The following is a 72,089-nucleotide window of genomic DNA, read 5'->3' on the forward strand; positions in this document are numbered from 1 at the left end:
GTGGTAGCTCTTATATTAATAGGGTTCATACCATAAAGTCCATTGTCTATCCTCTAAGTGATAGCTCTAAGTATGGAAATGAGAAATAGGTATATAGCGCTTGCCAATGCCGACCATAATCGTGGTAGCTCTTATGTTAATATGGTTCATACCATCAAGTCCATTGTCTATCCTCTAAGTGATAGCTCTAAGTATGGAAATGAGAAATAGGTATGTTAGCGCTTGTCAATGGCGACTTTCTTAGTGGTAGCTCTTACATTCATTGTGTTGATACCTTCAAGTCCATTGTCTATCCTCTAAGTGATAGCTCTAGGCATGGAAATGATAAATAGGTATATTAGCGCTTGGCAATGGCGACCTTCCTGGTGGTAGATCTTTTGTTAATTAGGTTGATACCATCAAGTCCATTGTCTATCCTCTAAGTGATAGCTCTAAGTATGGAAATGAGAAATAGGTATGTTAGCGCTTGTCAGTGGCGACCTTCCTAGTGGTAGCTCTTATGTTCATTGCATTGATACCTTCAAGTCTATTGTCTATCCTCTAAGTGATAGCTCTAGGTATGGAAATGAGAAATAGATATGTTAGCGCTTGTCAATGGCGACTTTCTTAGTGGTAGCTCTTACATTCATTGCATTGATTCCTTCAAGTCTATTGTCTATCCTCTAAGTGATAGCTCTAGGTATGGAAATGACAAATAGGTATATTATCGCTTATCAATGGCGACCTTCCTAATGGTAGCTCTTATGTGCATTGTGCCTTTAAGTCCATTGTCTATCCTCTAAGTGATAGCTCTAGGTATGGAAATGTAAAATAGGTATATTAGCGCTTAGCAATGGTCTTAGTGGTTGATTTTTATGTTAATAGGGATGATACATCGAGTCCATTGTCTATCCTCTATTGTGATAGCTCTAAAGGGAAACAAATAGTCTGTCTATTCTCTAGTCAGACAGTTCACTACTAGTGCTTAACTAGGTGACTCTCCAAGTGGTGTTCTCTTGTTGGTTAGGTTGGTACCAATAATCATCACCCATACGTTGGAAGCTTGAATTATAATAAGATTAGAGTAATTTGGAAGAAATTGCTTACTATAATAAGGCTATCTTTTGCCTGTACTCTCTTAACACTCTTTCTGTTTTTATTGTTAGGGTATATTATCATCATCTTATATAGTAAGTATCATTCGGAGAAGATAACATTATTAACACCACTTAACAGAGACTGTGAGAAGGGATTATGTACTGTTATAATATATATAATATCATTTTTAAGTATGGTTATCTTGTAGTAAACCAATTATAATCCTCTAAATGTTTTAAGTGTTATCTTGAATAAGTTATGTATCTTGTCTACCAATGGTGTAGATGACCTCTGTGATATTGAGTACTACTGTGTCATAGGTACTTCTTGATGAACAGGGTAAACATGAAGTGCTTCTGTCATCTAATTATCTGAACTTGTCAAATTATTTCCGAGTTAATTATTTACTTTTCTATGCCATTCTGCGGTTATATTTCACTGGTTCTCTTTGTTTTATAAAAAAACTGCTCATTTCATTCGCTGATAGTAAGTTATCAACCGCAACATAAGCCAAGAACACAATTACAAAAAGAAACAAAAATTTTTTTTTTTTTTTTTGACAGGTGAAAATAAAAACGCGGCAATCAGGGACTGAAGACAAGGCTTAGGCCTATTTTGATCGTGATTTTCGAATATTAAATTACTAAAGTCAAGACTGTATAGTCCTGAGATCTTTGCCTGCCTTATATAAGGCGAATTTAAACAACATCAACATCGGAATAAAGTATAACTTTTAAATCACTGTTATGACACGAACACGATACAATTTTAATATTATTATTATTTCTGTTAATAAAACTAGTTACTTTTATTAGTAATAAGTACCAACTTAAGTTACTTCTTCGAATGTTAGGATTATAAAATTATAACCTCAAAAAAAAGTAATTTGTTTTCGACAATAAAAGGAATTAAATTGAATTGATCATAATTATATCTTCTCTTGTTTTAGTAGATGGATAATGTTAAGACTTACCAGTATAATCCACGTTTTGTTTTATCAAAAAGAACTTACGCTCGTCGTCATCCACATTTTTTCTTTGGTACTGTTTCTAGCTTTTTTAGAGAAAAAAGCACTTGATTATGTAAGTAACAGATTTTTCGCACTATATCAATCATGTTTTTGTATTAAATATTAGTTTTCAATTAGTTTATTTACGGAGGCGAAGTGACGCGCCGGTGCACAAAAACCGTAATGACATTAGTTGACAGCTGCGTTCAGGAAGCGGGAAACTAACTTTTTTTTTTTTTAGCTTTGGATATGAGCTTTGAAAATTGTGACGATGCTGGAGCATAAGACGTAGACTACACTGTTTAAAACCTCTCGAACAAGGAGCGAGTATAATAATATTATGTTAGGCCTCGTTTATGTCATCTTATGCCATTTTTATGTTTTTTTATTACTCTCACTGTCGATTGTCACAATTTTTTGCAACTTGACTATCTATCCCCCTGAAAGTGATAAGATTGTCATACAAAAAAGAACACAAAATCTACTTACGTTTCTTGGTCCAAAAGCTTGTTGGACCTGAGTGAGGAGGCGAGCCCGTACTTGTCAGGGTTGCTGCTGTGCCACGCGTCGCAATACGCGTCCATAGCCGGCTCGCCGTTAGGGTTGGCACCATGCCACACTGCTTTTGTTGGCCTGGATAACATTTTTGCATTGTTTGTAACGAGATATTAATGCAAGTAGTTAGATAGAGTAACGCTTTTAATGATGTTCTGTGGACACAATTTCCTTGTCTATCTAAGCCTCCCTTCGATGCTTCCACGGTTCTCGCTTTCTTGTCTTGTCTTGCTCCTTCCGGCCAGCATGTTTGCATAGTCTAGGTGACGTTATTAGATTAAATTTTTACACAACTCTTGGAGCAACGATTCAGATTACGTTTGAACACTAAAAGTAATTACAATGCGGTAGAGTAACGTGTTCGTGGCGTCTGCTGCAACTAGCACAGAAATAAACCATCAAACAAAACTCACCAAGAAGAATCAGTCAGCACATTCTTGCCACTGAAGCTGTATATCCTGGGCGCATGCGCGAACAATGCTCCTGAACCGTCGAACATCTCCCCCCAGGAGTTGAATAACACATCACCTCTGATGTTGACTACAGGGATCTCTCGGTCCACCCAGCTGACTATAGAGTCTATTGTTTGGACCCTGCGGACAAGACACTAGGTTTTACCGAGTATTAGACTAAGACTTCTAGCATGAATTCATTTTTCATAGCACATGGACGTCAAAGAAAAACGTGGGTACCTAAGTGAAAAGAATTTATGCAAAGTATTTGTCATTTGTTCACAGCAGAGCGATTATGCGAGCTTTCTCAATGGGGAACTTGTGGGAATAAAGTGACGATTTAAGTAAAGGGTAGAGATGACAACATTGACAAGCTTTTGATATTTAGGTATTATATGAGTTTCGATAATGTCAAAAAATGACGTTTGTCATTTTTTGTGATAAAAAACTAGTCTTACTCTAAAATCGCACATCGACGCTATATACGGTGGTGTCGGGGAAAGTCGCTCATTATCTTGTATTAGTGTTGTCGTAGAGACAAATAACGCGTAGGACCAATAGACGTACGACATTTATCTACACAGACAACATAAGCTGCGTCTATCGGTCTAAAGACCGCGTGATTTGCCGCGTCGTGCCTTATTACGAGAACAGATAAATAGATTAGCGTAAACATAGTATTGGTGCTTAGAAAAGGACGGTTAATTTCCGGCTGTTAATTTTAAAATAAATGAATGAATATAACCCGGGCGAATCAAATAGGCATCTCGCTGATATGGAACCCGTTTGACCTGACAGCACAGGTCAAACCTGTCACATTTGCGCATATAAAATTAAGTGCGCAATGTAAACAAATGTCAAATAGCAGCATTGCTATCTTAGATAAATTGCTTCGATGTGGCCATTTTAACTCACCTGATGATATTAAAAATAAATTGTATCAGATGGATGATATTTCAATCGTGTGAGTTGTGAAGTGGATAATCAATCTTATCAACCCTGGTGTCAGGGTTAAGTATTATTGAGCCGCTGAAGGCAAATGAAGGTGTATAAATAGAGCCATTATTTAAAATATTCGAAATATCAGTCCTATAACAGTAAAATTCCATCTATAAGTAGAACAAAGCATGAAAGGAATTTATATTTTTTATCGGAAAATCTGAAAAAAATTGTTTGAATAGCCACGTAGTTTAAAAACAACACCAATTCTCATAATTGTTTTTAAATGTTCCGATTTCTATAATACAAAGGTTTCCTTTTTATTAAAAATATAAAATAGAAGAACGATAACGTTAGTAAAATTTTGAAATCAAATGCGTAAAGTATAATGTAACATAAAAAATAAAATTTTTAACAAAAAAAACCGACTTCAAACGCAAAACTAAAAAGCAATAAATAAATTTACTTCGCACAAAGTAATTAGTACGTATTTTCAATTAGTTAATTAATTTTATAAATTTGAAGCCGGTGCCAAGGAAATGCTACGACGAAGTACCGATTCATATATTTTTCAATACTGATTGTTTTGTATTTTTTTGTTTGACATTGTTTTGTAATTGCTTTGATATAGGTATTAAACAATATTGTGTGTACATAGTAATTTGATATTGTAGTAGGGTTGTTGTAGCATTTACTTGGCACCGACTTCAGATTTATAAAATTAATTAACTAATTGAAAATACGTACTAATTACTTTGTGCGAAGTAAATTTATTTATTGCTTTTTAGTTTTGCGTTTGAAGTCGGTTTTTTTTTGTTAAAAATTTTATTTTATTTTACGATTTTAAGTGATGGTTAGACCGAGCAAGGATACAGACAGATTTTCTGATTTATATTGATATATAATAATATATGATTAGTAGTGATCACAATTATTATTGATGAACATGTTTACACACACACACACACACTCACACACGCGCACACGCACCCGAGCACACGCGCACGTACACACGCACACACACAGACACACGCACACACACAGACACACACACACACACACAGACACACACACACACACACACACACACACACACACGCACGCACACACACACACGCACACACACACACACACACACACACACAAACACATACACACATGTGGTTGTCAGTGGATGCTGCTATCATACACACTCACGCACACATATAGATACAGTAGATTTCGCGTGGTTCGCTCGCTGCTAAAGCAGCTCGCGTGTCCTGTTTATTCGAAACTGTCCCTCTTCGTATGGCGGCCATCTTTTTTTTCCGCCATTTTGTTTTTTTTCACCGGCGACAGAATTTGACCAAGATTTAAATGGGTGTCGTGGAAACAAACAAAATCCAGGTGCAATAGGTTTGCCAGGCCGTAGGATGTCTCCCTGATTGGGAGCAGTTTTCAAAGATGACGTTCCGATCACACCCCTATACATCATTTTTAACCCCAAGACATTTTCTGGAAAAACAAAATTTTGTATGGCGGCCATCTTGTTTTTTCGCCATTTTGTATTTTTTTCACCGGCCATTAAATTCGACCAAGATTTAAATAGGTTTCGTGAAAAAAAAAATTGGTTCAGGTGCGATAGTTTCGCCAGGCCGTAGAGTATCTCTCTGATGCGGAGCAGTTTTTGGTGACCAGAAAGTATTTCCGTACTCTACATGACGTTTTGAGTAAGCGCCCCATACATTATTTTTACCCAAAGGGGCTTCTTCCAAAATCGACAAAATTTTGTATGGCGGCCATCTTTTTTTTCCGCCATTTTGTTTTTTGCACCGGCGTTTGGATTTGATCAAGATTTAAATACGTTTCGTGAAAGAAAAATTGCTCCAGGTTGTATAGTTTTGCCAGGCCATAGGGTGTCTCCCTGATGCTGACCAGTTTTCGAAGGTCGGGAAGTTTTCCCGAAGCCTAAAGAGCGATCCGATCAATATGACTTTACAAACGCACTAGTCGCTCCTACGATTTTTGAAAATTCCCCTCGATTTCTCTGGTCTTCCATCATCAGATCCTGACTTCCTTGACATGGGACCCCCTTGGGTATATCTCCTTTCAAACAAAAAAAGAATTATCAAAATCGGTTCATATACGTCGAAGATATGCCCGAACAAACATAAAAAAAAAAAAAAAATATACGGTCGAATTGAGAACCTCCTCCTTTTTTGAAGTCGGTAAAAATATAAATTTAAAGCCTAAAACCCCGCTACGGGAAAATCACGCTCTACAAAGTATGAAACAATTTGAATTTGAGTTTTGAAACTTGTATTTTTATTAATATTATTTTGGGTTCTTATTTATTAAGATAACGTGCTTTGATTACATATTTATGCACAATTTGGAGATAAAATCTATCCGGACCCGTCTGAGCAGTTATAATATCAATTCAACGTAATTATCAAGTAAATACAAGCAAACTCGCAAGCAAAAGCTAGTAACATGTACATGTTTGTAATGTGCAAATAAAGCCCCTTTATTTGATACCCAGCATTGGAAAAAAAAAAATTGTCCTCAGTTTATGTCCTCTAGAAGGCACAACATTAAATTCAGCGAGACGTCACATAGCCTATAAGGCTGCGTTTCCATTGACGCGGAGCTGTGCGAAGATTAGCGGAGATGTGCAGGAATCCACCAATCACCGTGAGGGAGAGAGTGACAGAGCGTCTTCGTTTTTCGCTCTCTCAAACGCTGTGATTGGTCAAATCCGCACATCTCCGCTCTTCTACGCCCATCTCCGCGTCAGTGGAAACCCGGCCTAATCATCGGACAATTAAGACGTTTCTGGTGACACTTCATTTGTTAAAATCTGACAAGTGGTTTAGAAGTTAGGTGATATGATAACAATGTCCATACACACACACATACATATTTACATACACATAACCGTTCTTTTTGTTTCGCCACAGGTCGTCGGGTAATACTAGACAGTTTTTTTACTCCGACTTTTTTTGTTGGGAACCTTTTGTTTCCCAAGATACATAAAATCAAATTAAATCTAATCTTACCTCAGGAAAAGAAGCGCTTGCGAAATGATTACTTGCAACTCTGCAATCTCCGATATCAGTTACTTGGGTCTATGTACAGTCATGAGCAATATAATGTACCCACTTTAGGACTCTGTCGCACTAACATATTTGACATTTAGTGAGACTTACAGTTCAATTTGTCAAAAAAGTTAATGTGACATGGTACCAAAGTGTATACATATTAATGCTCGTGATTGTATGTCAAGTAAAATCATACTATTTCATTGGCGCATAAAATGATTTCAACAATAAAATAAAATACGGAACAGATGCGCCAGGTCGTGATGTTCAGGTTCAGACGTTACGTTCAAACTCATCCGGAAATTGCGTTTTCATTCGATCAGAAAATCGAAACTGGTTTAGACCGCGCCTGCTTACTAGACTTACACGCGATATTGTTAAGGTTTTGGTGCATAGTCAGTGTGGGTACTTGGATTTGAGTGCGCTTTGCGGCAGTGTATTTCTCTTTGCGGGAATAAGTGCATTCGAAATAAGATATTTCATCTTAACATTCCCTGATCCAGAAGACAGCATAGTACAAGGTGAATGGTAGGCGATAGTAGAAGGTGGCATAGTCGAGCCAACATACTTGGCCATTATATAAAAAAGATGAGGTAGACCAAAACAAAATGGACAGACATCAGCAAAAAAGTCTGAGTTCAAGCAGTGTTTTGCAGATGACACGTTATTCGAGCGTAGTGAAAGAAAGACCAGGAAAGTAGACCATATTACCATCTAGGAATAATGCAAAGGAGAGACAGAGAGAGAGAGAGAGAGAGAGAGAGAGAGAGAAAGAAAGAGTTGGACTCATGTATTCTTCAACATGATCAACCACTCTTGTACGATTTGGAATGGCCCATTAGAGGATAGCTGTTATTGGCTTTGGTTTAGTTAGTGACATTGTAAAACATTTAGATTAAGCTGTTGTTATCCCACATAAACATAAATAAATAAATAAATGGGCAACGAAGACAAACTCCAATCAAATGAGTAGCCTGCTCGTTTGCTTCTATTCCCATAATTTACGTTCATTTAATACCCATACACAGATAATAAAATAATCAATCGGTCACTTTCTTGTTTAGCACCATTCGGAAATCGAATAGCGTTTCAAGGTTAAATCAATCACCCTCCTAGTATATACAGGATGTTAGTGACATCGTAACGAATACTGAGGGGGATGATTCAGATCATGATTCTGAGTTAATATCAAGTGGAATTTTTCGTCGCAAAATTCACGATTTATCATCCCCTTCCGTATTCGTTACGATGTCACTAACACCCTGTATGTAATATCATTGCCAAGAACCCGTATTATATATTTGTGTTAAGTTTTGTAATTACTTACCTACAATTAGGCAAAAGGCAGCTTTCATCTGCCGCAGCTGTGTCGTTTTATATCTTAAGTAATTTTCATTAAGGAAAATTTCCATTAAGATGTTATATTACAATAGTTCATCCTGGTTTGCCCTTATGTAGATAAGATAATATTTAATTCTGATTTTATCCAACCAGTATCGCTTCGTTGACCTGTAGGTACTAAAATAACCTTCTTGTTCTTGATATGGCCTACGGCTTTTTTGTCTCAGACAGCGTTTTCCAATTGTTTGAAAATAAATATTGTTATTGTAGCAATGACATTCTTATTAGGTATGTCGAAACATCCAAATCAACTATTATGAATTGTATTTCAAAGAAGTTTGCCCGCTTTCAAGTTCTGACAAACATTAGTTAAGTACACAGAGTTCTTACTATACCGATATGCAGCGGGGACAGGCGGTAGGACCGAAATATGCACAAAACTAAAAAACTTAGGCAACCATATAAAACTTTCCATGTTTCTTGTCATGTCATGTCATTCATGTTTCTTTTGTATCGCGCAACCATAACTAGCGCTTGTGTTACCACGCAATGAACGTTGGGTAAATCGAAGTAGCGGTCCAGTCAGAAATGTTTTGTGACGTGAGTTAATAGGCGACATGCGGACTGTATTGAGCATGTTTCTGTGAATCCTGAAAAATAGACACCTAATATAATACTCACCTAGAAGATATAAAAGCGCGGAAAGTCCCTTCGAGACCAGCTTTCTGCGCCTCTCGATGACATTCGTAGTTAGTGCTACTGACTCCGTGCATATCACCAGTATGGGGCTCATCCAATGCTGCGAGGCGTAGCTGGTGGACAAACAATAATCATTATACACACTTACTTAAAAAAAAATATTTTTCACAGGTAAGAAGAATAGTACTAGAGCGGACCGTGACAACCCGTAGGACCCAGAATTTTTTCGCACTTCTTGTTTATCGTTATCGAATGAACCAGGTCTCCAGGAGGTATCCGATGTCGTAAATTTCATCAAAAATATGTCACATATAATTGCCTCCTACTCAAAACGCTCCAGGATTAGGTGAGGCAACCCTATTTTTTTCAAAAGCCTACTCAAACTGAGACAACTATGACGTAGGATTTGCTACGGTCCACTTTTCTACTAGAAATGTCAAAGTATGGTATTCGTATCAAATCATAGAACAGTGCATCCTCCCGGCGACGGACCAGAGTTTAGAATACATAGTTGTGACGTCACTAATACATGTGGTCTAATACCTAGTCATACTCATTATTAAGTACCAATTAAATAACAATAAAAGTGTCTAATTGTTAGGTATATTCTGACGACTTGTGGCTTTACGCACCCACCTTCAGCGTGAGCGAGTGTTAACTAAAGTATTCAATGCCTATTACTTATCCGAAGCTCTTAAAGTGGTTACGACGTTTGGGAGTTAGATTATTAGTAAAATGTGATTCTCCAAATTCATAAAAGTTGTTTGTAGCTGTTATTGGCAGATTTTTTTTTTTCATTTTAAATTTACAATTATTTTATCATTCATAATAAGTAATACAATATGCAAAACCAGTCGCATACAAGTCATTGAGGCCCTCGCTTGATCCATTAAGCCTGCCAATCAACAAACAAAACTTTCCTCTGAACGTAACTAGTAAAAAATGGCAAAAAGAGTGACCTAATCTTAAAAATTCAATTTTGTATTAGTAGTTGATAATATTTCGTCTGAAAAGCATAACGGAAATGCAGCACAAAATATAAGGTGTCGGCCACTCCTCCAGGGAACAAGCTCTTCTGATAACAGAATATAAATTGTTCTTGAGACATTCGTTGAGAGGGTATTTTATGTATAAATGTAGATTATATTATTACTATGCATAACAATAGATAAGTATTTAAAGACAAGTATGTTTTACCACTTGCTGAAAAGAGTTTGATAGACTCTATAAAATCAATATCGCAATTTGACGTTTGAGTATACAACAGTAAGCGCGGTGTCAAAAAATTACAAATAAAATATTTCTTTTTAAGATCAATTGTGTTAATATTGCTTTTTGACTTATCGAACAAACAGTAGTACTACTGATAGACGTTTATTTTTTTTTAGTTTGTCAGTGTTATCGTTCGCTCCTTGTTTCAGTAGGTGGGCATGATGTGATGTGATCCAGCCGATTTCGGCTACGGCGACTGCTTCAACTCCGACGTTCATGTGCTCGCATGTGGCTTATATAGCTTAGCTTACATAGCCAATCTTATTGGTATGGTAGGTATATCTTTTTCTTTGCGAGTCGATAGCGATCGATACTAAATTGCTGACTAATAATTGGCCACGCTTACGGCATTATCAGTGGCTTCGTAAAGGTCTTTAATAGTGCAGGTGTTATGGCACTCAGGACAGTACAAAAGGTGAGCATATAGTTTGTGGTGATACTCCACACTCGCAATCATCGCAACCATCAACCAAGTATAGGACATTACAGGCTGTTGCCTGTCCTACGTATAGGTATATAAATCGCTTTCTTTAAGAGCCGCGTTCTTGACGATGTAACATTCTCAAATTTTATCGGCATGTACTCTTTATAAGACATAACGTTCGCCATTCTTTTAATTTCTTCCACATCAGCTCTTTATGGCCTTCACTTTACTCTCTTTCCTTCTATGATTCGTTCTATAATATTTTTAATAAATTCATCGTATCTTATTAAGTGGAAGTGGTAAGCAAAATTGGACAATACTAGCTTTTTGGTAACAATACAATTTCTAAAGTCTTTAAATTAACAAGTAAGAATCATTATAAAATTCACACTTACCACAGGTCCCTCCCCTGCTGGATTCTTATGGTGAACTAAACTAGATGTTTCTAGAATATTCTGGAACGGTGTTCGCGTTGGGCCGTTTGAAGGTGGTGTATGAATGGCCAGTAAGGAACCCATCTGTTTGGAAGAAACATCAGCAGTGATTAATTCTGCCTTCAACTAAATTAACAACTACTTACAAGAGTATCTTCAACAGTATTTACGTACGAAGTTTTTTCAGCTTTTTTCTTGAAAAGAACAAAAAGGCTGGACTATAGAGTATTTAGGTAGGTAATTCATTTTTAACGCGATTACGCTATACCTACATAATCTACAATTTTTGCTTATTTTTAGTCTCAAAGGATAACCCATTAGAGTTCTTTGACTTTAGGAATGTACCTATACGCAACTTAGTAAAATTGGTTGAATGGTTGAAAAATATTCGCCAACATTGCGTCATTCACATTTCTTGGTAAAAAAAGCTATCAAGTACCTAATTTAATTGAAAATAAAGATTCATAATGCTTTGTTACATAAATACTAAATGATTTTTGTTTTTATAGCACAAACCCGTGCTTAGGGAAACTCTCAAACAGAAAAAAATCTGAAGTCAGATCAGTCAGATTTTTATTCGATTTTTTTTCTTTGCCTTCCGAAGCACGTATCGTCTTACTGTCGAACAATCAGGTGATCAGCCTGTAATGTTCTAACCAAACTAGGGATCACAAAGTGACTTTTGTGATATGTCCCCACCGGGATTTGAAGCCAGGACCTCCGGATCGTGAGCCCAACGCAACGCCACTTGAGGCCGTTGAAAATACTACTTACCTATAGCAAGGCATTAGGTTTGTGCGTGTATCTGAACTAGTTAAGCTGAGTCCTAATATCAAAGCAAAGTTGTAATCCGTTATAGTGTTGTTGATTTTGATAGAATTTAATTCAGTCGATCATTCTGCTGTAAGGGTTAAGGACCTCGATTGTTGATAAGCTTTATATTGATTGATGATTTTATGTGTCTGAATCAATCAATGCTTGTGATAATTATAGTTTTGATTTTCTAGATATATTATAGTAAATGGGTAGGTACTGAATATTGAACGATGTTTCATTTTCGTTAAGTATATGTAATTTCTGAGGTTCGTTGACAGAAACCTTATAAAATTGCCTTTTTGCTTAGTTTGAATATAATATTTAGTGTTTACTATTTGCTATGTGTATTTTAGTAAAAAAAATGTAAAAGTATTACCGAGAATATTTTTTGATTTATTAAAAGTCAAGTTTACGATTTCGTATGAAATATTTTTGAATTCATTTGAATAAATTAAAACTGAAGACTAGATAAGGCTTACAAAGTTTCGCAATAAATTGCGAATGGTTTAAAATATTCTAAATGCGAAAGTCGAAATAAATAATGGGACATTCTTTTACAGCAAGAAAAAATCTCTTTTTGATATCGCTTTTTGTCATAAACTCGTAGGAAACAAAGAGAAATCGGCAAAGATTTTCTAAAATATCACATTTCACTTATACAAATTGGTTCAGTGAACTTTGATGGTTGAACGTTTCTTTGCCTTTTGTAATTTTTTTTTAGAGTTCCGAACGTCAAAAGGAAAAAGGAACCCTTATACTATCTATCACTTTGTTGTCCGTTCGTCTGTCTGTAAAGACTTTTTTAATCGGGAACGCGTTCGGGTAACAAGATGAAATTAACATCTAGGTAACACTAATGTCTGTGGTCCCATGAAACTCTGAAAAATCAAGCCTCTATAATAAATCAATCCAAAGATTGATGAAAGGCTCTGCTTTAGATACTTAAGTAGTAATCGTATATATTGAAGTACTCTGCGGAGAAAGTACCAACTGTCGTTCATTTTAATATGAAAAAAAGTCCATAGTTACCAATACCAACAAACTAGAATAGAAGTAGCGTAACCTAAGGTAGTATAGTAGTAGTAAGTAGTCCCACATAGTGTTCCTAATTTTCTATACCTACATAATTACATACTTGCTAGTTTTTAAAAATATACTTCAATTATTATACTTTTTAATAGGCAGACTCGTAACATTACTCTGTACTATCTATGCGAACAAAACCATGTTGACATGTTGTTTGACATTCTAATTTTACGATTTCCTTTTAAAACAACATTGTAATTACTATGAGCCTTCTGCTACTTCACAGAAGTACTTGTTTGCTGTAATTATAAAAACCACAGTCACCACTTTACTTTATTACTTCGGGTTGACTAATATTAGAATATTTTCATATCAATGTATACTTTGCGTACTTATTTTAACGTGTTATTATTAAGTTGCTCAACAGTATTTGTAAGTAACGTCGACTGATATTTAGGACATACGATTTGGGAAATAAACAGTTGTAATAATTACATTATATTTATGGTTAAGGCTAACAAACCTACCACTACCTAAAAGAACAAAATGTCATACAAACCATGATTACGATTTGCTATATTTGGTTCTATTGATTTATTTTTGGTTTACTAACAATCATTTACATTAATACATTGTAATAAGTAACACATTTGCAACTTATAAGTTAAATGTAGTGACTAATTATAAGTAAACACAGCATGCATTTATATAAAAAAGAAAGTGGCTAATGATTTGGTTGTCTTCTCGCCTACGAATAAGATGAAGGTGTTTGTGTCAAATTTGTTTCTCAACACCGCTTCAACTTAGCCGGCTTTTTCGATTTCAGCATTATATGGCGTAGCATTTTATTACATAAAATGTAAAAGATCGAACAAAGATCGGTAAGCTTCTTGTTATCTGCTTTAGCCTCAAAAATATGAGAGGGATTACACGAAATTCAACTTCCTTCGGTTGGCTAAAGCAACGAGAAAATTGGGCCCAATAACAATAGGAACTAAACTTAGCTTTATATGGGCAGATATTTTTTTTTCACGGATTTTTTCGAGGCAAATTTCTCGCGTATACTAACAATTTAGAGAGGGGGAATTCGTGGTGATCTACATAATCTGATTCCAAAGTGTATTTTATCCCATATATTTTTAAGCCACGGTCAACACACATCAAAATCCATTCAATTGGTTCTACAAACAGTTAGGTTCCCATAAGCCTACAAGTACCAGACAGGTTCCATGTTGTAGGTTCGTCACGTCAATACTATTATTGAGATATACTACTGTAACAGTGCGAGCATTACCGTTGCATTTATAGCACACCTAATTGGGTAGTTTCCTAGGTCAAGGATAAATTATGAAATTCTGATTTACTAAATAAAGACGAAACAAAAGGTGATAAAAAGCTTTTTCTATTTAACTTATTTCTGCATTTTAATAAAGAAAAATGTGTCACGTTTTTCTATGACAACACAGGTTGCTTTTTCATAGTAATTTCGTGTTTTGACGTTTAGTAAAATGTAACTGATTTCACTGGTTGGAAACTACCCTATTACACAGGTTTTGCCTCGCAAAAAAGTCTCAGTCACTCCTACTTCTAACTAATTCATAAAATTTTGAAAATGGAATGGAATGGTCCCAAATTTCAGAAAATGATATAAAAAAAATACTCACCGCCACATATTGCCATCCGTTATTCACCCGAACAAGCATCGCTTGTTCCTGAATGACGTAAGCGACAGTGCCCACAGGGCAGATAGTGCCCAGCTGCGGAACACAATTTTATACATAAAAACATTATTGGATTTACACACAATACTCGTATCGGATCTTTTTTTTTTGGGTTGAGTTTTTTTTTTCCGATAACGCCTAGGAAATTCGCTTCTGTTATTAATACTTCAAAATATTGGAAATCGTTTTTCTTTGTTTGGAGGAGATCAAACCATTTTTAACTAATTGTAATAATTCAGTTGTTAATTGATTGAGGGGGGGGGGGTGCCATAGCAATTATCATAATATAAGTTTTTATATAAAAGTTAATATTTGAAATAAATATAATAATATAATTTTATTTTTTTTAGTAACAGAGGTATATATATTAAATATATATATTGTAGTTGCGTAATATCATCCTTTGTATTATTATTGTTGTAGACGTAATAACAGCTAATAAAGTAGTGAAACATTCAACAGACTGTTTTGTGGGAATAAGATGTTCCACATAATAACGGCTCTTAATCTCCTTAGATGATAGCTCTGGGAATACAATAAGATAAAGGAGCTCCTAGATACGAATCATTTTTGAAGTACTTACCCGGATTAGGGATTGCGTTGTCTTGAATATAATAGTCCCAACAATAGTTCTACCATCGTCGTCATCTTCAAATTCGGCATTTTCAACAAGAGGATCCAACGGGTCGCGATATCCTGTATTGAAAAGTTTATGTTTAACCTACAAAGTTAACAAATAAATGGCTTTTGCGAGTCAAATAGAATCCAATTTTCACTTAAACAAATATTACATGTTGTGCAAACTATGCTCTCAGCAAAAGTTTGTAGCGCGGAAAACGTTTAGGAACGCATAAATTTTGCCAAGTTTTTAAATATTTATTCTCTTAGTTTGTTTGCTTACCGTAAGACTCAGGGCGGTACTGCAGGGGATGGCTCAAACTCCTCAAAATTTGCAAAGGGTCGCGATATTTGCCTGTTCGATAAACAAATTTGGTTAATGAACGACCATTCGCCCTGAACGGAAAGCAAAATGAAAGATAACCGTGGAATTCTTAATTATCTTGACATTTAACTTACCTGTGCCGGGTTCGCGTCGATTAATCCCGGGGCTATCTGTCAATGTGTCAGTGGGAACTTCGTTGGGGTAAAGACTCCCTGGGGGCCCTGGAGGTCCGGGGGGTCCCGGCGGGCCTGGGACGGAGATGTATTGTATGTTGGTGGCTGGACTACCGGGAGGTCCCGCTGGGCCTCTAGGTCCCTCCTTACCCGGAGTACCAGGCGTCCCGTCATATCCCCGATCGCCTTTCTCTCCTTTTATCTAAGAAACAAATGGTCTGCCGTTATTCATTTGTTTCGGCACGTTTTGCGAAGTTGTTTATTGGACTTCAGAGATTTGTTTAAAAGTTAGAAAGAAATTTAAAAATTACCTTTTCGAGGTTGAGCGGGTTTAGGCCGGGGTCTCCTTTCTCGCCTTTTTGACCTTGCGGGCCAGGCGATCCCGTAGCGCCTGGTGGACCCTAAGGGAATCCAGATATTCGTTATTTTTTTTCCTAATACATATAAATCATCATCTCCCTAGCGTTATCCCGTGTTCACAAGGTCAGGTTACCTAACCTGATGATATGACAGATCCAGTTGTTATAGAAGCGACTGCCTGACTGACCTTCCAATCAGCGAAAGGAAAACCAGCCCAATACAGGTAAGGTAGTTAGCCGGCGAGGGTGTGCTGCCGCCAAAGCATGGTATCGGGGTACCGAACAGAGCACAGTAGTTCGAATAGATATAAATAAATAAATAAAATATATTTATTTCAGACCTAAACCTAGAAGGCCCATGTAAAATATATTATTGGATGTATTTCAGAATTTCCCAGTACCCAGCAGGTTAACTAACTAAATATTTTCAAATTTATGACCAGATATAACACTTGTATAGCTACAATAGCTACTGCATTCAATTAAATCTTTATTTTCATCCACAATGCAGATTTTTCCTTAAGAGCAAAGTTTTAACAAAATATTTGCTTCCAACAACAAACTGTTTCAAACAACCCCCGGTTTTACCTGTTACACATTTGGGTATCTTAAATATTATAATACTAAACAAAAATGGAATATTACAGGGCGACCTTCGAAAAGATTGTTTATCTTACCGTCCATCCGGGTAATCCAATATCGCCGGAAGGCCCGTTCGTGCCGGGTGTGCCGGGGGGGCCTGGTAATCCGGGTGGACCACGTGGCCCCGGTGGACCCGGATGGCCCCGCTTCCCTCGTGGGCCAGTCTCACCTTTTTCACCCTACGGTAAAAAAGTAAAAGTTTTAAGCTTGCTTTGATTAATTGTGGTCGTGTATAGAATTAAGGGCTTGGTATTAAAAGTAGGATATAAAAATAGTAAAAAATATGAACAAAGAAAATTCTTTATTTTAAAATTTAAAAGAAAAATGTTATTCCAAACTTAAAAAGAAATTGATTATTATTAGACGAACCAAAGTCAGCGATATAGCCCAAAAAAATGATAAACTGAAGTGGCAGTGGGCGGGGCACATCGCTCGTAGAACGGACCGCCGCGCTGCCGATTAGGCCGTGGTAGGTTCTCGAGTGGTGACCGCGGACCGGAACTATAGTATTTATTTTATTTTTATGCACTTAACCTGATAAAACAGGCCATTTTAACCCGAATATGGCAAAGTAATAAGGTAACTCTCCTCCTGTGTTTGCAATGTAGGTTTGTTTCCTCCTAACTTCTAAACCACATAATAGAATTTAACCAATAAGGTGTTGATTGTTCGCTGGTTAGGTAAAGCGTTCGGAATCAAATTAAAGGGCTTCATCGTCACTAATTTAGGAGCCACGCACTTATCAGTGTAGCATTCTCCATACTAATTTAAAAAAGTTTGCAAATTAGTGACAAATTAAAATTAAGTTAATGTTTTGTTGGAACCTGATAAGCTTTATACAGAAGAAGAAAGACTTTCTTTTCACTTAAGTTCCAACGAGAAATATATTTGAGTTCAAATTTTTCAAGGGAGAATTAAATGTACAGCGGTTTTGTTATCTGTTGTACCTGACGTCACTGACCTTTGAGTAAGAGATAAGGTGTCACCTTCACAAAATAAAGCCTTCACCATTTACGTAGATTTAATTACATTGACATTCAAAACCTTAGCCGGTAACTTAGATAAACCTAGTTGTAATTTAAAAAAATGCTTAAAATGATTTTTAACATAAGGATATGTAGGTACTAATGTTCTTATAAGGAAATCGAGCAAAAACAAAATATTCAAAGGGTTTAAAGGCCTCAACAAACAAGCCAGCAGGAGAAGTTAAGCTAAAGGAGTATATTTGGGTTAAGGTTAAAAAAAAAACGCTGAGCGAAAGAAGGATTTTTGTAATAAAATAAGTGGTTGAATAAATCTTAAACATAATAAAAACTTTCCTTTACTTCGTCACAAAATAACAAATAGAAACATTACAAGGAAACCCTACATTCTATATAATTGAAATATTTTTTTACAAAATATTATAGAAATTGGGAACGGTTTACCAAGAAAAATTTCGTCGTGTTCATTTATCCTTAGTATAGAGAAGTGTGAGAAGAAATCGATAGTAATAGGTAGCGATTTACTATTATTGAGAACATTGAATGATTATAAATAGCTGAAAATTACTCAATAGCAATAAACCTTACCTTAGTCCAAATAGAAGCTTCGTCCCTGGATATTGCGACTGGACCAGGAGGGCCGGCTTCTCCTTTGTCTCCTTTTGGGCCCAATAATCCTTGGAGCCCCTGAGTCCCTGGCAACCCAGATGGGCCTATGTCTCCTCGTTCACCAGGCTTACCATCTGTGCCTGGAAAACCTTGCGGCCCTTCAATTCCTCTCATGCCTTTTTCACCCTAAAATTCACGTTGAAAGTTAGTGAAAATATTTTGTCAACATTATTAAATAATAACATTCTCAACACGTAAAATGAGTAATGAATCTGCGTTATTATTATAATTACACTACGCTATCTTTATCGTAAAAAAAAAAACAACCGACACAAAAGCTTGCTTAGAAATCTGTACACGGTCAAATTGCCCCCAAATAATCTACTTACTACAAATCCCTCCCTTTACTGTTTACATTAACAAGCTATGAGGTAATTACCTTTTCGCCTCTCTCGCCCCGGTCCCCTTTCATCCCCTTCGTTACATCCCTTGGTCCTGTGGAAATGACTCCGTGTTTATATTCAAAGGGTCTCAACATAACACTTGAAACTTCAAACGTCCCCTATAGGCATATTAAACGCTTGCTGACGTGATGGACTTCGTTTGACGCGTGTTTGAGTGTTCTTGATAACGCTATTTGAGAAGGGAGTAGGTAAGGGTACTGTAGGTGAGTTGATGGAATATTATAATAATACTCGAATACGTTTCTAGCGTGCGTACGACACCATCGCTTCCGTATTGGCACAGGCATGAGAGTTGACGCTAAAACGCTTTTACCGGCTAAAATATTGATACAACTACTTAAACTATTTACTTAGACTGTTTACTGGTTTAGCATATTACATAAAGAGTATGTGCACACGTGTCATTCCTACTTATTATGCCTACTACGAGGAAAAATAAGAGCTGGGAAGAAGCGAAAGTGGTGTGTCAGGATCGCAGGAAGTAGAATTTTGTGGTCTTTGCCTACTACCCCAACGGGAAAAATCCCGTGATTTTATGTATGCGTATGTATGTAACTAACTGCGAGAAGCATAGTATAAAACGACCTCTGTGGTCCAGTGGTTGAAAGTTGGAGTCGCGATCCGGAGATCCCGGGTTCGAAGCCCGGTGAAGGTATAGCATAAAAAATACTTTTTGAGCCTTAATTCGGTTAAAGGCATTGCAGACTGATTGAGGACACGTTAAGCAGTCGACCCCGGCTATTAAGTTAAGTAAGTATGTAATTGCTGCATGAGTCGTGACGTGACGTTTAAATTCAAAAATATCTTTATTCCCTAGGTAACACTTTGAATCGTCACTTTTTACATAACGAACGTCTCATCGGCCTAAAACCACTGCAGCTTCTCACAACCTGTACGTAATAGTCGAGGAAAAGAAGCTACAAGAAAAACCTTGGCAGAGGGCCTAAGAATTTAAATATATATATATATTACAAAATTATACATACATACATACATAAACTCACGCCCGTAATCCCTAGTGGGGTGGGCAGAGCCACAAGTAATCAAAGACAACTTGCAGCCACTGTTGATACGATGTCGTAAGCTGGATTACAAAATTATTATTATTTATTATCGGTGCAATGCCGCTAGTGTAATGGTTTCGTTTGGACCAGGTCAGATTCTGAACAGTTAAACGCCTAGTTGGACGTGACGTTAAGTTACGTATGTTTCTGATTATGTTACAATTGTCAGTAAATTTTGTGAAACAGACAAAATGTTAATAATTTTTGTGAAATTTGAAAATAAATCTAATAATATTATTATATAATTTAGTACTTTATCTAATATTAGTTGCCAGATAGTTAATCACACGCAATCACATCTTCTAAATAATCACTGACATTATAATAGTTTTTACATATAAAACTGTTCTAAGGTAAATTCTGAATGTCAGTGGGAATCATATTGTATAAACATTGCCCTTTAAGAGATTTAGTGGTATTACGCAGTTGACTGATAATTATGTAAAGCAAGCTTATTTTTATTCCGGGTATTAACAAAGTGCCGATGATATTTTTTTTCCAAATTTGATATTTTAACCCACACGAGAGAAGAAATATTTTAAATATAAAAGTATGAGAATAGGAGGAGTCGTTTCCTTCTAATTCTGTCATACTAATTCTAATACAATTACAGAAGTGCCTCGAAATATCTAACATAAATTATATTCTGCGACGCCACTAAAGTTGTATTACTGGAATTATGAAGGAACCAATGGATAAATTTGCTTGATCTAACTTGGAAAGTAATTATCTAGAAGTTTCCCCGGGGGTACTGTAAAATCTAGCTATTATACCAAATCATTTTCAAAGGAATTATAGAACGAATAATGGTTGATCAATAATGGTTAACACGTGTACCTGAAGTTTATTTTTGTATATCTATATACTTACCTATACCTGAACGATAAATTATAGATAATTGATATCCATGGTTTATGCCCAGTTATTGCAATAGGCCCGTCCTTGTCCTCGGCCGAGATTTACAGACACAATACTTAAACAATGAAGTTTGGATTTTAAAAGAACATTCAGTCTTACGACTTTAAATGGGACTTTGAGGATGGATTGTATATACGCTACACCTATACCTACATCTTCGGATATATAGGGGTCATACTATGTATTTTACCTATAGTATGAAATAATTTAAACAGACTTTGAATTTCCAAAGTACTTAAGCTTCCTTATAATTTTGTTACTAATACTCTAGAGTAACTCGTTGAAACCTAAATATTAACCTATTCCACCCACGATTTCCCATTTACATAACGTGCAACCCTAGTTTATGTTCAGGTTATAAAAGTTTTATTTCCAAGTCCACAATAGCTTAGTGGTCCATAAATAACATTAATATAAAATATAAATATAAGTAACGTTCGTCTAACAAATAGATCGGTGAAGCGAGGGTACTCAGTATATCTTGCGATGGCTTGGATGACGGTATAGTAATACACCACAGAGATTTCTTCTAGAAATAAGCTGAACCGTTTTTCTGCCTTGTGTTAGTGCGATTGTTTCAGAATCAGAATCATTTATTCAACGTAATTATCATACATAAACTTTTTTAAAGTACTTAAATTAAACATTTTTTCATCTACGTCATTTCGCAAGCTGTTATGGCTAAGGAGAAGAAATGACAAGAAACTGCAACAGCAACACATTTAATACCAAGCATTTTTATCATTTAGGTTAATTAATCTCATAATAAGCTTTTTTATAATATAAACTTCACTTTTTTATATCGTGTTCTGAGTAGAATAAATACGTAAATAAGTAGCTATGCTTGGTTAGCATATGCTAGAATAATTTTATGCGTTTTATAATGTAAGTGCACTAAACCTATATATAAAGCTTTGCATGGAAAATTAGGTAGGTTCTTTTTCATCACTGACATTATTGCAAGATAAGAGCACATATTACATATTTCTTTACATATTTTGTATACATGTTTTTTTTTCTATATTTTTTTGCGGGGGCAAATTATATCGAGGATTTCCACCAATTGCCGTACGACGTTTATCTACGTAAAGCGGTCGATATAATTCGCGGCGCGCGCTGCGCGGAACCTGTGTGGCTTGTGCTGCAGTATTTATTTAAAACCTAATAAATTGTGGGTTGTGAATCAACTACATAATTACTACAAATAAAATTGAACTGAAAGCAATGATATAACTTCTGGTCTAAATACGACTAATTGCGGAAGTTTCAAATGTCATGCGCCCGTTTTACGAGTATCGTCAAATTAAAGAAACAATGTTGCGAAAGAACATCACAACTTAAAGTCAACAATTTCACGAATAAACGTTTCGAGTCACTTGAATTTATTACTATCTAAATGTTCTAGATCAAACGAAACAAGAAATTTCAAGATTTGTAACTTTTAGGTACTAATTAATGTAATTGAATTTTGAAACTAACTTACTCTTCTATATGATTTGATATGACACGAACAATTTGATTCATAATCACACCCCGGAGACCTACTTCATACAAACAACCTCGTTTTTCACAGATTATCAACACGCGCAAATGTATGTGTGACATCTGAGGGCTGCCAATTGCCATCTAATTTAATCGTCATTACTTTGATAGGTTGTAATATTTACGAAAGAAGCCTTTATAAACTTTGTTTATGTATAGCACCGTAAGCATGATTATTATTAAGTAAGTATTTCTTATGTAAGTGACTGTAAGTCTTTAATAAGAAATAAAGATTAAATAAACCTATAATCATTAGTAAGTATGTATTTATTTATTTACCACACAAATCACAAACAAAAATTTTTGAACAATGAATGTTCACAATGCAAATAAATGGACTTATTTAACCTAGGTTCAAGTTTTTTGCAAATTATTAGCATGTTTTGATGTACAATCACCATGAAAAATAAATATTTATAGGCGCGGCGCAGGTGAGCCAGCGCGGACAATTACTGTGAGATCAAATGTTCGAAACAGATGAAAGAACGTCGGCGTCCCATTTCAAAATTCGAAATTCGAAAAAAGGTTATTATAAAGTTAGTGATTATTTAGAAGATATGAATGCATGGGATTAACTGTCTGAGAACTGATATTAGGCAGCTAAATTACTCAATTGTATACCAATATTTTATGTTTATTTTTTTAAAGAACGTCTAGGTCCCTGTGCCGAGGTTTTTCTTGCAGCTTCTGTTCCCCGGATATACAGGTTGTGAGAAGCTACAGTAGTTTTAGGCGGATGAGACGTTCGTTATGTAAAAATTGACGATTATGTTACCTACTGAATAAAGATATTTTTGAATTTGAATTTGAATCAGAGTAGACGGACCGTATGGAGCATTTTACGAATTGCTATGAGACATAACTAAAGGAACGCAGATATAGCAATCAATATTATGAGAAATCCTGAAACTTCCTACGCACCGGTCCCAATCAGGAAGAGGCGCAGTTTGAAAACCAAAATACTTAATTGTATTTACTGAGCAATCACTTACCACTTCGAGCGATGTCGCCCAAAACAGAGTTTTCTGAGACTGCCAAAGTGGGTGGCCCTGGCGGCCCCGGCAAACCTCGTACACCTAAACATAATAAAATGCCATTACACGATTTAAAGAAACCATTTTAAGTCACGAGCAATCTTGAAAATAATAAATTAAAAGCCGAAATCCTTTGAAATACTTTTCGTTTCTAAATTAATGATTATTAAGGATGTTTTTTATAACTTTTTCTTTCTTTTATTCTGAAGAGATTTAAGGAATCTCAATAAGATTGTAAATAAAAATATTAATTTATCTCGTAAATTGAGCTGTTATGATGGAAATAAAAACTACGCAAACGACAGCGAAAGAAATACGTAAGTAGTTAGTACTTATATTGAAGATAAATAAACAAAATGGACTTGGAAAGAGAGGCCCATACTTTTAATATACCTATCGCAAAGAGTCCCAGCTCAAGGTTTAAATTTTATACAACAAAATATAATAAGCCTAGTCTCGTAAAAATAAACTAAAGTAAGTAATAACATAATACGCCGTCCGTACGCAACAGCCCTGGAGGGCCTAAAATAAAAATTTTCCAAATCGTTACTACGAAGCCCCTAAAATCTTGCAAACGTGTTTCCCGCGCATAAATAAGGGTCATAGTGAAACATAAAATTTGATGGTCGAGTTAGTTCGTTACCTTTCTCGCCCTTTTCCGCTGGTCGGCCGTGCGCGCCTGGCAAACCCGGAGTTCCATCTCGGCCCGGTTGGCCCCGCTCCCCTTTGGCCCCATGCGGTCCTCTTAGACCCACGTTGCCCTGTAACACAGTTATAATCTTACGGGCTGAAGGTAACATACCGTCATGTTACGAGGGTCAACCCGCCGGTTATTGCGTTAGGCCCGGCTTTATTGTGCACGTATGTACTAAATTAGCTACGGTCTGAAAGATTTTATTTTGATTTGCAGAGTTTTCGATGTTTCAACCCGGAGGTGATTGGGATTGATTTGTTTGAAAACTTGTGTGCCTTTCAGGTTGTTAGCTTTTGTAAGGTTAGTTTATTCGTAGGTATGAATGGGTGTTCGTTTGTAACAATAGGGTTCGATAAGAAAAATATAATTATTAATGCTTACGACAGGAGTAAAATAGAGTTTACAGAAAATGTGTCGGAAAACATTGCAAATATTTTCATCAGTCATCTAATTATGGAGCAATTTAGTGAACTTTGTAATTAAGAGTGTAATTATCATTATCTTCTCTACTACATTCTGTACAGAAGACCTAAAAACGTTCTATCCTCAACCAGAAAACACAACTTAAAGAGTTTCATAAATGCGGTATTGCTAATACCTTAAGTGTGGCTATTATAAACAACTGCGTCACTATTAATCATCATTATTAGTACCAATCAAAAGACGTCTTCACGGAACGAAGCCGCTATCCATCATTCTATTCGTCTACTCCTTAAACGGCATTAGGTATTTATCTATGGCTGTAAGTGGTATCATGTAATGTCGACTTTTATTTAATATTACTTTGACTCTATTCCGTTTAATCCATGATAACCCAGTTCGGAGAAAGCGTGACTTACTTGGTGGTGTCACAGGTTCAAAACCAGGCTCAGCTTTAAACCACTGAATTCGACTTTTTGACTTTGAATTCATGTTTGTATCATAATAAGCAAACAAAACATACAACCATTTATAAAACCTTTAGCAACCGTACAAATAGGCGGCCTTATTAAGCAATTTCTTCCAGACAACTAATGTCAGACGTTAATCAATCTTTGTCTTAATTAACAAGTATTAAGTCACAAATTCTACTTCAGATACTAGATAGTATTAGTGTAGATACGAAATCATTATGAGGTTTTGTATTGAATATAAGGCTGGTCATAGGATGGGTGACCAGAAAAAAAAAGTTTTCATCTCGAGCTCCTCCGTGCTACGGAAGGCACGTTAAGCCGTTGGCCCCGGCTGCATTAGCAGTCGTTAATAACCATCAATCCGCACTGGGCCCGCGTGATGGTTTAAGGCCCGATCTCCCTATCCATCCATAGGGAATGCTCGTGCCCCAGCAGTGGGGACGTTAATGGGCTGATCATGATGATGTATTGAATATAAAGTAAATTTATCAAAAGTTGTCAATATAAATGTCTAATACCTAACCGACTGTCGGACGACGCTCAGTGGGTAGGCCCGCTACAAGGTGGATCGACGATCTGGTGAAGGTCGCGGGAAGCCGCTGGATGCGGGCAGCGCAGGACCGATCGTCGTGGAGATCCTTGGGGGAGGCCTATGCCCAGCAGTGGGCGTCGTACGGCTGATGATGATGATACCTAACCGTATTCAGTACTTACCCGCTCTCCTTTGTCGCCTTTAGGTCCATGTAATCCCCTTTCCCCCTTGTTTCCCTGATAGCCCCGCTCCCCTTGTGGCCCGGGTAAGCCCATAGGACCTCTTTCACCCGGGGGCCCCGCTATACCCGGATTACTCGACCCGTACAATCCCGTTGATTCCTGCGATGATGGAGAAATTATGAAGGGACATGTGAAACAATAACACGGCAAGCCTGAAGATTAGAATGTACTTAAAACAGTAATACATCATCCAGGGATTAAGTGGTCCTTGTAGGCACTCAAGGTAACTTGTGAATCGACTTAGGATAAGGAAACTCGTTTAGGTTGCTGAATAGGTACTTGATTAATTTCATTAGCGATGTTATAATATTCACAAAGTATGTTTTAGAAATGTAAATTTGGAACTTTAGAAATTCCAAGTTGCTTTTGAAATAAATTTTAATATTAACGACAACAGTAGGCATTCATTCCTCAAAGTACATTTGGAAACTGTTATTTTTAATAGCTAATAAAAATATTTTCATCTTTTACATTCCAGCTGCTTTCAGACTTAGACCAGTGATTCTTTTTCTTTATAAATGTACGGAGATAAGGATGAAGCGCGTTTCAACAGACTTTGCTACGTTGTGGGAGTAAAGAAAAATAAGACACGATGTAACTAAGAGGTTATTAGAACCCATGGTCCAGTGGTGTGAGCGTTCGGCTCACGGAGGCCCCGGGTTCACAACCCAGTGCGGACATATCACGAAAACCACTTTGTGATCCCTAGTTCGGTTAGAACATTACAGGCTGATCACCTGATTGTCTGATTGCCCGAAAGTAAGATGATCCGTGCTTCGGAAGGCACGTTAAGCCGTTGGTCCCGGTTACTAATTATTGATGCAATGCAAGTTAATACTCGTTACATAAACCACGTCAGGGACCTTTGGCGGTTCAATAGTAACCCTGACACCAGGGTTGATGGGGTTGGTAATCCACCTCACAGCCCACACGATAGAAGAAGAAGAACAATATCAATATCAATCTAAGACCTATGTCCTTTATTGCCCACACACAGTTTCTTTCTTCAATTATTTGTAACTACATCAATAGCAACTCTATCTTACCATAAGTGCAGTTGAAACAGAACCTGGTGGTCCCGGCGGGCCAGGCGGTCCTTGCAGCCCCGGAGTTCCATCAACCCCAGGGTCACCTTTAGGCCCCGGCTGACCTTCTATACCCGGAGATCCACTTTCACCTCTTTCTCCTCGGTCACCCTTAAGACCTATCGGACCTGGTGGACCCGGATCTCCCATTTGACCCTATGGAAAAAAATATAATTAGAAGGCAAGTCTGTAACGTTAACTGTATTGGGTCACAAAATACATATGTATATAAGTTTTCATAGGAGACAAAGTGTCAAATTAAAGTTGGGCGAGATTGAATTAGAAATTTTATGACAACTTCCCAGAATTATGATTTGTTTTTTTTTTTTTTACATAACATTACAAATACTTCATTGCACAAACGGGAAATACAAAGTAAAAGAGAAATAGAAAGAGTACAATTGCTAAGTAGCGATCTCTTCCAGGCCACTTTTAAGTAAAGGAGAAATTTAATATTATTATTTAGGGACCGCTTACCTAACCTGACAATTTAACCTAAGAATGCTTGTCTGACCTTCCAACCCGAGGAAAAACCAGCCCAATTCCAGGTTAGATCATATACCTCCTATAACACATTTCTATGGCATATTACCTATAAGCTGCTTGTCTATAATGCCAAGAAACTTAGATTACTCAGCTATTTGGTACCTGAAGTTCCACAGCTAAGAACACTTAAGCGCAGCGCAATATCCTCTTCCGAGATGAGGTACCTGTGCTCCGCAATGGCACACGGTATTTCCTTTTTTCCTTTAATATTAAAAGTAGGAAGATTGAACATTCACTTTCAGAAACCACCTTCGAAACAAAATGCACACAGGCCATAACTCCTTGTACAGAATGTAATCTTGTTGCCTAAGTGAAATGTAATATCGCTGAATTTTATTTAAGGCATAATTGCGTTGTTGCTTTTGTAAAATTCATATAGGATTCTAGGTTTTCTAGGACAACAAGATTTCCCTAGAGGTCGACTGGGACTCGGCTTAGCGCTGGGTCTACGGGTCTAAAGTAAAAGTATAATTTAGAACATCTTATTTACTTAAGTTTTTTTTTCTCTTAAAACTATTACAGGTTAAATGTTCAATGCAACAGATATTTCATGAATATATTTTTATACACATAATATTATAATATATTATACTTACACCCCGTACAAGTACCCAAACAAGTAGGTGTGAATGTTAGTGATGCCGTAACGAATACTGAAGGGGATGAGTCAGACCATAATTCTAAGTCGATATCAAGTGGAATTTCTTGTCGGAAAATTCATGACATTCTTTGTGTTTTTTTTTATTATTTTCAGTTTTATACTTTAGCGACGGAAAATTTCACTTGATATCAGCTCAGAATCATGGTCTGAATCATCTCTCAAAGTTTTCGTTACGATGTCACTAACACCCAAGAAAGAAATATAGAAAGTCATTCCGTGATTATGGCACTTGCAACATTGTTGCAATATCGGCAGTCTCGTATTCCTGATTTCACACGGTAAAAAACACTGGTATTCAGTGTTTTAATGATCTGTTAGAGTGTTCAAAAAAAGCGTAACTTGTTTTATTGAAATAAAGTCGTATAATGATGATAAAAATGTTTTTAAAAGTTCTAAATTATAATATTACGTACTTAATATTTTTAAATTCATGATATTTTTTACTATTGGTTACAAATTGCAAATTGTTTAAGAATGGAATAAATAAAACGTATATTAACCGATCTAACCTACGATTCCACGTATCGTAAGCTAAAATACAAATATTGTATTAGACCAAATAAATATTTAGGCAAGACTTATCCTATCGCAAAATAGGATTAAAAATATACTTAGCATTATTATAAACTAGTGTCCTATAATAAAAAACCACTTAGAATTATTCGAACCCATTCATTCATAAAACATATAGGCATCGGTAGTTAGTTACACGTGTTATAATGGCACGTGAAAAGCGGTTGGAATTTCTAGACCTATCTAAGTTTCAGAATAACCTGTAACCACTTAGTAATGTGTCTGTTAAGTCACTTTACTTAGTTTTAATTATTTAGTATGAATCAGAATTGGTAGTAAACCGTGGTTGCCCAGTTGGTAGAACGCTTGCTTCTCACATTGAGGTCGCAGGTTCGAATCCAGCACAGGCTTTAACCTATGATTGTCGAATTTGTCTTCGAATTCATAACTTAAACCCTTGAGAGCTATAAAAATAAAAATCATTTAAAAGATATTTATTACGTTTCTTACCGTTTTTCCTGGAGCACCAGTGGTACCATCAGCTCCTGTGGGGCCCTGAGGTCCCGGAGGGCCTCTTAAACTCGGAATGGTCTCTAGAATTTGCGAAATGTCGTTGACGCTGCATTTGCAATGCCCTGAGAGACCCACCTGTGTGCACAAAAGATCAGATTAGTGCAAAACATACTAGATATTTCTTGGTAAACCTGAAATGTACGGGTAAATATTTGCTTGTATAAAAGATATTGTAACTTATTTACGAGGTTCGCACTGTTTTGAATTTTCTTTGTAACTTGATAACGTAGAATCATGTTATCGAAACAAGGAAACATGGTATGGTATACTTCGCTCTTTATTAGAAATTCATAGATATGTTTGATGTCATACCACAAACATGTAAATTCAGTTCTTCTATTATCGTGTGGGTTGTAAGGTGGATTACCAACCCCACCAACCCTGGTGTCAGGGTTTCTATTAAGCCATCAAAGACTCCTGACATGGCTCATATAACGACTACTTACTTATATCAGCATGGTTACTTGCAACATCATGTAAGTTCACTGTTATTCTCAGAAAGAAACAGATTGAAAAAGTCAGAACTTTCTGTATTTATTTGTTAATGAATTATTTTTACATCATCATTATCAGCCGTACGACGCCCATTGCTGGGCATAGGCCTCCCCCAAGGATCTCCACGTCAATTGGTCCTGCGCTGCCCGCATCTAGCGGCTTCCTGCGACCTCCACCACGTATTTTTGCATATTGAATAACGAATAATGTGAACTGGGCTTAGGGCGAGTTACTTTGTATTTATGTAAGTTTCGATTGAAAGGCAAAGAACATTGAAGTTTATTCTCCGTATATCCACAAAAGTCAGCAGGTTTTCACTGGGAAGAGAACAGAGTGCGACCATACCTAGTCTTTTGTTCGTAAATCAAAGATCTTCTCGCTTACTTAAGGTAGAATGTAAACACTCTTTGCCATCAAAATTTGTGAAGAAAAAAGAAACAGGCAAGTAAGTATGTATTTTTAATGTGATTCAAGTGCAATAAAGAGTTTTTGTATTGTATTGTATTGTATTGTAAGTCAGAAGCGACAGTAGCCGAATTTATATAAATATATAAGTAGAGTACCAATCCGCACTGGGCCCGCGTGGTGGTTTAAGGCCCGATCTCCCTATCCATCCATAGGGAAGGCCCGTGCCCCAGCAGTGGGGACGTTAATGGGCTGGCGATGATGATAAGTAGAGTAAGACCTCACTGATTGCATCCAAGTATAAATGATTAAGCTTAGTTAGACATTGGGGGATAAAAAGGCCACATCGAAGCAATTAGTTTAAAAAGGCAATATTGCAATTAGACATTTGGGCATATAAAAGTAAGTGCGCAATGCAAAGAAATGCCAAATAGCAATATTGCTTTTTGGATGAATTGCCTTTATGTGGCCTTTTTAACCCGCCCCTTGTCTGTAATGTCAAATCGACCTAAACATAAGCTCAAAACTATATCCCATTCATTACGTGATACTGGCAGAAATGTGACCACACAAAAGCCACCTAGAATTGAATTAAATTGACTATATCCCAATTGGAGTAGTCAGAAGTACATTCATCGCAAGATGAACTAAGTACTCACACCTCATATTGCTTTCTGTTAGACCAATGAGATAGGTGGTGAGCCGTATCGCCGTCTATAATGGTCGAACCAACTGTGTTAATGAAAGTGCAAATCAAATTGTAAAAAAAAACATTACCTTAAAAGTATTCAAATCAATTAAATAAAGAATACTTACGCTGACTCCTTGATCCCCTTTCTCTCCATTGGAGTCTGAAAAGAGTTATCCATTTTGAATATAATTCACATGATGTAATTCTTCACATAATGCTGTATAATGTTACAGGATATTGCTGTTTTGATTAAGCGTTATTAAAAATTTGATCCAGGGCAGCATAATACGATGTATTTTTATGAGAAATTTTGCTAAGACTAAATTAAATATTTAAGCCCTTATACAAAACAAAACAAACAATATTATATTGGAAATACTTCAAGGATTCTTTGCAAATATCTGTATAAAAAATAATGAGTGGAAATCCCATCAGCTCGCCGTTTCGTAACCGAAGAAGCAATCGTACATTTTGTTCTGAGTTTGTTATTTTTAGATTTGATGATTTAGCGACTGTATTATATTTTCATCGTATTTCAGGCTTTTACGGCATTTGGTGGAATGTAGGAATTTTCTGCATACATTCATGTGGAAGGCATGTCAAGATTATTTCCGGCCAAGTAGTTGATGCCATTTGCGGCTAATCTACAATAAGTCACGTCAAAAAAAAACATTTCAAGATTTGTATCATCGAAGTACAAAATAACTTACACTAGCAAAATGTTACTTCCGTTGTTAGTCTTTTGCCTTACCTTCCATATTTTTACGCAACGATTAATGACAGTTGCTAGTAACGCCCATTATTAGCGTTAGTTATTTTTAACGTTATCGCATTATTTTTTACCTGTGGTATCACTACTGCAGCGCCCTCTGGCGAGCCACTTAACTTTTGGTTGCCAATTTTTCAAAATGGCTACAATCCGCGCCTTCTAACTTCTCCGCACCCCGCAATTTTGTTTTTGTTTAAACCGCTGACGTTATTCAACCCCCTTGTGCCACAAACACACCTATTGTACACACAACAACTCAAAAATACATCATAACACTTCAAACATTCGAAAAGTGGTGAGTGATAATTTTAGTTCCCGCGCGACCCCTTGGTAAGTGATTTTACTTTTTGTAAACACTATTTTCAGTATTATATTCCCGCCTAGCCTACGCTCAACGGCCACCAGGGGAAGCTGGTGCCCGGCGTAGCTATAGAATTTGGTGCCTCCTGTGAGGATTAGTCCTCAAAACATTGTTTGTCGACCGCGTTTTCTCGTGTTACCCGCCATTTTCTTGTTAGAAAAAATTGGAAATTATTTTCTATGTATTTCAGCTTTCTTCGAATTTAAACCTTAATAATCCGCCTTATAACTACTATTACTACTGTAATTTACATATTTTTTGTGTGTGTAAAGCGGCATAATCGCATATTTTCTTATAATTTTGTCCACCGCATTTTTCTTGTGTGTTGCGTCACTATGGCGCCACCCACTGAGAAAGATTTTCGCAAAAAAATATACATTCTCGAATCACGCCGCGATGCTTATTATGCACGTATGCAACGTATTTATGATAGCCGTCCTTCTATTTCAAAGGTAGAATCTTGTGATTTATTTCTTTCACAATGTGAAACAATTGACGACATCCGCAAGGAATTTATGGCCACCATTAACGACATAAATTCACTGAATATGGAGTTAGATCCCGAATTCATTCCTGATTTTAATTCATGGAGTGGTTTTGAAGACATTTATTGTGCTATTCGACATACAAAAAATGTATTGAATCGTAATGTAAAACAAGACGAACAGCCTAGGTCGTGTTACGCGAAATTACCTCCCATCGAGATACCTGATTTCAATGGGAACCCCGCACAATGGAGTTTATTCTATGAAACCTTCAAATCCACTGTTCATTCCAACATGTCGCTATCGAAGTCTGAGAAGTTATATTACTTGTTGGGACGTTTGAAGGGACCCGCGCAGCTAGTATTTTCCGGCATAAGTCCCACCGCTGATAACTACGAATGCATTTGGAACGCATTAGTAACCAAATATCAAGACAAGCGTTTTTTAGCAAATGTATTTCTTGACAACATTTTTGATTCAAAGGCTTTGCCGAACCCCGCTACCGCGTCTCAGTTGGAAACGTTTATAGATAAGTTTGCCGCATCTGTCGCCGCGCTAAAACAATTAAATATTGTAGGCCTGAGCGATTATATTTTTATTTATCTCGCTTTGAAACGTTTGGACCGTGACACCGCAAAAGCATTTGAAATGTTTGTTCGTGACACTGACATACCTACTTATGATCAGTTTATCGACTTCATGAAGGGCCAAGTTAAGATTATACAACGCACTAACAACACGGCTACTTCGTCGAAAGTTGTTCAAAAGGATGTTGTTAAACCAAAAATGGTTTCCCCTCCTAAAATTACGCATACTTACATTTCCGCGACTTCTCATAATAATTCTGACTCTGTATGTTCTTTGTGTAATGCAAATCACGAACACATTTACAACTGTAAAGCATTTCTTGACATGTCCCCCGCAAACAGACATACATTTATTATGGAAAATAAATATTGTACTAACTGTCTCAGTTCCAAACATAAATGGACCGCTTGTAAAAGCACGAGTTCTTGTCGCAATTGTGGCTATCGACATCACACTTTAATTCATTTATCTAAAACCGCTTATGTAAACGAGGATAGAAAGTTGTCCCGTACTCCTCTCGTAAAACCGCAGGTGGACAAACCGCAGCAAGTCTCATCAACGCCGCAAGACGCCGAGTCACCCCACCACGCTGATCGACATGCAACGACGTCGTGTATGCCGGTCTCTCTCCCGCAAAGACCTCAGCCGCATAACCATGTCTCTTCTCCCGCTCCCGCACACTCGGTGGACGTACCCATCGCAGGCAGTGTTTCTTATCTGTCTGCTGATAATCCGCGCGCGAATTTTAACTCGCAGAACCCGCCACTTAGTACATCTGTTGTATTAGGTACCGCTTGTGTTTACGTCCGCGATCGTTATGATAATCTCGTCCTATGTCGTTGTATTATCGATCCGGGCTCGCAAAACAACTTCATTACCGCTTCTTGTTGTCGCAAATTAGGGTTAAACATTGAACAATTAAACCGCAAAACTATTATTAAAGGTTTAGGTGACCATTCGAGTACCGCTCGCGGAAAAACACATTTAACTTTTCATAGCCGCGTAAACGCTGAGCAAAGCTACTCGATGGACACTCTAGTCCTCAATACAATCACCGAAAAGTTGCCAACCGTCCCGATAAATATTTCATCGTGTGACTATTTAAAAACAATACCGCTCGCTGATGATAACTTTTCTTCGCCCTCTGATATTGAGATTCTTATCGGTGCTAAACTGTTTGTTGACATTCTATTACCGGATAAAATAGTCGGACCGCCGTACTGTCCGTCCGCTTTTTCCACCACTCTCGGTTATATAGTGATGGGCGATGCTCAGGTTGATACGGAACCCGTAAGTTCTGTTTCTTACTTCGCTACCGGCGAATCTATACATGACGATCTGGAAAAGTTCTTCAAGTTAGAGGACTTAAAAGATAAACCCGTTTTATCTCATGACGATCGAGAGTGTGAGTCATTTTATCAATCGACAACCTTACGTGACGGCTCTGGACGTTTTACCGTAGGACTACCTTTTAAAGAGAACCCTAATTTACTAGGCGATTCATTAAAAACCGCACGCAATCGTTTTTTATCTCTTGAACGCAAGTTTCAAAAAAACCCGCATTTTAAAGCCAGATATGACGAGGTCATACGCGAGTACCTAGACAAGGGTTATTTACTAGAAATACTCGAACCCAAAACCAATAGTGAGGGTTTTGTTTTACCGCATCACGGGGTACTTCGCGAAGATAAATCGTCTTCAAAACTTCGCATTGTTTTGAACGCAAGTGAGAAAACCAGTTCCGGTACCTCACTCAATGACATTCTACATACTGGCCCCGCATTACAATCGGATTTGTTTAATATTTTATTGAATTTTAGACTGTTTGGTACCGCTGTAACCGCAGACATTCGTCAAATGTATTTACAAATACTTACCCGCGAGCAAGATCAACCTTATCAACAAATCATTTACCGTTTCGACCCCCGCGAACCTCTACGTTTCTTCGCTTTTAACCGCGTTTGTTTTGGGCTTCGCTCGAGTCCTTTCTTGGCTATCCGCACCATTCATGAGCTCGCTCATCAAGAGAGAGAAAGGTTTCCTCTCGCAGCGACGCTCGCGTTCCGCGACTTATATATTGATGACATAGCTAGCTCGTTCGCTACAACGGACGAAGCAGTTACCGCCGCGCAACAGCTGATTGATATGTTCAGCGCCGGTTGTTTTGAAATGGTTAAATGGTCGAGTAATGCCCGCGACGTTTTATCCACCGTTCCTGAATCGCACCGCTTAACAGACCCTGTCGATCTCGATAAGGATGAATCTTTGAAAATATTAGGAATGCAATGGTTTCCCGCGAGTGATTTATTCAAGTTCACGATCACTCCGTCCGATCGAGTTTGTACAAAACGCAATATGTTGTCCACTATCGCCCGCTTATGGGACATTTTAGGTCTTGTAGGACCGGTGATTGTTACCGCGAAAATTCTAATAAAGGAGTTGTGCTCGCTCAAGCTCGACTGGGACGACACTCCACCCGACTACATAGTCCACGAGTGGGATCGTTTCCAACTGGAGTTACCGCTTCTTTCTAATTTCAATTTCCCGCGATATTTAAATGTATTTTCGCATAGTGATGTGGTTATTGTAGGATTTAGCGATGCAAGTGAGAAGGCGTACGGGGCTTCTGTTTATTTACATGTTGACAACAATGGTACTCGCTCCACCACCTTGGTGTGTGCGAAGTCAAAAGTGACCCCAAGTAATCATGTAGTCACCATGCCGCGACTTGAGCTGATGGCAGCGTTACTTCTCGCGAAACTTATCCGATCTGTTGTTGATACCTACTCAACCCGCTGTCATATTAGAAATATTTACGCGTTTTCGGATTCAACCATTGCCTTGCATTGGATTAATTCATCCCCGCACAGATTACAGACCTTTGTCGCGAATAGAGTGTCTAAAATCATCGCTTTGTTACCCGCGAAACACTTTTGTCATATACCGGGAGTGACAAATCCTAGTGATTGTTTATCTCGCGGCTTGTTGCCTTCGCAACTTATAAATCATTCGCTGTGGTTTACGGGCCCTTCTTGGATGTCAATGGACGAGAAGGACTGGCCCATAACACCGTTCAAGCCGGACGCTTCAGTCGACGTACCTGAGACGAAAGTGATTTCTCTCACATCTACTACCGCGGTAGATGAAACTCCACTGCTGTGTCAACTCGCCGCCCGCTGTTCCTCTTGGACTAAACTTTTAAGAACGACTGTTTATATTTACCGCTTTTTACATGTTTTACCCCGCTCTGACTTTATTTCCGCAACAGATTTAAACTTCGCTGAAAATAAAATTTTATCCGCTTTGCAATCCGCTCATTTTAAAGACGAACTTAAAAACATAACCGCTAGTAAACGCTGTCAAAAGAAAATTCAAAAGCTCAGTCCTTTCATTTCACACGGCCTTATCCGTGTCGGAGGCCGCTTGAAAAACTCGCACCTTTCTTTCGATCAACAACATCCCATTTTATTACCACGGAAAGATCGCATAGTTGATCTAATTGTCGATCATTATCATCGCAAGCACTGTCACGCCGGCCCGAACTTGTTGTACAGTTTACTTAGACAGCAGTACTGGATTATTACCGGGCGCCGCACTATTCGTACACGGATAGACAAATGTAACTTTTGTTTCCGCACTTGTCCAAAACCCACGTTTCCTATTATGTCCGATTTACCATCTGTCCGCACTCAGGTGGTTCCGAAGGCTTTCATACATACAGGATGTGACTATGCCGGACCGCTAAGTATTACGCTAAAGCGTGGACGTGGTATACACAGTCAAAAAGCGTACATTTGTCTGTTTGTGTGCATGACCACCCGCGCGATTCATATAGAATTAGCATCCGATCTAAGTACCGCTACTTTTATCGCCGCATTCAAACGTTTTCTTTCCCGCCGCGGTCCCATTTCAGTTTTACATTCGGACAATGGTACCAATTTTGTTGGTGCAAAATCATTTTGTACCGAACTTTTTAACTTTATAACTTCAGATAGTTACCGCCGCGCTTTAGTTTACGAACTTTCCGATTATAAAATCGAATTTAAAAATATTCCGCCGAATTCACCGCACTTTGGTTCTTGGGAACCTCTAATTAAAACGGTTAAAACGCACCTGTTTAGGGTGATAGGATCACAAATCCTCACTCTAGAGGAAATGAACACGGTCTTGTGTCAAATAGAAAACATTGTTAACTCGCGCCCTCTATGTAGTACATTGTCACAAGATCCAAGTGAACCGCTCGCTATAACTCCCGCGCATTTCTTAACACTAACCCCGCTTAAGTTTTTACCAGCGGCCCCAGTCGACGACAAGCCTTTGCATCTATTAGACAGATATCAGCTGTTAGACAAACTAGTTCAGTCTTTTTGGGACAAGTGGTCCCTAGAATATTTAAACACGCTTCAATCGCGACAGAAATGGAATTTTCCTGTTTCCAATATTAAACTTGGTACTGTCGTTCTTGTCATTCAAGACAACAAGGTTCCGCCTTTGCAGTGGGAGTTAGGCATTGTTACCGATGTACATCCTGGTAAAGATAATGTTATCAGGGTTGCTACAATTAAAACTTCTAAGGGTAGTTTCAAACGGCCGATTGTTAGGTTGTGCCCTTTACCCACACAGTAGTTTTAGTTTATTTTTTATTACCGCAGACACTTATGCTGCGTTTAGGATAGTAGTTATAAGTGTTTCTTATTTTTTTTTTTTATGTTATTTTCGCATTCGCGTTTTTTACGCTAATTTTCTTTGAAAGTTCACCCTTTCAAGGCGGGGTGTGTAGTAACGCCCATTATTAGCGTTAGTTATTTTTAACGTTATCGCATTATTTTTTACCTGTGGTATCACTACTGCAGCGCCCTCTGGCGAGCCACTTAACTTTTGGTTGCCAATTTTTCAAAATGGCTACAATCCGCGCCTTCTAACTTCTCCGCACCCCGCAATTTTGTTTTTGTTTAAACCGCTGACGTTATTCAACCCCCTTGTGCCACAAACACACCTATTGTACACACAACAACTCAAAAATACATCATAACACTTCAAACATTCGAAAAGTGGTGAGTGATAATTTTAGTTCCCGCGCGACCCCTTGGTAAGTGATTTTACTTTTTGTAAACACTATTTTCAGTATTATATTCCCGCCTAGCCTACGCTCAACGGCCACCAGGGGAAGCTGGTGCCCGGCGTAGCTAGTTGCAGATATTGAATATATAATATTTTTTGTCGGACAATATTTCTTTATTTCGTTTACATTTTTGCCTCCATTATAATTTATGAATAGAGTAGGCACTTAAAACATTTATTCAAGCCTCGCCGCTGCAATGCCACAATGTTATACTGAATATATTTTTGAATATACATGTAGCTTTGACAATAAACTATTTTCGTGCAATTCGTGAGTGCAAAAATAATCAAAACCTCTTCCTAAAAACTTGTTCCAAAATATACACCACTAAACAGCAAGAAGAAAACATACCAACGACTTACGAAAATACTAAGTACGTCAAGTAAGATTGATTGATGTGAAAAAATACGAGGATTAAATTACATAAAAGGTAATGTAGTGTTTGAGTACTTACATGGTGATGGGTAGGACACAACGGGAAGCCTGTTCTCTTCTGGGTTTACCTGGTGACAAAAGATAAAGACATTTAATAATAATAATAATATAAGGTATATTTTTCTATCAACGGCTTAACGTGCCCTCCGAAACATTTTACAATTACCGACAAACAGATGACTCAATAAACAAAGGACAGTCTCATAAAGTAATTTCGACAATGTCCCCATCGGGAATTGAACCCGGACCCTCCATTTTATGCGCACAACACTCTAACCACTAGACCATGGAGGGTGAAACCGGTAAATACCTCCACTAACTAGCGATGAACCTGCGTGGTGGAGTATGCTCCATACCTCTCCGTTTGATTAAGGGTAGGCCTGTGCTCAGCACATATGTTGTTTATTTTATGTTATATTTTTTATACTACTCTGAGAAACGGTGAACTTTTAGTCCACATTCGAAAAGCGTAGTAGAGTGTATGTAGCAAAATACTTACCGCCTTACCAATAAAAAATAAAGAAGCTGTGAACGTGTGTATAAATATTTGACAGCTAAGCAGCTTAGCAATTGGACACATTTGACTTATGAAGAAAAAGAAGCGTTATCTACTTTAGTAATGTTGCTACGCAAGTAAAATAAAAATCATTAAAAATACTAACACAAATTGGACCATGTTCTTTTGGCCCCAAGGGAACACATTTTCCTTTATTAATTAAATTAATTAGCAAGGTACTTATTATCTTATTCTAAATAGCGAGTACCTACAGTATGTATTTTATTTCAAAGAAATATTTAATTATGGCAAATTCAAGTTCAAGACTTGTCATTTTCGTTATCTTCCTTTTCGACTAATCATTTGAAAGGTACTTGTTCAATCCTTGCTTATTATGGTGGGTAAGTCGAGAAAGTTTTTCTCTATCATTTTTTATCAAACCACCGTCACTTGCATAGTGACGGCCTGTTGATAGTCGGCCGCGGTCGAGGGCTAAACGTTTTGCCTTCTCTCCGCGCTACGTTCGTCTTTCGGTGTGATTCAAACCCTCGACGGTCTTCAATGTACTTCGTTAGCCGTGATAATATCTTGAACTCTGTGACCATAAAATAACATTGGATTCCTGCTCAATCTTATAAGAATGTAACACTTTACCGAATATCTACAGCCGCCGTGCTTGACTTTGTGGAGTTGGTCTGCTGCTAACGGATTGTGGATGGCAAAGGTTGGTGGAGAATTTTCTTATTTATACATTTCGATTTATAAAATCGTTGTAAAGATTGCACAGGGGGTTAAAAATACCACATAGAAGCAATTCATGTAAAAAAGCAATACCTATTGCTATTTGACATTTGCGCATATAAAAGTAAGTGCGCAATTCAAACAAATGTCAAATATCAATATTGCTTTTTTAGATGTATTGCTCCGATGTGGCCTTTTTAACCCCAGTACGTTTAAGTATTAGCGAAATACCCTTGGCAATCTATTTTTGTGCGTTTCATTGTTCCCTTGAAAGTTTTTGGGATGATTTTGTCACATGATTGATGATTTTGAACATGAAATGTTACACGAAATAATAATTGCCCACGGAAAAATAGATATGCCTTTTTTTATTCATTTGAAAAAAAAATAGGTATTTGTAATGTTTGCTTATTTAATGGACCCTGGCCTCTGAGATACTATTGACTTTAAACCCTATTAGTTTAAGAAAAGCCTCAAATTCAATTACGACTCGCATTCGAATATGCGAGAAGTGGATGTATATATATATATATATATATATATATATATATATATACCGGGTGTTAGTGACATCGTAACGAATACTGAGAGGGATGATTCAGACCATGATTCTGAGTTAATATCTAGTGGAATTTTCCGTCGCAAAATTCATGAAATTTTGAGTTTTGTTTTTAATTATTTTCAATTCCATATTGTGTTTTTAGCTGCATAGAACCCAAATTTCAATAAAAAAAACAATAATGACAAATTATCGAAAATTTTCGATGTAATGGAGACAACAGCTGCTCGAACGGGTCAACGGCCACACGCACCGAGCCGCGCGCCCCGCTCCGCACGCCCCGCTCCGCGCGCCCCGCGCCGCACGCCGGCGGCGGTGCGGCGGCGGCGCGGCCTACAAAGTAGGCACTACGAACCGATCCTATTTCTTTCTCTGTCTATCGTAAATTTATAAATTTATTTTATTCTTATTCTTAAATGGACGGATAATCAACAGGCATAAAATTTATGGAATACACGTCAATTTTAAGCAGAAATCTAAAACAACCGACAGAATTAAGTTGACAGCACACGTCAAACGGTTTGCATACCAGCGAGATACCTTTTTGATTCGACTGGGTTATTCATTCATTTACTCATAGGAATCGGGGCCATTATCTACCTAAAACAGTTGAAACAGTGAATAATTGTATTCTTTGTTGTCATTAGAATAACTAACAACCAACTAACACAACCACCACAGATTAGGTAATTAGTTACCTACTATGTCAACCATCCACCAACTTAGTATGTAAGTACCTACGCAAAACCTCGCTACACAAAAATCGAGCGAGATCGCGTCTAGAATTGGGCGGACACTCCGCCAGAGTGTTGCCTATCGATATTCTATCGATACCTAGTTAAAAAAAACAATAGTTGGTACCTATCGATAGATCTTTTAGATCAATACCCATTATTATTACAAAGCAAGACCTATCGGTACTATCGCTAGTATCGATCTAAATGTACTATCACTACTTTCGATAGTTTAGACAATTTTCAAGTTCAACAATTGATAAATCTACCTATCGATAGTTCGGCAACTCCGCCGCGTAGGCAATGTCGGCATGTTCAAAGAAAAAAATTGTCCGAGAGGAGTGATCTTATTTTTCTTGTTACATGTTGGTACCGAGGTACTAAGTACTAAGTTATTCGTGGTTTTAAATCTCATTGTTAAATCATCAGTAAAGAACTAATTAAACCTATCCTGTTCTGTGTACAATATTCATGTAACGGCTACGTGCTTACATAAGTACCTAGTAGACGGGAGCAACGACTTAACGTACCTTCCGAAGCACGGATCATTTTACTTTCGGACAATCAGGTGATCAGCCTGTAACGTCCCAACCAAAGGCCTTATAAACAGATTTTTGTGATATGTCCCCACCGGAATACGAACCCGGACCCTCCGCATCCCATCGCTCAACCACTGGACCACATAGGCCAAGAAGGTTCTAAGACATAATTAAAGGATCCTGGGACGCAAGACCTCCGAGTTAGGGCTTGTTTGATCTGTCTTGATGGATACTCGGACGTGAATAGCCTCACGGATCAAGGGCAACGCGCGCCAATAAAGTAGGCATTACGAACAGATACTAGGTATTTCTTTGAGTTGATAGGTATCAAGTGAAGTTTCCTGTCGCCAAATTCATAAAAAAATTAGATTTTTTTCAGTCCCATATTGTGTTTTAAGCTGCATAGAACGCACATTTAAAATAAACAAATAAAAATTACTAATTATTAAATTTTATCAATGTCATCAATAATAATAATAACGTATCTACAACTTTAGCTATGCGCAGGTGAATAGCCGGCGCACGGGTCAAGGGCAACGCTCGCCAATAAAGTAGGCATACGAACAGATACTATTTCTTTCTCTGTCACTTGCACCATAAACATACTTCTCTCTCTCTCTCTAGTCGTCGGCTCGACTCGGCCGCGGCCGGTGCGTCGTCGGCGCCCTTAGTCGGCGCCTTTGATGCTTTGCGCTAACGCCGCCGCGCGCTTCCGCTCAGTCGAATACTAAGCTTGACCCGAATCGCGTGATGTTTTTCGAGGATATTTTTTTCGTGTTTGTGAGTGTTTGTTTCATTCTGTAAATGAGTAGTGTCGACTATGATGATAGATCATAGACCATTTACTGCGCAAAAGTATGGAAGATTGTTGATGTTTATTAAAGAGCAAGGTGTTGTGTTTGTGAGTGCGTGTGATACCTACCTACCGCGGAGGAAACGCGATGTTGCATACCTACGTGACGTGACATGTTCTAGGGTACCTACCTAGGTACTTCATCCGAAGGAATAACAATTAAGGTAAGGCAAGAGTAGGGTTTTTATTGTTAATAAGTTAGGAACGTTTTAATAACTGGTAGGTAGGTACCGTGCGTGAAAAATCGTGGCAGTAGGTGTTCTACTTCAACAAACAACATTTTTAAACGTTGAACCACTAAGCATCTAAATACAAGAGAATGAAAACTCCTACCTAGATATCAACATCGTATCACGCACGCGTAACGTAGCCGCGCGTAAGTTTAGCGTCTGTGTGGCGCGTTGTTCGACTTACATTGCGGCACAGTAAAAATTCAAAATCTTAATTAAACATTTGCGACAAGAAAAACACCCACCATCATTTTTAGTACAATAAAATAGGCGTTCCATTTTTTTTTTCGTTACGATGTCACTAACACCCTGTATATACTATACAGGTGTATAGCATAGGTATGCCTATCCCTTAGTAGGATACAGGCGTAACGCTATTTAATTTTATTTATTGTTATGTTGTGGATCACAGTTTCATTCCCTTTGATTTGGCGGCTGACCTAGGTTTATCCCCCTCCCCCTGGTGTTACTTTAGTCTTCAATCGCATGAGCGTCAAACGTCATACACTGATGCGCGTGTACGATAACGTCAATGTGTAGTGTTTGTGTAAAACGATGTATTTGAATGAAGTGTCCGGGATGTGGTATGGGCTAAATCAATTCCATTCCCATTCGATTTATGTAAGCCAACTCGCTTTCTTTATGAAATACGATTGTTACGAAAGGCCGTCATCATTCCACGGATTACGTATGTTATTGAGTGTAAAGATATTGGATATAATGTTGCCGCGTTTTGGTCAAGATTTATGTTGCGTCAACTTCGAATTATTGTTTCTAGTTTTATAGTACTTCATAATATAAAATATCATGATAAGAGTGATGTCTCTCGTCTCTTTTGTATTAAGCTGTACAGCATTAGTGCGAAAGACACATAATTATTATCTCGCGTCTATTTCGCGCTACACTATGTACTATACATAGGTATTCGTCTTTCTGTTATTCTAATCGTCCTACGTTATAAAGGGTCTTCTTCTTCTAATTATTTTATCCCCAAGCTTGCTCCCATGACATGACGAGAGTTTTTAATTCCCGGTCAACCGAGCATCGCCAGGTCTCTTTCGGTCGCCCTGTTTGCGTTTTCCATGCGCACACCACGTCAGAGCTCGTCGGGACGGGTATTCCACAGGTCTTCTAAGGACATGACCAATCCACCGCCATTTCCGTGTGCGGTTATCAGCCTCCACAGTATTCTGCCTAATCAATCTTCACAGTTCTGTGTTTGTAATAGTTTGAGGCGAGAAGATATAAAATAGTTGCCGAAAACAAAGGGTTATAAGGGGTAAAGAAATATAATTTCCAGCGTTATTTTCCTTTTTTTGGTGTGACTTATGCTTTTATACCTGATATAGACTGCTAATCTTCCCGGATACGTAAAACTGGCAGAGGGATTATGTTCTTTCTAATAATTATGATATTATTATTGTGATAGTCGAACTATCTTTATTATCATAACTCATAAAGGTATATCATAATATTTGTCATTTATGTATCTGTGTATGATAAACTGTGAAATAAAATAAATAAATATGTTGGACCGTAAAATTACCCGTAAAAAACCACATTGAAAAATGCTAAAACTAATACAAAGTGGCTAAACATACGCCGTCATATTGTAGAACGTATGGCAATGACAACCCGGCTAATCGTAATGTAATATCCAGGATTATAATCCGACTGCGATATTAATATAACCTGTATAATTATTATTGTGTTTATTATCCACTGGCCGCTAATTACGTTAACTTGGTCGGGTTATTGATTACGTAATAACGCAATATGTCTGACCAGTGTTGCTTTGATATTAATTAATTCATGCATGCATTCTCCATGCTTCTATTTTAGGGAAAAATAGGGCAGTGGTTTCCCTCTTGCCTTCCGCCCCGCAGTAGTCTTATCAGACGCGAGTGGAATCGCACCTAGAGTAGTCTATTTCAAAGCCGTACTAGGACTCCGGCCCTCCACCTCTGATTAGTACTGACAGTTCCTGCTACCCTATGTCAGGTTACAGATTACAGTCCGCGTGATAATTTGTCCCTTCCGATCTGCATTGCTGTACCGATGGCTCCTACCTCCGCCTCTGCAACTGTTGAAATCTTCAATCGAAAGTATTGTTGCCTACTATAAAAAATATGTATTTCTCTTCGACAAATAACTTATCGAAATTCGATAGGTACCTATTCAATGTTCAGTGCTTTAACCTTCAGTATTTAGAATTGAGTTCGCAATTCGTATCCGTCCAAAACCGTTTCTATTCCACCCAAAACGACAGATGCCCACTGACATTTGGATATTATACAAAAACGCCTTTATCTCAGTTCGGAACAGTCGAGTCACGCCCAAAAGCACTCTGTCGAACCAAAGATACGAAACTCCAATACACATAAATAATTCATATGACTAGGTACCTTGAGTCGATATTGAAAGAATCTCTTTCCGTATGCCTCCGCGGGTATTTTCGGCTTAAGGAGAAGTTCGAAGGATTTACTTGTGGTTTTACACATTGTTATGAAAAACGCGTGTGACGTGTCTTTTGTAAAGCTTATCCGGAACGGTTGAATACATAACACGAAAAGTACCGAACGCTTCAACCTTGACAATTGAAGTAGAAAATAAGTCGGAATTCGTTTGTGTCTTTCTCTTTTAAAAGGATTCCGTTGGCACGTGCAAGTGAAGGGTTAACATGCTATTGTGATAAATAAATTGAGTGCTTTTGTCTTGAGCTAAGTTGGACGAAAATAATTTGAGTAGGTACCTGAAGCATTTTCGTTTGATTTGTCTCTATGGGGTATGAAAAATACTGAACAAATTCCAATGGATTTATTGCTGGGTGTACTTACCCCAGACATAATCCAGTTATATTGTCATAATCTAAAAGCTTTATTTAACCTAACCGCTAAAATAAAAAACCGAATCGTAAGCGCATTGACAGTATTCAGAACTCAACTTATACTGGAAGATGTATGCATAACAGTTTAAAAACCGTTGTTTAATAAGATCGCAAAGAAAGAATCTACGTGAATAATGTCCAGTTTTGCATATCTTAACAGACAGACAGATATTCTAAGTTTTATAATCTTAATTATTAATAGATAGGCAGAAAGAATAAAAGTCAGTACTTTTTACAACGAGACCAACTAAACCAATTCCATTATCCGTGCCCACCTGAGCATAACCCTTAATCTTTCGAACGCCGGAACGCGGATCTCGACCAGACACAATGTAAAATCTATTGTGTCTGGTATCTCGGGATATGAGAGGTTAAGGGTGTAAGGACCTTAGTGTAGTTCTTATCCGTTACCTAGATGACTTACGTACAGCAGATTCAGTGTAAAAGGTAAACACAACTTAACCTTAATAATGATTTACCTATATGAGTTATGATTATATAAAGACAATTCGACAATAATTACTAATTACAAGTTGGCATATAAACTAAATTTAGTATTTCATACGGTTATAAAATACTAAAGTTATTCTTCTTAAGTAAGTATTTAGTAACTTTCCTTAGAGCTATAACCTTTTACGGGTCTCATGTTCTCGACTATCTGTTTTCTATTAAAGTTTGTTCCTAAAATACGGTTTATTATTCTATGCCATATAAACGTTTAATTTGATATAATTTAATTTCAACGAGGCCGCAAGTATTAACTCCCAAATTCTGTGAAGGCTGAAATTAATTTTGCAGCACTCAGTATGTTATAAACTCATGTAGGTATCATTTAAATGCAATATTAGGTATATAAATAGTACGCGACTGCACATCAGGATTCTTTCGAAATGTACGCATTGTCAGAATTTTCAGTTTTGTATGGAAATATATACATAAACTAACACCCGTAATCCTTAATGGGGTGGGCAGAGTCACAAGTAATCAGACAGGGTAGACAACTTTTAACCACTGTTGACACGATGTCGTAAGCTGGATATGATGTACCTTATTATGATAAGGGATCAGCCTATCGCCCATAACATTAGTCCATTATGTTAGAAAGGACACAATCCCACTGTCGGATTTTACAACATGCCCGGGAAGACAAGCAGCTGATCGTGTTCTTTGTTTTTTATTTGCTCCCAGAACAGCATACAAGCAAGGAAATATACTCATTATTACAAAACCGAAAAAGTCAATCGTTGTTTTGGTGATTTTGAAACATTCGGATATCGCACAGTGTGCGATGATAGACGTTACGCGCCAAAATTATCAAAACAAAATTTTTAACAAAAAAAAAACCGACTTCAAACGCAAAACTAAAAAGCAATAAATAAATTTACTTCGCACAAAGTAATTAGTACGTATTTTCAATTAGTTAATTATTTTATAATTCTGAAGCCGGTGCCAAGGAAATGCTACAACGAAGTACCGATTCATATATTTTTCAATACTGATTGTTTTGTAATTTTTTGTTTGACATTGTTTTGTAATTGCTTTGATATAGGTATTAAACAATATTGTGTGTACATAGTAATTTGATATTGTAGTAGGGTTGTTGTAGCATTTACTTGGCACCGACTTCAGAATTATAAAATAATTAACTAATTGAAAATACGTACTAATTACTTTGTGCGAAGTAAATTTATTTATTGCTTTTTAGTTTTGCGTTTGAAGTCGGTTTTTTTTTTGTTAAAAATTTTATTTTATTTTACGATTTTAAGTGATGGTTAGACCGAGCAAGGATGCAGACAGACAGATTTTCTGATTTATATTCATATATAATAATATAATATATTATTAGTAGTGATCACAATTATTATTGATGAACATGTTTACACACACACACACTCACACACGCGCTAACGCACACGAGCACACGCGCACGTACACACGCACACACACAGACACACGCACACACACACACACACACACACACACACGCGCGCACACACACGCACACACACACACATGTGTATGTGTACATACACACATGTGGTTGTCAGTGGAAGCTGCTATCATACACACTTGTTTTTCCGCCACTTTGTTCTTTTTCACCGGCGACAGAATTTGACCAAGATTTAAATGGGTGTCGTGGAAACAAACAAAATCCAGGTGCAATAGGTTTGCCAGGCCGTAGGATGTCTCCCTGATTGGGAGCAGTTTTCAAAGATGACGTTCCGATCACACGCCTATACATCATTTTTACCCCCAAGACATTTTCTGGAAAAACAAAATTTTGTATGGCGGCCATCTTATTTTTTCGCCATTTTGTATTTTTTTCACCGGCCATTAAATTCGACCAAGATTTAAATAGGTTTCGTGAAAGAAAAATTGGTTCAGGTGTGATAGTTTCGCCAGGCCGTAGGGTGTCACCCTGATGCGGAGCAGTTTTCGAAAATCGGGAAGTATTTCCATACTTAACATGACGATCCGACCACAACCCCGATATATATTTTATATCCCGAGACATTTTCTGAAAAAAAAAAAAAAACAAAATTGTGTATGGCGGCCATCTTGTTTTTCCGCCATTTTGTTTTTTTTTTACGCGCTATGGAATTTGACCAAGATTTAAATAAGTGCTCTCAAAGAAATATTGGTTCACGTGCGATAGTTTTGCCAGGCCGTAGAGTATCTCTCTGATGCGGAGCAGTTTTTGGTGATCAGAAAGTATTTCCGTACTCTACATGACGTTTTGAGTAAGCGCCCCATACATTATTTTTACCCAAACGGGCTTCTTCCAAAATCGACAAAATTTTGTATGGCGGCCATCTTTTTTTTCCGCCATTTTGTTTTTTTGCACCGGCGATTGGATTTGATCAAGATTTAAATACGTTTCGTGAAAGAAAAATTGCTCCAGGTTGTATAGTTTTGCCAGGCCATAGGGTATCTCCCTGATGCTGACCAGTTTTCGAAGGCCGGGAAGTTTTCCCGAAGTCTAAAGATCGATCCGATCAATATGACTTTACAAACGCACTAGTCGCTCCTACGATTTTTGAAAATTCCCCTCGATTTCTCTGGTCTTCCATCATCAGATCCTGACTTCCTTGACATGGGACCCCCTTGGGTATATCTCCTTTCAAACAAAAAAAGAATTATCAAAATCGGTTCATATACGACGAAGATATGCCCGAACAAACATAAAAAAAAAAAAAATATACGGTCGAATTGAGAACCTCCTCCTTTTTTGAAGTCGGTAAAAATCGATCTAATTTGTTCTGTGTTAGGTACCTACCTATGATGATTTATAAAAGCGGATACGATTCTTAAGAATCTGTATCTGCTTTCAAAATTATTCAATAAAAAACTATAATAAAATAAATTATTTAATTAACTATAATATATTATTTTTATTAAAATTCATATAAAAAACTTATTATATACCTTCAATGTACTTGCCTATTGCTTGAAGAACGTGTTGTAGATAATATTAGGTTCATAACCTGTTACTCACCAACATGAAAATAATAAGTGAATATCGTTGAAATATTTCCCAAGAGGCAGGCATAGTAACTCGTAATTAGAGTGTAGTTCAACAGGGGCAAAGTCACGGTCGTTCAGTAATACTTATAAGAGAAGGGCCACACAGGCGTTATTAATCCGTCGCGGTGCCGCAACGCTATGACTCCAACGTATTGAGTGATACGTCGTAGCACCACGTCGTTTGATACTTCACTTAGTTTCCTCACAGGAAAGTATTCAGGTCTTTTTATGTAAGCTTTTCTTATGTGTTGGAACTCAAACATATATGGCGGGGAGTGGATGTATATAGAGGTACTAATACACCTCTGCCTATCTCTTCGGATTCGTCGTGATTCTATGTTATAAAACGAACCTTCTTTAGTTTTATACCATATATATTTTCCTCCTCTAAATGTAGTTACAATCAAACGCTTATCAGCATATAATACAAATTTATAATTCTACCTCTATAACAACCAAAATTACATACACGTATTTTTCATGTCCTCAAAAATCTCTGATCGAATCTAAACAAAAAAAATATATAATAGTATATTTGTATTAGTCTGTTTGTGTTTAAGTGGTGTTTTACTGCAGATCGATATAGCAGCGGAACGTCTCAATAGCGTCGCAACGTGGATCCCACTACTAAATCGTGTGGCCTCACTCTTATTCCATACCTACACTAAATCGGGTTACGCGTGGAGTACAGAAATTATGAGGTTTCCACGGCACGCGAAGCGCTAATTACAATTACTACAATGCATTTCTCCACAATTCTACTATCGCCTAACCTTAAACGCTATTCATTTGAAGAAGCTCTCAGAATTCTCGGTACTATAATAAAGGACGTAATAAGAATCTGATTACTTTAGAACTACGCTTTGTTCACGGCCTCTTTTGAATAGATTAGATTATCGTAAGTAGATTTTTTTTATTATAATGCTGAAAGTAAGTACGACAGTATACTTGAAAAAATATCTATACGAATTATTTATTCAGGAGTGATTTTTAAGGCGGCGGCGAAGGCCTCTCACTCGGCTTAATGTCTGTAAAGGCAATAGCGTGGCCTAGACTTTATGGAGATAGCAGATCGTAATTCTTCCACATGTCATGCGGTGTCAGAATTTTCAGCATTTAGCGACCGTATTATACAACTTCATGCGACATTCATTACTTCTCTGGTATCCCACAACCACAACTAGCGCTTCTGTTATTACGCAATGCACGGAGGGTAATTGGTGTAGCGGCATAGAATAAGGAATAATACTAGGTATGGAACAGCGACTCTCCGCTCCCCACCAGCGGTTGAGCTAGGTTTACCTCTCCTCTCCTCGGTCTTACTTTAGTCTTCAATCGTATGGGCGTCAAACGACACACACAGATGCGCGTGTACGATAACGTGATTTGTAGTGTCTAAGTAAAACAACAGCTTCTCTGCTGAACTGGAAGTAAAGAAAAAACATAGAATGTGTTCTGCAGCCTCTCCTCCCGTACATGTCGTAAAAGTTGACAAAGGGAAAGCGTCCTACCAAAAATTATGCATCTATATGGGCGATAGGCTGATCCCTCATCACTATACGGTTCATCATTATCCATCTTAGTGCTATGTATCAAAAGTGGCAGCAAATAGTCTTCTGATTATTTGTGGCTCTGCCCACCCCTTCGGGGAATATGGGCGTGAGTTTATGTATGTATGTATGTAAGTAAAACAAGGTCTTTTTATATGAATGTTGTGGTAGCGGTCCAGCCAGAAATATCTTAGTGCCGCCGCTTCGTACACCGACGTGAGACGTGCGTGAGTGAACAGGGAACACGCGAGTAATTTAGTGATATCTCCCTTGTTCCTATGATCTGTGTATAGACCTTTCCCGATATTGATCTAATCGGTAACACCCATCAGAGTATGAGAACCGCTGTGGCCTGTTCAATCCCACTCTCCTTTACTATAATTACGATAGCTCTACTGCTTCTCTAATTTCGTTACCACATAACCGGCAAGGTATATTTATGTGATAGGCTGCAATTTTATCATTACTTTTCATCTGATACTGCATACTAAAGTATTTTTCGATACATAGCCGATCATAATAAGGTTTTTAACTTTTCTGTGATAAGGAGGGTCCTTGCTCCTTTCCTTGCATGATAGTCGATATTTGATTTTTTGTCCTATTATGCATAAGACGCCCTTTTTGTATACTATCGCGGATCTCCGTGCATCGTAAAGTTTGCGGACGAGACGAGTTCAAAGTTGAAGTATAAACTATTTACTTATACTTGTATGGCGCGCGTTTCGGGCTCACTTGGCCCTTTCAACCTCTTTCTTGTATTCCGTGAACGGTATCAATCAAAAGTTAGTACATCTGAGCTACTGACTTCCTACGGAAGGTATATTTATAGGTACCCTTTATTATTTATAGCCCTTTGAAATATCTTTGAACATAGCAGATCCTTTTATGTTAATAAAAGTACAACGGAAAGATCTTCCCTTTAACATTGTACATCGAAATATTCTAGATTTTGCCAATCTCTTGCGAATTCCTTGCTATCAATAGTTTGTACCGAATTATATATTATTATCTTTTCTTATTCCTTAATATATTTTTGTGACCACCCAAGGCCAAATGGCGAAACATTTTTGCCGAGTATTGCGTTTATAGGTTTGCTAATAGCTTTGTGTAGACCACAGATGCGGGTAGTAGCATAAGATTCGTTATTGAGGTTTTGTATTATGGAAGAAGCGAAGAGTAGTTGAGTTTTATCGTTGTAACTTTGTAGTTTCGATTTTACTTTCGTTGAAGTAATTTTTTGATCTTTATTTCTCTAAGTCAGCATCATAAACAATATTGGCGATAAACTAAAGTTAACACTGGTAAGTACTTCAAAGGAATGTATTACCCACATAGCTCATTCGTAAAAAGACGATAAGTCTTACATGGTAGGTAAAGAGTTCTATATAAACTAGTTTGATTCGCAACGCGTCGTTTATTTTATTTTCACCCCAATGCTTCCTATTTGTCTTGGGATATTAATACCAAGTGTGGTTGCAAGTCTTAATGGTGGCTTGAGACTACCACACCCTGGACACTCTATGCTAAAATCTCATTCTTATCGTGTGCAAATGCTAGCGAGATAGACAGTCAGCGCATGCTACTGCGTATTGTTTAGCGGACTACGGCCATTTAGATTCAAAATTAAAAAAAAATAATAACAAAAATAGATTAAAATAAGATCCGGAGGTGGCGAGGTAAATCTCAAAACCCAATTTATGCGGGCGGAGAGTTACCGTTCTTTGGATTTAAACCCGCAGTTCAAGCTGGAAAGACAGTATTAGTGTCGGGTCGTCATCGTAATCAAAACAATACGCCGATGAATTTGTTCTTTGTATTTTTTTCTAAGAACGAATACTTAAGTGCTGTAAAACAAAAATAGTGTCGATATTTACTGTTCTTTCAAATAAAAACTACTTAATCAATTTCATATTTACAGCTATCGATAAAATATTACTCACGGAATAATATAATTTATTATTAATGCCCGTTGATCGGTTGACCCGAATACACTTTTTGATCCATAAAATAATGTTTTTAAGTAAAGAACAACAAAAAATATATTTAGTTTCGTGCGCATAGATAAATTATCACTTCTTTTTATTTTATATCTTTTGGATTAGGTAGTTGGGGATTATAACCGGTTCAGATTATTTAGGTATACCGATATAAAATAAATAATTTCTTATTTCATCCTCGGGAATAAGGTAAAAGCTTGTATTTTCGGCTACTCATCCTTGTTTCACTAAGACTCCATCGTGGGGTCACCAATGTCGCACCACAAATAAAATGTATGCTAAAGAATGCCTCAGCAGTACCCGCGGCACGAATTTCGAGCTGCATGTGGCGCGAATTATCTCGAGGGCTTCAACCAATAACCGTACGACGTTAATCCACATAGATAGGATACATTGCCTTTAAAAACTTCGACGTAGGTAATTCTCCGCGCTGGTGCCCACTGATTGCGCATTCATGGTCTCCTAGTGGAATGAGGCCCTAAGAGTCAAAACTACCCTTAGTTACTACCTAACGGTGTACATTTTTAGTTGAGAGATAAGCGGCTAATTTTAACAGAATTACACTAAATAATGGGTTTCGACACTGTTTCAAGTGCCATGATCATGGGATGTGTGTGTGTGTGTTTGTGTGTGTGTGTGTGTGTGTGTGTGTGTGTGTGTGTATGTGTGTGTGTCTGGTGTAGTATTATGTGTTTTGAATATGATAATAACCGCGTAAACCTAAAACAATGTGTACCAGAACAGTTTGTCAAATCCATCTTAAAACGTGTAGATGACAATGATGATAGTTACCTTCTCGTGATTTGTAGTCAGTAATCAGTAATCATTATTTAAAGAATACGAATTACAACAAAATAAAAAATGAACAAAAGCATTTCCATTGAATAGATAATACTTGACCTGGATCACAAGGTAGCGAAGAAATTGTTACGCAGAAGTGCACAGTTCTCTACGCTTCAGTAGAAAAATTCTATATAATAGGCCCCTTTTTGCTTCCAGACCAACGGTGTATCATTATGTTTAATAGAAGGATAAAGCAAAGTGCAGGTAGGTTGTTTAACTGGTAGTACATCGTGCTATATATACTAATATTATTATTCTACATTAATATTCATCATCATCAGCCCATTAACGTCCCCACTGCTGGGGCACGGGCCTTCCCTATGGATGGATAGGGAGATCGGGCCTTAAACCATCACGCGGGTCCAGTGCGGATTGATGGTTATTAACGACTGCTAATGCAGCCAGGACCAACGGCTTAACGTGCCTTCCGAAGCACGTTAGAGCTCGAGATGAAAACCTTTTTTTCGTGGTCACCCATCCTATGACCGGCCTTTGTGAAAGTTGCTTAACTTCAACAATCGCAGACCGAGCGCGTTTACCGCTGCGCCACCGAGCTCCTCATTTACAGATTTATTCTACATTAATATCGTCACTGGAAAGGCAAAATTACGTAAGCGCCAAAAGGCCATTTCGAGAAAAAGCCGTTTAAAGTTTCATTTTTTCGTTTTTTTATCATAACTTTTTACCCAATTATCCAATTTAGATGATGTCAAAGTAAGGTTACATTGTTTTTTAATTTTCTATGTCCAGCAATACATATTATAACTGTTGGATTGCTATTTTAGGATGTAGTGGCGCTTACGTAAAAATGACTTCAGTTTACAGTAAAGCAAATTTACTTAACCGCCATCTGGTTAAAATATTATTTGGAAGCAAAATTACTTACAGCTCTTACGACAATGCATACGAGAACGACAATATTTCTTTAAATATAATAATACTGTAATGTTAGCGGAGTAAAAGTTACTGTAACGACTTTTACACATCTGCTCTCATTATGTAAAAATTGCCTACAAAGTGATCGATTGATTATGTCAGTTCACCAAAAATTCTTTAAAGTAAGTTTTTGTAATATCTTACATGGGTAAAAAGACGTAAGAGACAAATAATTATTCTTAATACCTCTTTAAACTACTTATTACTTCAATTGATTTATAAAAATGGCTATTAAAATACTGAAGTGCCAGAAATAAAGTTTCATAAAATATAAATAATAGCGTACAACCCGTTATCTGTTTGTAAAAGTTTCTTTTTAACACTTTCAAAGACAGAACGTATACGGACGTTCCGATTCCAAGGTGCCATACTACCTATTATGAACCACCAATGACCCATGGTCTCTGTCCGTGAAAGGGTTAAACGGTTTTATTTAGCTAAACCCGTACGGTATATTTGTATCAAAATTAGATATTGCAATTTAAGTACCTTCTGATTGATTGATAGATTGATCTGAAATTTGGTACGCACCTTTAATTCCGATGTCAATACAATATAATAAAATCAATAACATTATAAATCTAAGATGGCAGCCGGTACATAATGGGGGATTACATATTTTTCCACAACCCCCTCAATATGGGTATCAAATATAGGACTACACTAGTAGAATACTGTCATTATGTCAAAATTTCAAATCCAAGATGGACGATATTACAAAATGACTGAAAGAAGGATGTTGCCCTTAATTTTGTCATTGTCATCCACCGTCCATAATATGCAGGGCAGCACAGTGGATCGCTGGGTGGGGTCGCTCCGCGAAGCCTGTGAAATCCCCAGGAGGCTTCTGAGCTTCTGGAAGGAGATAGGTTGGCTTACGTAGTCAACAATTACACGCATAATGGGCCACCTTAGAGTCTAAATGCGGAAAACAGAGCCCACTAACATAACATAACATATGCAGGGCAGCACAGTCGACCATGCAGTAGTATATTTGGGCTCAAAATTGTTTGAATTAGGACAAGCATACGTGGCTCTAAGTCGAGTCAAGTCTCTGGAAGGGTCAAGTCTTTTTAATTCCTCAATAATTCCCCTTATTGTTTTTAAGAGTATTTACCACGAAGTTTAATACACTTTTCCATTCGCTCGAACCAGGTATTATTTAACATTTATTCCACTCCAAAGTAGAAGTGTTCAAAATGGCTGACTTGAAAGCGTTGGCCGCTTCTTCACCGCACTGGAACCTTTGACCGCGAAGAGTTTCTTTTTTAATTTTAGGAAATGTAAAGAAATCATTGGAGCTTAGGTCAGGACTGTATGGAGGATGGTCAAGAATTTCTACGTTTTCCTGCTTCAAATAATCGTTTGACGAGCGGTGTGTGAGCTTGCGTTGTCATGGTGCAGCATCCTGCACTCCTGCGCATCATCATGCGTCGCTTTGGGTTAGATTTTCGAAGTTCGGCGATGACTTGTGGTAAACAAATTGTGGTATACCAATCTGCATTAACCGTCCTACGATCTTCAAGTGCAATTGTCGCAACATGACCGATTTTCTCCACGAAGGTAGCCACCATCTTCTTTGAAGTGCTTCGAGAGCGAACAACTTTAGTCGGCTTTGACTCGTTTTGGAAGACCCAAACTGTGGATTGTTGTTTGGAATCAGGATAATAGCATAAATCCAAGATTCGTCACCACTGATGATGTCGTACACGTGATTTGACTCTCCTCGGTTGAACCTCTGAAGAGTTTTCTTACACCATCTGACGCGGGCTACCTTATGATCGTCAGAAAATGCGGGATGCAACGGCAAACTAGTTTTCTCACACCAAGTGCCTCATTCAATATCGTTTAAATGGTTGTCCCTGAAATGCCTAATAACGCCTCTATTCTCGGTATGTCACATGACGATTTTTGAGGATTAGTTGTCTCACAGCAACGATATTATCTTCAGTGAAGGCGGATATCCACGCTCGAATTCTAAATACCAGCGTTCGATGGCTCGCAGACATGGCACTTCATCGTGGAATAGAGATTTTAACTGTTTGAAACACTGAAGTCGCAGTAGGCCTCTTCGAAAGTTATAGAAAATTTTTCTTTGTAAGATTCATTTTCGGACATGATCTGACAGATTCAAACCAACGCTGTGACTAAACAATTGCATTAATCCTAATGCTTTCAATTGTTTTGATATTCGAAATTCCAACAAATTTGAATTTAGAGTTCTCAATTCAAAATTGGCGCTAAATATGCAAACGACAGAACTTAAAAAGTATAACAAAGTCGCTTTTTCTGTCCCTATATCCCTATGTACGCTTAAATCTTTAAAATTGCGCAACGGATTTTGATGCAATTTTCTTTAGTAGGTAGAGTGATTCAAGAGGAAAGTTTATAGGTATGTATAATAACATCCAATAAATAGTGTAGAAATACTGTTATTTTTGAGGATTTTAATGTGATGTCGTAAATAATTTCATTTTTCCTCAGCATTGCATCCGAGCGAAGCCGGGTCGCTAATAAATTATAAAATCAATTCTAAAATAGTTTTACTTTTAGATCTATTGTTAAAAAATAACTTCCTGGGAAACTTACTGCTAGCCCACAAACTTGCTTAATAACAGCATAAAAATGCGAAGGCTACGTACACGCCTTACTTATTCTAAATACTGTAAGTCAAAATTACTTATTCGCCATTCACTGCATAAACATGCTAAGACATTTTTTTCTTATACGCCTTACTTATTTTAAAAGCTGTAAATAAAAATGACTTATACATAGTCTATTTTTTATTTTCAGTAGTCCAAAATTACTAATAAAATGATACTTTTCAAACTATAGAATGCCAAATTTACTTAAACTTAATATGTAGTTATTATATAGGACCACAATATTACTTATACACCAGTCACGAAAAAAACACCAAAATCTTGTCGTTTAAGAAACTGGAATTGAAAAAAGTCAACTATTTTCAAATTTACGTAAGCGCCAAAAAAGTGCTCGTATCGCAATGCTACCCAGACAGATCGACGCAGAATGAAACGCTGATTCCGAATACATAAAAAACCCAAAATACCTATTTTGGCGCTTACGTAATTTTGCCTTTCCAGTGACGATATAAATATTAATATTAATTTATTATTAATATATCTACAATATTGACGTAACAAATATTTTTTTTTCTCGTTTGTCGCCGTCCTTAGTGACATAAGGCCGTTATCGATGCAATTGTTAATAATAATTATTAGCCAATCTTTTATAACTGCTACTAGTTATCAAACTTATCAACAATCCCGGACCCCGATACGACCCCGCCGGCGTGGTCGACACTTTGTATAGGCAGAAACACAAGTAATAAATAAGAAGACAACTTTTAGACAATTTTGATTGAAAGTCCTTGGAAAGATATGGTCTAAAGTAATTAATACCCCAAGCAGGCCGCAGTAGAGCGATAAAATGATAGAAAGCAAAACGTCGACCACATCAGGATCGAGAAAAGGATGAAGAGAAAAAATACTTAATAATGCTAACCTTGCGGGTAAAAGCTATTACAATTAAAACCATTAACGCCAGGGGCCGACTATAATACATTAATTAATCGTCAACTCTTTTACGCCTATTCGCTTGTAGAATTTATAGATTTATTTTCTTTACCGTAAAAGAATAAAACGGAAAGCACGAAACGCTATGGTTTATTGAACTAAGCTTTATTTGTTTTGTGACTGTAAATTAGATTTTTAGTTTAAAGTCCCTGTAAACGCCTAGTGAGCCATTTCGTTTTATGTTTTATAAACTTACCTACCTAACAAGGTTTTCAGTAATTTAAAATATTATGTTTATTATAAAATCGAAGCAAACATAAAATAATGCGAACAAACAATAAACTTGAGTACTCAAATACCTTATTGGGGTACCCCAAGGGTCAAAGATAAATTATAAAATGCTAATCTAGAAATAGAAACCAGTCTATGTGGATCAAAATCAATCTCATTTCACTTTTTGATATTTTTCGAATCGTGTTAATGAATGAATAATTATTGATGATGTGACAGAACAGTAACAAAATACACAGAAACAATTTTTTTTGACGTATCGTAAAAAGTATCTCATTTGACTAGGATCATAGAATAAGGAATTATGCTACGTATAGAACGACAACTCTCCGCTCCCCACCAGCGTCTGCGCTAGGTTTACCTCACCCCCCGTCGGACATAATTTAGACTTGAATCGCATGGCGTCAAACTTCACACACACAGACGCGTGTACGATAGCGTAAATGTGTGGTGTCTGTGTAAAACGAGGTTATTTGTATGAAGTGGCCGGGGTGTGCTAGGATGTTAATTAGCATATTGGTAGCGGCACACACTCTTCATAAAACCTTGTACCTATCTAGACACCTTTTTGTTTCTAACTACGTACAGGTACCTACTAAACGACTCCATAGCGTCTTTTTGTATAATGAAATGTAACATAGCCTGAGCTCACGACTATTGCCTAATTGAAGTAGTCAGAGTATCCATTGCAAGAGGAAATAAGTACTCCTCATCGAGCTTTCTGTTAGGTGAGCCGCCGTATCACCATATATATAGGTCGAGCTAACTGTCTCATTGGTGCAATTCCTTTTCCGGATATCGAACCTGCGCTCCTTGATTGAGAAGCAAGCAGGTGTAACACAAGACCACAGTGGCTACAAGATTTTCTTTCTCTTTATTATCTTATTTTAAAATTCATCAAAATATTACAAGCTTTAGCCGTAAAAAGCTAATGAAATAATGAAAATTTCGTCGATCTACAAAATATTTAACAGTGGTCTTGTAGGTTTTAAAGAATCGACCGACACGCAATATAATTACTGAAATGAGATGAATAAAAGAATAAAACATATTGTGGCTACTATATAATATATATAAGAATAGGAAGATAGGCTTAACATCATAACTGTATAACATATGACCTTTGATTTAGATAGTATTTGTAATAATAATAAATTAATGTTAAAGAAAATCGTCAAATGTATCATGACATAATATATTTAAATACTTACTAAAAATATTACAACATTTATCGTACCCAGCCAAAGATACCTTACTTAGACCATGAGTCACCTGCGAAGGCTCGACAATAATAACCTTGACCACAAGGACAGGCGATATATTATTACCGGCTACACTTTCGACTGTCTGATCGGCTGTTTCTTATCTAGTCTATTTTGCTTCACCTTTTTAAAGGCCTACATTTCACTCTTCAAAATTAGGTCATACAACTTTTGTTCACTTTCTGTCATGTGTACACAATTTTAATCATGATTTAGAAGCGTCTATTAAACGCAGGTAATCAAACCATAAGGGACACAGATCCTGTTGAAATTTTAAATTCTTTTGTGTGTCATGTTAATTAAAATCTGGTTGTATTCGAAACCCGCCGGGATTGCGGTCAGCGAACAAATTTTACTTTTTAAGTGGAAAACATGTGAAGCATACTCGTTTTATGGTATTAGCTTTACGATCCGATGCTTTGCTTTAATAAGTCCTTTGAAAATTTGCTTCTCACCGTGATGTTGTTATATTTATTCAATACGGGATAGCGTTTTCTGAAAACGGCCTATAAATAGGCCTTGATGTAAGTTTTTAGAAGCAATCACTGCGATACGTGCTGGTTATAGTTAGCAAAACTTTCGACGATCATTGTCCGTTTCTAAGTTTGAATCCCAAAATTTTGATCAACAATATTAGGTATTTACTTAAAGCATTTATAAGGATGCAAAACTTTATGATCCCACAATAATTATAACAAGTATCTATCGAAGTCATTACAAACTGATTTGTCACCGTCCTTGTTCCAATTACTATAGTATTTTGTAAAGAAAAGAAAAGTTATAAATCTACACAAATTATGATTGATGATAACTTAGAAATAATGAATAAATAAATATCAAGAGACACAAATTACAAGAAAATGGTTCGTTTTCAAAAGAATGTATGTTTTGAAGCGATAACAAATGTTAATTTAATGTCAAGAGTTCAATGGTTAAGTTTTCAAAGTTTACTTGATACGTACCTACTTAATCAAGATAATGTGTCTACTTCGTATACAATTACGGCACAAAAATTATAATTTTCGAAATAAAAATTTTAATGCAAGCATTATAGATATCTATATTCTTGTTTTTTAAGATCCGATATCTGGCACTTTTATTTATAAATAATGCAAGGATTTAAAGTGTGTCCCGGAATTTTGGAAGGCGATTATTTTAAAAATAATCTACTTAATTAAATAAAGGAAGTTACGTAAAAAGTCAGAAAGTTTGTGATACTCACAGCACGGTGCGTTACAAACGAAGTCCGTCCTTGTAATCTAGGGCTTACTTTGCCAGGGGTGTCTTCATCTTCTCTCCGAGGGTCGAACCACCCGAAGGCAGCTCCCACCACCAACACAGCACCAAGAATCATCAACGCCAGAAACCCACCAATCGCCGCCTTCGTCGTTTGTGATATCACCATCGCCATTTTATTTTTTGGCACTAATCACCTCTTCGACATTATTGAATTCAATTCCTTAATTGTGAACGGAGTTCCCAAGTTCCTCGATTATCTTCGCATTGTTTCTAGTACACTTGTGAAGTTTCAAATTGGCAACTTTAGACACTTTAAGTTCGTTCTGATTTTAAGTTGTTGTTAAGTTTTTGAGTAAACACATAATTTATTGGTGCGAATTTAGATCTGTTTTGAACATTTTATTAGGATAACGATAAAGAAAAAATATCTTATGGTATGTTAGGATTTTGCGCCAAGCAATTCGATAAAAATATTACTCTTAATATTGCCATAACAAACTAGTAAGTATTTTTTCCTAAATAATTCCAAAATGTCAGTAATCAGAGGCACAATAAGGTTGTAACATAGGTATCTATTTATATCTTCGTAAGAACACTAATACCAGCAAATTAAATTCATTATTTACTAGCTGAATAGGAACTGATTTTAGCTTTAAAGGTACAATGCTGCTCTAGATTGCTTCATGCAAATATGTCCATAAGCGTAATATTCAATGTATCAATGTAAGGTAGCGGTCGGAAGGGAGGGACAACGCTTGACGGCAATCTATTGTATGCCAGCAAGGAACCCGATAACCGAGATACCTATACAAGTATAAAATGTGCAACAATGAAAATGTCTAAGGTAACCAATACAATGACTGGTGAGTCTCTTACTAAATCGTTCTGGGGTAAAAAATGATGACTCGTTTAGAGTTGAGAAGAACAGCGACGCAAAATGAAACGTACTACTAATTTCGCTGCTAGATTCACAGTTGGAATCGCAAACAAATCGTCAGAATTTTTTAGCCTGTATTTAATTTTCTTTAGGATTGTTGAGATCGTTCATCATATCCGTATCCACCTACAATACTCACTTATCATAGGGTATTCTTTTGTAAGAATACTGTAACTATTTTATGCAAAATCCTGTCTACCATTTCTACCTGATCAAAGGAAAAAAAGACTTATTCTCCGTCCTATTTTCGTATATTTTTGCTTGTGAGAAGAGGAAAATGTCTAATTTCCTGTCAAAACTGAACATAAACATACATTGTCACGTGACAAGACACGTTCACATAAATATCTACATATAGAAAATGTTCTATAAGAACGTTTGTGAATAGAACATCCTTGAATGGAAGCGTTATGCTTGTAGTGAATTGCAATACCTACCTACTTTGTTATACGGTTTCTTCGTGAATCCCTTGAAACTTGTCAGATGCAATCTGGACTCTATTATTATTTCGATTTCTCGTGACTGTGTGAGCCATGGTAAACTTATGAATTTTGAAATCGTTTTTCGAATTCATGTTTGGATCATAAATGATTATCACCTGCTCAGCGGTGAAGGAAAACGTCGCGACGTTCGTGGGACATTCCCGAGAAATACGTTTGTGACGATGTGGCTCAAAGGTAGGAGACGCTAATGATACTTTATTATAAAATGTGGTCATTCTAAAATTAGGACCATGTCTGTTATCGCGTTATTCTCATAACCAACATTCGAACGGAAATAATTTTGTTTTTCACTGAAATGCGTTATTGGATACGGCGGTGTAGATCTCACCGAATGAGTGGGAGGAAAATTTTATGACAAGTCCCTGGCGTATTTTTTTAATATAAGCAGGGACCGGAGACACATTTCTTGTTCGTTTACCTCGGTTTATAGGCTGAACAAAATAATAAATATACTCTCTTCGAAATATATTTTTAAAGTAAAATCTTATACATTTTACAAAACTCATGCATCTGGATCTAAACATATCAAAATTGTTTAGTAGACTTTTCTTTACTTAAGTTAACTTATGAACGCCAGGATCACCTATTTATGTAAGTAGATAAGTGAACTCCGCGTCGATATTGTTTTGGACGAACTATTAAATAAACAAACCTCTATTTTTATAACATATTGAAATTCTATCGTTTTCATGAATGCTGAATGTTAATTTTGTAGACTCTTTGTTAGAACACAAATTGTTATTTATTTTACAAAAATCTACCTAGGTACTTACTCAAATCTTCTTCTTACAAATAAGTGAATTGCGTAAATTCAAAGAAGACCCTAATAAAAGCTACTTTTCTTTGCGGCCACGGGACGTTCTAGATACTATCGAGAACTTTCGGAATTGCAACCAAAGTTGCAAACCATTTTAACAATCTACAGTGACAGTATTAAATATGGGATAGACAAATGTCACCTCAATGCCGTATATTTTTATCACTGTCACCGTCAATTTTCATAATCGTTTGCAACGTAACAGAAATTAAACCGCGCCGTTGCGCCGGATTTCTATGTGAAAAATACTCCGTACCGATCTCCTGGGGGCCTGCGTGCTGTCATAGAATAAGGAATAATACGACGTGTGCTGTTCTTGCCTGTACCCGCGACTGCCTTCAGCGTAAGACTACAATATTATACGAGTACGTTCCTAGAAGTATAAAATACCTAGGATCACTTACTGAACCTTCCCAGAAGTTGATTGACAATTAATTTTTCAGGCCACCACTAAACTTTTTTAGTATCGAACGTGCCTCTTTGGAACAGTCTTAAATAAAAGTTTGGCTTTACTGGGTTATAAAACGGACGAGTACCGACTTCCTTCGGTTTATTGAAGTAGTCTTTTACTATTAAAAGCCAAACGACTTCAGTTGTCCTCAGTTGGAATTTGTTCTTAGCATTGTCATATACCAGGAAGGCAGGTTCACGTGCTTGCCTAGTGCTTGCCGTTAACTAGGACAAGCGAGCTGGGTGCTGGGTTTTGCATGAATCGCTTTCCTAACTTCGTATACATCAAGCTTGAATGTCCCGTTTAGGGTTGAACTTGTTCTGGCAGCAAAGAATGGCACATTCCTATGCTTCTATCCTTTTCTGTCACTCAGAACCTTGTGCCTGTCTCTCATTTTGCATGCGGCAATGGGCTACTTGACAAACTAGTCAAATGAGATACTTTTTACGAAACGTCAAAACGGAAGATTTCCTTGGAGTTTGTATGGAAATTCTGTCCTGTGACGTCAATAAAAGCGATCAAACGTCGTACTCGTTGTTACTTAATTCATAAATGAAATTCGAAAATGAGTCAAAAAGTAAAATAAAATTGATTTTTCGTCATCTTAGACTGGTTTCTATTTCTAGATTAGCATTTTATATTTTATCTTCGACCCGGTCAAATACCCTATTTAAGAAGTTTCATCCCACGTGTTTTGACGAAAAAACGCGACAATCCCGAAAAATTGTTAACTAGGAAACTATTGTTCTCGTAAAAAGGCGATGTTGACAGAGCACAAACGTTGGCTTTCTTTTTATGAAATCCTCTTACCGCAGTTTCCTCTGTTTACTGCGGAATCCAATGTCTTTGAATTTTCTGTTTTTATTGTTATTATTTTACATACGAGTAGTTACATCGTCGTGTTTCGATACGTAAACACCTATTTATTGTTGTTAGAAAACATTGACGATTGAAGGTTATTCGTCAATTTAATGGAACAGTCGGATAGTTGGCCATTGGTGGACAAACAGTTGGAGACAGGCCAACGGAAACAGACCGTATTTTTTATGCAAGATACCTCGAATATACACCACGTGCACCTTGTTAGATGCATATATTAATTTTCTTCTATCATGTGGGTTGTGAGGTGGTATACCAACCTCATCAACCCTAGTATCAGGGTTTCTATTGAGCCGCCAAAGGCCCGTGACATGGCTTATGTAACGACAACTTACTAACATCAGTAATTACTCGTAGTAACCGGGACCAACGGCTTAATTTGCCTTACGAAGCACGGATCATCTTATTTTCGGACGATATGGTGATACGCCACCAGTCTTCTAACCAAATTAGGGACCACACAGTCATTTTTGTGATATTACGTGGACCCTGTTGGGTGAGGCACCAAAATAATTATAAGTTATTGCTCCAAAATAAAAATAAATAATTACAAAAGACTCTTAACTAGGTACATGGCAAATGCGGCCTTATCGCTTAAAGCGTTTTCAAACAACAATTTAATAACAATTCGGAGCCCAATTTTCACAACCGGAAAAAGTCGGGATAATCAAAACATTACCAGCAGAGCAACACTTATCTAGCACTCGTAAAAGCAGATTCACACATACGGGCACGAAGCGATTACTTCCAGAGCCGTTACGGTCAACAGTAGGCAATAATTTAGTTCCTTATCGCATCAACCGATCCGCTGACTCAGAATTTGATCCTATTCCTACACGGAATAATGCGTCGAACGGAACGGATTTCGGGGTCCAATGCAAATATTGAGGGTTTCGCAAATCGTCTGTGAAAAAAATCTGGGTAAAGTAGGTTTGGTGTCATGTTTTGGGCGTAACGAGAAACGAATTTTGAATGTTAATAAGTACCTCTAACACTCTTCGAAAAGTATTGTTCATTTATAGGCACGTACAAGAATCAATAGGTATACAAGTGACTGCAATCCGTATAGGGGTGGGCAGAATTAAAGATTATGCTAATATTTTTATATAAATCTCTCTCCTCCGATCCCCCTGCGGTTGACGGCTTGTGCCCAGCGGTGGGATGTATACAAGCTATTTCTGTTTGCATAAATATAATTAATTACTTTTGACATTACATCATTTTGGGTTAGTCCAAAGTTTTCAATAGATGATTAATTGACTCAAATGCCAAAAGAGTCTTTTCAAATTTTGTTCTTTTATGTTCATCATAATGGAGTGTCTAATAGTTAAAATTGGGCTTAAATTAAAAATCTCCTTTAAGGTACGGATTCGTTAAAAGGTAGCCATCGATCACGAATTTAATTGTTGCCAAAAGGCTTGGCGTAAGAAATGAGAGATCTAAGAGACGAGTTTAATAAAAAAAATCTTTTTCATAAATCTCGAAGGAAATGCTGTGGTTCATAGTGAATGATGCTTTGTCCCGACAATACGTTAGGTACTTAATATAGATTGCTTTAATTAACTTGACTAAATGTAATATTATAACGAAAATAATTTCATAATAAATACAGGGTGTCAGTGCACCCCGTACAAGTACATATAGGTACCCATACAAGTAGGTAAGGGTGTTAGTGACACCGTAACGAAAACTGAGGGAGATAATTCAGACCATGATTCTGAGTTGATATCAAGACGAATTTCCTATCGGAAAATTCGTGAAAATTTTAGTTTTTTTTTTTAAATTATTTTCAGTTCTATACTTTTGCGACGGAAAATTCCACTTGATATTAGCTCAGAATCATGGTCCGAATCACCCCTCAAAGTTTTCGTTACGATGTCACTAATACCCTGTATAATATAAATCCGTGAATCCGCGATAACATGACATCTTAGTGTCACGGGTTCGAAACTCGGGATTTAAACCCCTAAATTCGATCTTACAAGTTTAAGTTCATTTCTGGATTATAGATATTTATATCACATGGTTTCCAGGATTTGTGCCCGGTTAATGCAAATAGACTCGACTGCTATTTTGTCGGACTTAAACATAGCTAGCCAATAGTGCTAGTTATAACACCCTTGCCTACCCTTTCGTGGATACAGGCGTATTGTTGTGCTATCTATAGTAAGGATAATTATCAACAGATGATGAAGTAAGTATATGAAATGGTTGCAAAACATTAACCTCGGCTGAAACTTTCAAAAAGTCGTTCTGTCTTCATTTTACGAGAGGGCTAAAGTTTTTACGCCAGAAGTTAATTTCGGCTATCTACCATCTTTTAACAGTGCCGTAATAAGTGCAAACCCTGACATGGGAAATAGAAAAGAAACTCTTTATGGCTTATCCTAAGCGATGGTTATCTACCACGATATATTTACGGGCTAAAGCGATACGTTGTTTATGAAGAGTTTTATCTCATTCTTATATTTTCTGCGTGCTTGTCAAGGACTATCGCAACAGTCTTGGTGGTCTGGTGGTTAGAGCGTAAGGCTCACGATCTGGAGGTCCGGATTCTATTGCCGATTTTGATTCATTGGACATTGTCGATATTACTTTGTGATAAAGTCCTTCATTTAGTAAGGACATTGCAGGCTTGAATCACCTGATTGTCCGAAAAAGTAAGATGTTTACGTGCTTTAGAGTGCACATTAAACCGTCGGTCCCGACTATTAGCCGTAGGAAACACCTCCACCAACCCGTAAAGGAGCAGCTTGGTAGAGTATGGATAACATCGTGACGAAACCTAGATTCCCGAGAAACGCATTTTCGGAGGTACGTGACCTAACCTGTATTGGGCTGGTTTTACCTTCGCAGGTTAGAAGGTCAGACAGGCAGTCGCTTCTGTAAAAAACCGGACCTCTCAAATCTTCAAGTTAGGTAAGCGGACCTTGTGAAAATTATGATAATGCTAGGAAGATGATTATGATGATGACACCGTAACAAAAACTTTGTGGGATGATTCAGACCATGAATCCGAGTTGATGTTGAGTGGAATTTCCAGTCGGTAACTTCATCAAAATGTTTGTGTTTTTTTTTTATTATTGTGAAACCTCAAATTCTAATAAATAACATAATAATGACAAATTATGAAAATCCATCTGTACCAACCAACCAACGTACATAGACGTAGTCTAGCGATTATTCACTTACGTATCCGACTGATCTAAGAAACTTCATAGTCGCATTTCAAGCCTGTCAAGCCCGTCATTGCAACAGACTTACTTTTACACGCTTCAAAATGTATTTTACATACATTCGTACTATTGAACGAAATGACCAGCTCAGTACAATGATTATATTTCATTAAAGATAACATTTTACAATATATTCAATGCGCGGTAAAAATAAGATCTGTCAAAGCTAGTGTTGTGAAGTCGTTATTGGGTTGATCGATTCTTTTTTATCCAACAGTACATACATAAACTCACTCCTATTTCATTTGCTGACATATTATTTATTTTGCTTCTTCTGCATTCATCAATCGTTTCACTCGCACACGTTGGTTTAGAGTAGGTACTTATCATTAAAATATATTTTGCCTAAAATATATATCAGCAGTCTATTTACGTCACACTACTGGGTACACGCCTCCTTTCCATAGTTTACCAATCTATTATGTATAGCTTACAGCAAATCTCATTATTTAAAGTAAAATGAAATCAATCAATTTATGAAAAATAAATTCAGCTACTTATAGTTTGTTTGAGAATTGGAATAAAAGAAATAATTAAAAGTATGTTTTCAATACAATTGTGAAACAATTACAAAGGAAAATATATATCTAAGTATATTTTTGATCGCAGAGCCATTTTCTGTTATTATTCGCTATTTGTTATAGTTAATAGATTAGCTACAGTATCACTATCATTAGGCGTAATTGGACCACTGCTGGACCAAGCTAACCACAAAGCACGCTGGTCAGCCGACAGTCTGTTAAAGGATTTGAATTAATCGCCTTTCTAGTCAAGCCGATTGAAGAGGAAAACTACTCGATGGAATTTAATTCTATTCAAATAGTTAGCAAATTGCTCTCTCAGGCAGAATTTTCTTATTAATTAATATAGTCCTCGTAAGATAGTTCAGAATGCATATTAATTGTCTTCATACCCAAGCCTACCTACGGTCATAGATTAAACTATAGTACTGGATACCTTCTCCCCACACCAATACGATCTTGGAGCGAACGTGAGTTTCCTCAGTAAAAATATACAACGTGGGTCGTTTGTCCGAAGTAACGGTTTCATTATTATTTTTATTTTTGAGATTAAACTACTTTACATTTAGCGATGATTATAAGCACACGACTATATTCTCGTTTGGAGCAGTCAGAGGTCAGCCATCGCATGATGAACTAAGTCTAAGTACAGTCATGAGCAATATCATGTACCCAGTTTAGAACCCTGTCGCACTATCATGTTTGGCATTTAATGAGGCTTACGGTTTAATTTGTCAAAAAAGTTAATGTGACATGGTTGCAAAGTGTATACATATTAGTACTCGTGAACGTACACGCGGGCGCGATAATCATAATCATTTATTTACTTGAGGATAAAAACGGTGTCTGCACACGTATTTTCGGATGCCAAGGTCTGTTGAGACGCGCCCTTATACTTAATTATGTATGTCGTTAGCCACAACGCTAAACATATTAAAGCTTTCCCGTGACCTCAAAATGCATCACTCGTTATTTTAGGACACAATATCTCATTATCTCGCTAACGCTGGACCTCTAATGAATCTTTTAATCTCTAGGCCTTTGTTGCCAAATCCGAAAATTGTCTGGGAAACAACATATTGTTCATTAACTATGCAAAGCCTGCGACATTTTGATGGACGAAATGCGCTCTTTTAGATTTCGATACAATATTTTTGATACTTTCTTCATGTTTATCAGAAATTAGTGATGATTCCAGTACACATCTAATTTTATTTTAAGTTATACCTGTCACTTTCTTGTCCATCGAAAAGGAAAGGAGCGGGTATTCGACAGGCATAAAGTTTATGGAACACACGGAAGAAATTTAAAAAATCCCTCTCAAAAATTGTACATTGGCCAATAACACGACAAAAATAAAAGTTGACAGCACACGTCAAACGGGCCAGATGCCTATTTTATTCCCCCGAGTTATTTATTTATTTTAAAAACAATTGTCAATCTACTGTCCCTCTCTTTTTCGGCGGATAAGAAAACGATAGGTATAACTTAAAATAAAATTAGGACGTGTTTGCGAGAATCGGGGCCATTGTATCAGATAATAGGTATATTTGAAATAACATAAATATTTTTTTTTAATTTTAGTCTTGATCACCCTCAGGCGTGTTGTTTCAAAATTATTATGGGGCGGGTAAATAATTACTCCCGCTTTCAATTTGAGGTGATTTCCATCTGAGACACGATATAATAGGTCACGAAAAAATGTCCAGAAACAATATCTTTACTTACATGAAATTATGACAAAAAGATTGACGAGAAATATATTATTTATATTATTTTCGTCGGCAAATAAATTTGAATTCAATATTCTTCCACGAAACCGAAAGGATCGCATGCGATTTATTACGGTTTAGAAAAATGATTTCCTGTAAGTATTGTAAAATATTGTACAAGTATACTTTATGCTGCTGCAAACCGATATATATTGGATTACTTGATATTTCTTATTGAATGTACTATGTTGTGTTATATTTCTTATTGAATATACCATGTTGTGTTTTTTTTTGGGGGGGGGGGGGGGGCGGGAGCGGGGAGAACGCTTGGACTCCCAATTTCATCAAGGAGTGAATGCCATCATAAATTTTTTTTCTTTCTTTCTTACTTTTCTTTCATCAGTGTCAAACATTACAGCCATAACTCACCAAAACGTCTTGGCCATGTCGCCGGCGATGGTCGCCAAACTATTGTTATTGAAATGGATGGTAGCGATAACTGACTTGGCGACGATTTGGCAACGAAAGGATATAAAAAGCAGGCATAGGACAGGACAAATGGCAAGACCACGTTGCCGGCGACGTGGCCTTGACGTCTCTGTCAGTTAAGGTATGATCCGAAAAGAAAAAAAAATAGATGTAGTATTAAATTCCAGTTGACTCATAATATCGCTGATAATAATAATTATCTAGAACTTAATAATGTCGAAATTGATTTCGCGTATGTTATCGAAGGAATACTTTGTTATATTCTCTATATTTTGGGGTTTATTTTCAAATGTTCAAATGCATGATACTAACCCCTAATATAAACTTTCAATCATTTGCGACTTATGGGTATACTGACATTTGCCGCCTGACATTTCTTTGTTATAAGCAAATTATTTTATATTAGAGAGTTCAATTTCAAGAACTTCTTCCATAATATAAACAATAATTGGAAGGCATGGAAATGTTGTCTCTTTCGTAGAATCACTTGAACACTACGGAATGTAATTTTGAAAAAGACTCGTTATTTTATTAATATCGAGCAACAACTATGCGAAGAAAGGTGAAATTCCACGGCTTTTTACTCAAAATACAAATATGTATTTATAATCACAAGGAAATTTATTTGAAAATATATCGACTCAACATATATAAAAATAAACCTAAATGAGAAAATGGCTTGCATTAAATGGGTCCCGAGTATAACCCACATTAATTTAAAACTTGTGTTGCTGTTGCAGTTTCTCCTCAGCCATAACACATTGGGAAATGACGTAGATTCAAAAATGTTAATTCACCTTCAACAAGTTTATCTATGATAATTACGTTGAATTCTGATTTCTGATTACTGAACCTGAACTAAATTTAACATGAGAACGGTCCTGAAATCGTGGTAACAATAAAGTGAAATATATTTGAGCCATATTTCACTCCACCAAACCCAAATGTATAGCAGTTTGGCAACCGTTCTGGCGTAGGCATTAGTACACCCATACATTTCGACCGGCCAAATAATACTTTACATTCGAATTAAGATTACAATCAAATGCTTTAATAGCTTTTAATAGCAAATGAAAGAAAGGGAATGGACCGACTTCAAAATAAAACTTTGACTCCAACTTTTAGTATTGCAGTTAAACATTACCTCCGACCTAAAATCACCTGGCGCTATCTTAACAGACCATTAGCCTCCGACGCTTAATGTTACCGCCTGAATAAAACGGAATGAACCTTCTATTGCTGGTACGTAGCACTTTTTACGATCACATTTTAATACCTCAGCTACTTAAGAAAACAATCACGGTACATTAATTACCGGGATCCCGAAAAAATAACACGAAATAAATTATTGTAAATAACACAGCACGGTCACAAATGATTAGTCACGGTGCACGAAAGTCACGTATGATGGATAGTCGTATTCGTGAGGCGCGACTTGTACGGAGCGTAGCAAGCGTAGCACGTCCACCTCGCTACGTAGCCGCCGCGGTACTGGCTACGCGGGGCGCTACACTGCTACAATCCGCTCCACACTTTAGATTATTCGTAGCACAGATTCCACAATCAATAGCTTTATAAATTTTAATAAATTCTCGGGTAAAGCAAATGAGTTATAATATTTGAAAGTAAATATTAATAACTTACGAATTTTTAATGACGA

At 37.1% G+C, this 72,089-nt stretch overlaps 4 protein-coding genes across 4 annotated transcripts in view; 2 read left to right on the plus strand and 2 right to left on the minus strand.

Moving 5' to 3' along the window:
• LOC126372822 (collagen alpha-1(XV) chain-like) overlaps positions 1-4,116 on the minus strand; it is an 11,445-nt gene extending 7,329 nt beyond the window's left edge. The window contains exons 1-3 of the mRNA XM_050018731.1: positions 4,009-4,116; positions 3,055-3,234; positions 2,576-2,719 (exon numbers count right to left, since the gene is read on the minus strand). Coding sequence (XP_049874688.1) covers positions 2,576-2,719; positions 3,055-3,140 — 230 coding nt within the window. The 5' untranslated portion in view covers positions 3,141-3,234; positions 4,009-4,116. The remainder of the gene's footprint in view (positions 1-2,575; positions 2,720-3,054; positions 3,235-4,008) is intronic.
• A 5,014-nt stretch (positions 4,117-9,130) lies between these two features.
• On the minus strand, positions 9,131-31,664 carry LOC126372692 (collagen alpha-5(IV) chain-like). The gene is made up of 17 exons (XM_050018539.1): positions 31,658-31,664; positions 31,032-31,066; positions 29,253-29,390; positions 26,984-27,178; positions 25,878-26,036; positions 24,220-24,337; positions 23,535-23,618; positions 18,994-19,049; positions 18,534-18,740; positions 16,998-17,141; positions 16,273-16,362; positions 15,923-16,163; positions 15,747-15,818; positions 15,429-15,541; positions 14,789-14,881; positions 11,244-11,366; positions 9,131-9,265 (listed from the first exon to the last, which is right to left on the minus strand). The coding sequence occupies exons 1-17, from the start codon at positions 31,662-31,664 to the stop codon at positions 9,131-9,133; spliced, it is 2,010 nt and encodes a 669-aa protein (XP_049874496.1).
• A 26-nt stretch (positions 31,665-31,690) lies between these two features.
• LOC126372693 (uncharacterized) lies at positions 31,691-35,706 on the plus strand. Its single transcript, XM_050018540.1, has 3 exons — positions 31,691-31,970; positions 32,042-35,604; positions 35,700-35,706. Exons 2-3 carry the CDS (start codon positions 32,372-32,374, stop codon positions 35,704-35,706), a joined length of 3,240 nt encoding a protein of 1,079 aa, XP_049874497.1. The 5' UTR covers positions 31,691-31,970; positions 32,042-32,371.
• On the plus strand, positions 35,668-38,292 carry LOC126372746 (uncharacterized). Its single transcript, XM_050018616.1, has 2 exons — positions 35,668-38,163; positions 38,235-38,292. Exon 1 carries the CDS (start codon positions 35,828-35,830, stop codon positions 37,733-37,735), a length of 1,908 nt encoding a protein of 635 aa, XP_049874573.1. The 5' UTR covers positions 35,668-35,827; the 3' UTR covers positions 37,736-38,163; positions 38,235-38,292.
• Positions 38,293-72,089: the final 33,797 nt, after the last annotated feature.

This window comes from Pectinophora gossypiella, chromosome 14 (assembly GCF_024362695.1).
Source record: "Pectinophora gossypiella chromosome 14, ilPecGoss1.1, whole genome shotgun sequence".
NCBI classification, from domain to species: domain Eukaryota; kingdom Metazoa; phylum Arthropoda; class Insecta; order Lepidoptera; family Gelechiidae; genus Pectinophora; species Pectinophora gossypiella.

Excerpts from the sequence above, each read along its gene's own strand:
- LOC126372692 (XM_050018539.1), bottom strand. Across the intron at positions 16,164-16,272 it reads ACCCGCTCAACCTCGAAAAG|ATAAAAGGAGAGAAAGGCGA; the intron begins GTAATTTTTAAA and ends TTTGTTTCTTAG. Across the intron at positions 14,882-15,428 it reads CAACGCAATCCCTAATCCGG|CTGGGCACTATCTGCCCTGT; the intron begins GTAAGTACTTCA and ends TGTGTTCCGCAG.
- LOC126372693 (XM_050018540.1), top strand. The coding sequence starts at position 32,372 with ATGGCGCCACCCACTGAGAAAGATTTTCGCAAAAAAATATACATTCTC.
- LOC126372746 (XM_050018616.1), top strand. The coding sequence starts at position 35,828 with ATGCCGCGACTTGAGCTGATGGCAGCGTTACTTCTCGCGAAACTTATC.